This window comes from Sorghum bicolor, chromosome 2, assembly GCF_000003195.3.
Source record: "Sorghum bicolor cultivar BTx623 chromosome 2, Sorghum_bicolor_NCBIv3, whole genome shotgun sequence".
Lineage (NCBI taxonomy): Eukaryota > Viridiplantae > Streptophyta > Magnoliopsida > Poales > Poaceae > Sorghum > Sorghum bicolor.
The window spans coordinates 17,937,691-18,008,603 of record NC_012871.2 but is presented as its reverse complement, the minus strand read 5'-3'; the positions used below and the strand labels follow the sequence as shown (position 1 = coordinate 18,008,603).

Genomic DNA, 70,913 nt, shown 5'->3' with positions numbered 1-70,913 from the left:
GGGCACCCGCTCGCTCACCGTCACGATGCTATAGGCAGACGCTACCAACTCCACTGTCGAGAAGGTCTGTAACATTTGTTTTGCGTGTTGTTTTCGTAGCTGGGTTGTGTGCTAAGTGTCGTTTGCTGAAACTTATAGAGACCTTCTGAAATGAATTGGAATTATGTGAAATGGTTCAACGTGTTTGGGTGAAGAAAGTGGGTGATGCAATACTATCATTGTTGAGTCAATAACTGCGAGTTTCCCATTGTCAGTCAGTGATGTTGTAACATCGCTAAATAAATTAGAGAACATTGTATATATTAAACGAACATCACTAAATACATCATAGAACATCATCTGTATATTACGCGAACATCGCAAAAAAACAACATAAAACATCAGCATGTATAGTATATGAACATAACATCTCATAAAATACAAAAATTTAAAAATAAACATTTAATAAATAAATAATTAAGTAATATAAAATAAAAATAACTATAAAATACAAAAAAAAGATAAAAAGGGTAAAGAAAGAAAAGGAAAAATAATAAAATATAAAAAATGAAATAAGACAAACAATTAATTAATTATAGTAAAATAAAAAAATATATATAAAAATGAAGGGAATAATGTAAAATAAAAAATAAACAAAAAATGCAAATACAAATAAATAATTAAAGTACGAGCAACAATAAAATAAGATAAATAAAGATATAAAAGTTGGAAAGAAAAATAAAAAAATTCACATGAAACAAAAAAATTAAAATAAATTAACAAAAGGAAATACAAAATAATAAGAAAAGGAAATGAAAGAAATAAAAGGAAATAAAAGAAATATACAAAATAAAAAGAATAATAAAAAATCAAATAAAACAAAAGGAAAAAATGAAGCACGGAAAGAAAAAAGAGATAGGAAAAGAAAGAAAAAGAGAAAGAAAAAAAAGAAGGAAATGAGAAAATACCAAAAAAAAAGAATAAATTGAAAAAGATAAGAAAACTTATGTACATGAGAAGAATAAGAAAAAAGAAAAAAGAAAGAGAAAAGAAAACAAGAAAAAAGAAAAAAAGAAAGAGAAAAGAAAACTTACGTACCTGTGCTACAATTCCCGTCCGGAGCTCAGTTCACGCATTGCGTGTGAGATGTGAGCGCATGGGGCCCACCGCGCGTGGGGTCCACTTGTCGGCGCAGCTCACTGGAGTGGGAGGAGGACGCAGAAGATCGGAGGCACGTTGAAGGGTGTTGTCGTCTCCTGTTTGATCTTTTTAGGAGTGAGATCATATACAGATGAATAATGCTTCCATATCCGCACATGTTCTGATACACGACAGCGTATCCAAAAATATATATAAAAATTCAGACATTTGCATATAAAAATAAATCATTTTAAGCCTTCAGTAAATTATAAACTAACAATTCATATAAGAGCCAGAGGGTTTAGTTGGATTTGAGTCAAATTTATTGGCTATATAGGCTAAAATGATAAGGGTTGCTGATTATTTAGCGGGTGTTTTTTACTCATGGTTAGGCGGGTATGGGGCACCTACACCCGTACCTGTCATACCCAATAGATATAGGATTTCACCTAATAATGTACCCATTGATAAAAAAAAAATCATCTCATACCTGTCTCTCTATCGGATAAAACTCATTGGTTACTCGGAGTTCGGTTCGGGTACCCATTACCATCTTGATTCCTACTTTCTATGGCTCGTCCATCCAACCTCCACATGTACTCCCTACGTCCGCAAAAGAACAATGCAATTATGGGATATGTGACTATCAGAGTATTAATATTTATGTCTCCAATTAAAATATATTATAAAACTTATCTAATGATACTTATTTTATATTAGTTGTTTCATGTGAGTTTCATTCACATTAAATAGGTTGCTATATAGACATTTTTATGACATGTTCGTGTATTTAAGAAGAGAAAAAAAAAATGGGTTTCATCTAAATGAAACTCTCTTAGCACAACTACAACTCTCTATTAGTCTTGAAATTAAATGCCTATAAAATCATAGAATAAAAAACTCTCTATAAAGAGTGGATGTTTTATCCATATTTTATTTCATTTCACATAGCATGTCAGTTTTTGAAATAAACATTATGAAACTCCCCACTGAAACAGGCTAATTTTTATACCTTTTAATGTAAATTTAATCAAAGTTTAAATTATTTGACTTTTCAAAAAGTAAGAATTGCATTTATTTTATAGACAAAAGGGAGTACGTTTTCTGTCTCTACATGGAAAAAAATAGATCATATTTTCCCTATCCTTCCTATCCCTAACTTTCAAGAGGAGTCTAATGCGATCTGGGAGTTGAATCAAGAAAAAATGAAGTTTGAACACATGGATTACAACAGTTTTTTTGCGAAGGAAACATGGGCTTGACTGTTGATGAGAAAGCTACACACCGTACCATTTGGAAATTTAGATTTCAATGTTAAGACATTATATAAACTAGGAAGCGTGCTTGTGCGTTGCTACGAGATATCTAACATTTTATGTTTAAAACACACAGATCACACAATAAGATAATAATACTGTAAAACTTAAATACTAACTTTAAAGTAACATTATCTTAAAAAATTTGCGAAATCAAACACAGTCACGGAGAGCACAACGTCACAGTCTCATAAACTTTACTTTATAGACCTTTCCATGTTGTGGCTAAGATAATGTTTAATATCGGCAGAAAGAAATCTTTGATATCCATTTTTTTCATGCGTCAATAAATTCGCAAATAGACCGTACCTCCTTGTTGCTTTTTCAAACCCTCCTAGGCCTTCAGCAGCTTAACATAGGCATCTATGATCTGTATGCATTGAACCATTAGAGAGAAAAGGATATTGAAGTCGCCAATGTTTGATTGAGTATTATGACTTGCATCTTTTACCTCGTTAGACAAGTATTCATATGGCTGAAAAAGACATTTCACGTGGTTTCTCGACACAGGAACATCATCTATAAGCACAAGCTCCTCCTTTCTAGGTGAAGATGGAATTTTTTTTGACAGATTCAATTATGGCTCTATCGTTTCGGTACAAATATAATCTTTGTATTCATAATTGGATAATATTTGTCAAATACAAACGAAAGTACTACAGTAGCTAAAACCAAAAAAATTCCCCAACTAAACAAGTCCTAAGAGTATATGCACGCATAGATGTTTGGCCACAAGGTACTGTTACCCGTAGCACTTCATCTTTTCCTCCTTCCCTTTTTCCCAGTCCACCGTGCAAGTGCATCCTCTCCTCACTGTTCTCCTCTTCTAGAAATTTCAGGCCCCTCTCCTCTACGGAGTAGTAATAAAGACCAACAAACAAACAGCTGTCGCTGCCTTATCCTGTACACAGCCACATGGGTCCGGGAGGGAGACTACGGACGAGAGGAGCATGCCGCCGCCCGAGCCAGCCTCCGAGCGGAGTCGCAGCCGGAGGAGAGGAAGAGGAAGACGTCGTGGTTGCCTCACCTTTCTGTCGCTTCGTCTCTTTCCATCGATTTCCTTCCCATCCTATTCCAGCGTCACTGGCCCACCCAAAGAGGTCGTCCCTCGGACCTTCCATCTCCACCATGGCGGCTCCCGACGCGGTGAAAGCTCAAGTTTGATTTTGGTAATTAATGACACCAAGTTGCTAATGCCTTGTGTTTAAGTGATTTGAGTTAGGCATAGCAACACTTGTGATTAAGGTGCAAGGTGGCATGGAAAGGTGGCCACATGATCAAAAAAAGATGAAGCATGAAGTGGAGATCATAGTCATAGACGAGGAGTAAAGTGAACAAGGCAAAGGTATAAACTTAGGGTTTTGCTTTTGCCTATCTAAGTTGAGTAGAGAAGTGATTGACCGGATTTAGGATAAATAGCCGACTATCAAGAGGGAAAATCACGGTCATCTCTCGAATCAAGTGTTACTAGGTCCATATCTTAAGCATATGCATTATGATCTAGTAAAGTGTTAACCTAACTCCTTTGATGAAAATATTTGTGAAAAGCTAACACACATGCACTTTGGTGGTAGACACTTGGAAGTGTTAGTACATTTACAAAGGAGGTGGAGTTTCTAGGGTCGAGAGGGATTCAACGCTTTTGAGAAAATTAAGTGCATATTTTCTATTGCGCCGGTGGGAAATTTGGAGAAGTCGCGGGAGTGTTTCTCACCGGACGCAGTGCGCGGAGACACCGGACGCTGACCCTAGCGTCCGGTGTGCTGTCAGTGCATAACTCTGTTAGGGTTGAGCACCAGATGCAGGGTGTTCCCTGTTCATGCGTCTGGTGTGGCTTGACTTCAGTAGGAGGTTTTTGACTGAGAGCACCGGACGCTCAGGGTGCGTCCGGTGGTGTGAGTCCAGTGTGCAGGAGGTTTGCAACCCTCTCTACGCATGAGTCCGGTGAGCACCGGACGCGACTGGTGCTCTGAGTCCGGTGTGCAGGAGGTTTGCAACCCTCTCTGCGCATGAGTCCAGTGAGCACCGGACGCGTCCGGTGCTCCGAGTCCGGTGAGGTCGTGAGTTTGCAGACCTCTTTGCGTACGTGACCGGTGAGTACCGGACGAGTCCGGTGCTCACTTAGTTGCGTCCGGTGGTCCGCAGGTGACCGTTAGAGTTTGACGCGCGAGATTCAAAGGTGGACACGTGGATAACTCTAGAGCACCGGACGCAGGGGGTCGAGCGTGCGGTGGCTCCTTGTTGATCGTGCGGTGCCTCCGAAATCTACCCAGTGACAGAGCCAACGGCTCTATCTCTTTGAGGGGCTTATAAATAGAAGGTGGCCGGCTTTGGGAGGCTCTCTCTTGCATATTTGATTACTTGAGACATACATTGAGCTAGAGAACACTCCCTCTACTCATCTCCTTGCTTGATTGCTAATCCTAGTGAGATTGAGTGAGATTCAAGTGCATTGCTTTGAGAGTTGCATCTAGTGGCACTTGATCTTTGAGTTTGCCGTGGATTTCTTGTTACTCTTGGGTGTTTCCCGACGCCCTAGACGGCTTGGAGCAGCGGTAGTGTTGAGCTCATGATTGGAGACTGTTTTGAGCCTCACCAAGTGATTTGTGACAGGTTCTTGAGCCTTCCCCGTGGGAGATCGCAATTGGCTACTCTAGTGGATTGCTAGTGGCTTGGAGGATCCCCATCTTGTGAGTGGATGTGTGGCACCCGCTGAGGGTTTGGCTTTGGATTGCCAATTAGCTCGTGATCCATCAAGTGGGTGTATCGCCACAACGAGGACTAGCTTGCCAGGAAGCAAGTGAACCTAGGTAAAAAATCTTGCGTCATCTCTTGCCGAGGATTCTCTTGTGATTGTGATTGATTGATTGGTCATATATCTACTCTGCAACGTTGGTATAGCAATCACTCTCTACTCCTTTACATACTTGCTTATCTTGCTAGTTGTTTAGCTTGTTTAGCTTAGTTCTTGTTTAGAGTAGAGTTGTTGTGTAGCCTTCTCTTATTGTTGTGGATTAGTGTTTAGCCTTATACAAGTTTATATAGGTGGCTTGCATAGCTTAGTTGAGCTAGTGCTAGGTTTGCTTAGCCATTTGTTTTACTAACACACTTGCTTAGTAAAGTTTGTAGAATTTTTAAATAGGCTATTCACCCCCCCTCTAGCCATTTGGACCTTTCACGCGGCCACCCCCGCATGGTAGGCTTGCGCTGGCCGCCGCGGCTCGACAGCGTAGGCATGGGGGCCAGCCCTGGTACATCGCGCCCCTCCCCGAGCGGTGGTGCTACAGACTCAGCCTTCACTCGGCAGGCCACTTGTGTGGAGCAACGACACGCTTGCCTCCAACGTGGCAGCCTGGGCATTGGCGGTTGTGGCCATCCTGCGTCGGTACAGGGACCAACCCTGATATAAGCGCATCCCTCCCCGCGCGGTGCTGCTATAGATCCAGCCTCCACTTGGCCGGCCATTTGCACATATGCCCTAGTGCCAGCTCTGATCAGCTTAGAATGCACACATGCCAGGTTTTTGCCTATCTTGGCTCTATGCCTCATGTTTCCTCTCTTTTGTTATTGCAGTCCACTATGAGCACTACCATATTTCATAAGTTCTTTCAATTCCAATTGAATTTTGTTATGAATTTTGTTACCTAGTACATAGATTTCATTCATGTTCACCTGTATAGTTTACTATGGGTCTATAATTTTGATTATCTATATCTACATACAATTCCACTGCACCAGGTAACCAATTCTGTTTTGAATTTCAGTACTTTAGTTCCTCAGATTTCGTTGTTTTCGTCAGACATTATGTCTCACCTTCTTGGCACCAAATTTAAGCAGCATCCTTTGCTATTCAAATACACATCAGGTGGCTTTAGGTCCTCTACCTTGATTTGGTTCGCAGCCATGATTTTGTCCTGTGTTTGATGATTTTCGGAGTATGACAATATCCTATTGCTGAGCCAATGTGTGCATCCCTGTATTAGTTCAAATCCATATTGTTTATTTCCCCTCTAACATCTTCCTATCTTAAATTACTTGCACGTACCTATTGGCTATTGCTCGCTACGAAATTTCCACTTCCTAATGTGCTGCTTTAGCTTTTGAATGCAGAAATGCTTCCTAATCTTGTGTTGTTAAATGTTTGACATTTTGTGTTTCCATGTTGCAATGCAGAAACAGATCAGGGTGTTGCTCATGCAATTATCCGATCTGCCATTGATCTGTATGTATCATCTACTCTACTGATGACAGTAGTTTGTTTATCCGTGACCTAATGCCTATGTATCTTCACTGTAAAGCTAGGATAAGAAGTATAATTATCTTTGGAACTCAGGGATGAAAACGATATGGATATTTTCCGACCGTATTCGAGACCGAATTCGTTTAGAGAGGTCCAGATCTGTCCGTATCCGAGTCCAAATATTCAACATCCGATACCGTATCCGTATCCGAATATTTAAATCATATATTTATGATGTCGACATCCAATTGTATGTTATCCGACATGATTAACATTATCCGTATTCGAATCCGAATCCGACCAAAAATATGAAAACAAATATGATATCGGTAATATCCGTCCGTATCCGATCCATTTTCATGCCTATTGGAACTACAAACACTATCTCGACTCGGTGAAGATTTTCTTCAGAAATCAATTTATTAACTTACAACGGTACATAGCCTTGTAATATCAATGAAAAAATTGATATGTCATTCCCTTTTGTTTTAGTGAAACCACTATTGGACTATGAACAAATGAACTATATATTGGCATTCTGATAGTGCTGCATTTTTCATGTATCATGTTAGCAGAGCTGCATTTTCGATGGAAAGTGACTTTATAGGAGACGGGTGAAATAAATTAAGATCTGTTGTATTCTAATCTATCTTCTTTTTTAACAAGAACCATACATTTCCTATAACTCGTCCTTGGCAGCATGTCAAAAGATATCTATTGCATGACAATTTGCACTTGGCAGATAATACTTGATTAGTTGGCATGACTTGATTTTCGCTCTCTTGTTTATTTGCTAGGGATGACCAAGAAAACCAAGCAACACATCAAAGAGAACTAACATACCTGGTCTCTTGTCGACGGATCAGATACACTCACCCTTGCAGGAAAGACGACGATCCCGTCCACACGGATTTAAACAGCAAGAATTCGTGTCGCAGAGCAGGGATGTCGGAGCCCGTCCTCGCTTCCGCGTGGTGGTCGTGGCCATGGAGGGCAGCTCGAGGATGACAGCGACAGCGCAGTAGGGTGCCGTAGCCGCAAATGGTTAGCGGCTGGTGAAGAGCACATACGCCGGAGCGACATCCTGCTTCTACGTGGTGGTCGTGGAGGCTGACTCGAGGACGATAATGACATCGAACAAGGCAGCGCGGTTGCTATGGACAAGGAGGGAGGGAGCGCTATGGTTCCTAATTGGTGGGCAAGAAGAGACAGGTTGCATGAATTTTGGGTGATAGTGATCTGATGAGGACGCTGAGGATCATGGCGCTGATTTGCCTCTGTATGTTGGCTGGCCAACATGAGGATTTGTTTTGCATATCCGGCAAGATTGCATGTGGTGCTTATTGCCTTCTAGTGATTGAGGATTTTTTTGGAAAGAGAAATAAGAGGGAGGGGTAGGATACGCGTACGTATTTTCTCACTTTTCTAAAAAAACTGTTGGAGAGTTTTTTTTTCTCACTTTGCTAAAAAACCATGGATGGGAAGTCATCTGCCAAACTGTTGGAGATGCTCTTTCTTCATTTTGGATTTTAGCCTCAAGAGGCCAAAAAACCCCCAAAAAGAGTCTCAAGAGGCTCTCATGAAGACAATAAATTCTGCATTTTGCATGGCTAATAAATTTTAGCATTTTGCATTTCATCACTCCAAACTAGTTGGCATTTTGCATTTTGGATTCTATGTGAAACTAAACATCCCTAGTTCCCCTCCTATTCCAAAAAATTTTGAGTTTTGGTTCATCATTTTGCAAACAGAACTAAACACCATGCAAATTTTTTGGTAAAAATGTGGTTATTCTCCATTTTGGATTTTAGCCTCAAGAGGCAAAAAAACCTAAAAGAGCCTCATGGGGCACTTATGAGGGCAATAAATTCTATATTTTGGATGGAACTAAATATGACCCTGAAAATTTTAATATTTTGCATTCCATCATTCCAAAATAGTTGACATTTTGTATTTTGTATTTTTTTAACTAAACACCCCCTTATATGTTTTTGTTGAAATCACAGCAACGTGTGTACGCTAATAATCCAAATTCTCCTGTGTTGGAATTGGAACCGATAATGTAACCTTTATCCAAATTGGATATACATACTTCTAAAAGTACAGACCTAATATCTTTTATCTTCGATTAGGCTTAATCATAACGGTTTTTTTCCTATTTGTAAAATTTTGTTACACAACATGAATATTTAGAAGAACTTATAATGCCTCCATTTTTGGAGGTATATGTGTGTAGAATCAGGCCTTGTTTAGTTCCGAAGTTTCTGGCTGCCCATTTTTCTGTCCGCCCATAAATAACAAATTAGAGAAAAGATTACACAAGCCTGGGGCTTGAACCCAACACCTGACGAACCAAACCTTATTGGCCTTGCCACTGCGCCATGTGTTCTTCTTTAAGTATGTGGTTATTTTATTTATTTCTCTAGAAACAGCTCTTCCTTAGCAACCTCCTCAGGTAACAGTTCATTCATGGCCTTTACAACCCGCAGCGCCGCCTCTAGAGGCAGCTCTTCCTTAGCAACCTCCTCCGGTAATAGTTCATTCACGGCCTTTACAACCCGCAGCGCCGCCGGCGGCGACATTAGGTACGACGACCGTCGAAGCGCAAGAGAAAGAGCTCCAACCCTTTGGTCATCTTCAACGTGCTGCTGCCCCTGGACTTTGTCCCCTCCTGCTGCAGCTATTTGTCCTTGCCATCGCCTGGCCCGAGAGGCTGGGAGAATCCAGCCAGGTCGAGCTCCGAGAGCTCATCGATGGAGGATGCGGTCGGTCCTTGCCCCCTCAAAGCACTGCCGCGTGCTCTCTGCCACCACCTCCATATACGCAAAGAACAACGTGAATTGAGAATAAGAACAAAAGCTTTTCTCTTTTAAATCTACCTAAATATAAATACTAGAAAATTAAGAACATAAATAAAACTTTTCTTTTCTTTTTTAATCCTTAGCAAAAAATTGTAAGAGTTTGTGTAGGGCTAGCGGCAGGGGCGTCATGCTAGACTGGTAGACATGAGCCCTATGGTTAGGGTAGGACGTCGTGGGAGGTTAGTGGGGCAGTGATCATGTGTGAGCCGTAAGGTGCTGACTGTGGGTGCTAGAAGCCTAATAGAGAGGGCGACAACTGGGGGGTGCATGAGGCAGTGGACGCAAGCGAGAGCAGGATTGGAGGCGGCGCTGATAAGTAGGAAGAACGATCATGTAGTTCCCAATCATGCGACCCTTCTCTCGTAGCAATGCACGGATATATTTATTAGTACTTCTAAAAGTACATACCTAATATCTTTTATCTTCGATTAGGCTTAATCATAACGGTTTTTTTTCCGATTTGTAAAATTTTGTTTGTCAACATGAATGTTTAGCAAAACTTATAATGCCTCAAATTTTTTAGCGATATACGTGTTGTTTAGTTCCGAAAAGTTTTTAGTTGTAGTATTTTTTTTATTTATCAATTAGTGTCCAATCATAGATTAGGTTTAAAAGATTCGTCTCGCCATTTACATGCAAACTGTGGAATTAGTTTTTGTTTTCGTCTATATTTAATGCTTCATGCATGTGTTTAAAGATTCGATGGGATAAATAAAAAGTTTTTGGGTGTGGAACTAAACAAGACCTTAGCATTTGTAATAAAAACATCTTATGAGGTGGTACTCTGCATATATCTCAAAATCTTGTACTATGTCAGTATGTGACATGGGGGGAATCTTTGCAAATTTCTCAAAAAAAAAAGAGAGAAACTTTTCAGCTATATAGTCTCGTTTTTGGGGCCCAAAATGTGTCCGTTCGATGTGTCGATAAGCGACTCAGGCCCAACTGCCAACGCATGCATGTTTACTAGGCGCCCAACCGGCGGCTACCAAGCAAGCAAGCATCGGTGCCTGGTGGAACCTGATGAACAAGCAATAGCAATGCATATCGTTTGAGCACGTTCGACTAGGTGGTGCAACTTCGTTGACTGAATCGGTGATTCGGTCTTCGGTGGGTCAAACCGCATTGAATCAACAGTAAATTAACGACCAAGACCAAATTACTAGAACAGTCCTAGCTATTCTCCAAAAAAAAAAGCTGTGCTCCAAATTAACTTTATTTCTAGCTAGTGTGTACATGGCAACTATGCTGAGATGATGAGCAGAGATATTGCTCGTGAAAGTCGTGATGATTATCCTTGCACGGCCGGCCATGGCTGCGAGGTCAAGAAGGGCTGCGAGATCAAAATCAGTAACAATAATATTAACAAGCGCCAGAGTTTGCCGCTCTATTTGATGATTGAATAAGAGCGAGCGAGAGAGAGATCGACGATGTGCGTACGTACATCGCGTGTGCTCGTCGTACCTTGTGCAGTACGTGAGGGTGCCGGCGGCGGGCGGCAGGACGGCGCAGAGGACCGGCAGCAGCGCGATGGCGGAGGCGTTGGAGGGGTACCGCCGGACGAGCCCCGCCATGCACCCGCACACCGACCGCCAGTTGTCGGCGGAGTCCGAGGCCACGGCGTACAGCTCCGCCACGCCCTCGCAGCACGCCGCGCCGGGCGCCGGCACGGACGGCGACGCCGCCACCACCCCGCGCCTGACGAAGGCCTTGCAGCCCGCCAGCAGCGACGTCACCGTGGCGCAGTCCAGCGACGTCGGCGACGAGCGGCCCGCGTACGGGAGTGGCCTGGCCGCGGCCGTCGCGGCGAAGCATGGCGAAGACAGAGCGACGGCCACCGCCACCGCCGCCACGGCCACGGCGGCGCCGACTACAAGAGACCATCTCGCGGCTGCCATCATGGCCTTATAGAGCGCGACGCGAAGGATCGATTGGATGATACATAGTAGGTGGAGGTTTTGGCTGCGAGCTCTCGGTGATTTCTGGGTCGACGATGCTTCTCATGTCAGGTGCGCGTTGCATGCAGCGGTACGGTGCTGGGGTGTCGGTGTCATCCATGCGGGCATGATGAGCCAACGGCTTAGCGGATCCTCCAAACTCGAATGCTGACGCTGCCTGGCTACCATCATCATCACCACCGAACATGATCGTCACGATTAGTTTGGTTATATATAAAGTTTGGTTGAACTGAAACAGATTAACTACATTCTGAACTGAAAATTTGAGAGGTCCAAATATGGGGGCATCGACCCACTACGTGACCATGCTAAACACAAACCACCTGAGGAGATGAAATCAGGAAAGGTTGCATATAAACTGAAAATTTGGGCATTATCTTGTTCGCTTGTCAGAAAAATAATGGCTAAAAGTACTGTTCGCTAATTTATTGTCAAAGAAAAACACTAGTGAGTTGACTGGCAGATTCATCTCAAGCGAACAGGACAGTCATGTTCGATTGTGCCATTTGTACACTCATGTTTTGCGTGCAAAAAAAGGTTTACCATATTTCAAAAGGGAACAGATACACAATATTTGGAATTGCACATCTGCATCATATTGTCCACAAATCATTTATGCCAACCAAAAGCAGTCTGCATACTAGCCTCCAATTCATGAATCATTTTACAAACGACTGACTGCTTTCAAGATCCAACATGACCATGTGTTCAACTGTTCATGTACAAATAAATCTGCAATGCAATCAGATCGAGGAGAAAGAGAATGTACAGCCCCTGCAGAAAACTGCTAAAAGGAATATTCACGAGAACCAACATTGCAACCATCTGTGCATCACTATGACTTTTAACTACAGGACCGGTAATCACAACTCGATTCCCAAATGTCGTAGTACTGGAGCACAGCTGGGACATGCCGAAATGTTTCGCCACATTTTTTTTCCCTTAGTGACCTAGACCTCTTCTCTGTCGAGATTGCTCTTGACAATGTTGAACTTGCATAATGGGCAAGTAGCATTTATGTGAAGCCACTTGTCTATGCAGCTGCAGTGAAAATGGTGGTTGCAAGGGAGCTCACGTAGCTCCACACCATCTTCATATGGGCATAGGCAGATACAGCACTCCTGCATTAAAAATAGGATGATCAAATTGAGTCTGATAGAATAGCATTCTCTGACTAGTAATAACAGTGTAAGACTGCACAGTAACTCAAATGTATGTGACTAACAGTACTGCATATATTTACTCATTATAAGCAAGTAGCAAAAAAACAAGAGCTCAACATAATACTCATTCTGTTCCAATTTATAGGTCATTTTGGCTTTTCTAGATGCACAACTTTTACTATGTATCTAGACATATCGTATATCTAGGTGCATAGCAAAAGCCATGTGCCTAGAAAACCCAAAACGACCTATAATTTGGGACAGAGGGTGGTAACTCTTTTCCAGAAGATAACAAAGGTTTGAGCCAGCCCAAAACATTCAGAATTGAACATCAGCTTCATAAGGACTGGTACCTACACAAAAGGTGAATGGCACAATGCAAGAGGCAGTAATTCCAAGTTTCAAACTGACCAGTTGAATGCTCACACATGGACAAATAGGAAACATCATCTTGCAGACACTGAGAACACTAATGAGTCTATCATTAATAGAGTTCAGCTGCCTGTCACATGTCTATAAGATTTATGACACCAAACTTGATTGCTTATAGAAAAACATGGGTTTTGCCCATTGAGTACAATTTTGGTATATTTGTTTCGAAAAAAACATATAGAAGTAGTTGAGGTCACATGCCAGCTAGATAAGCTGGCACCAGAATATTACAATTTTATTAATTATTTCCAGATCCCCATATTCTATCATACATCCATTGACCTTGACATAGAATTCACATGAGACTCCCTAATCTAAAGTAAGTTGTGTGCATGGAAAAATAAAGCAGTGCAGTTTTGGATCTACTGTCATTTTTCTTCCTTTGTACATACTAGTGAAATGATGGACATTACATTATGTCCTAAACTAAATCATCACTGTCAGAATTTCCAAAATCTAACTATTTTTGAAAGGTCATAGAAAGGTAAAACATTTTTATAGTAAAAAAATGATCAAAGAGAAATCACTCAATTTCTTCCAAACATAGAATCTTATATATGAAATCATATGCAGGTTAATTTTTATTTAATCCAAAATTGATAAAAAAATATTTGAGGTGGTGTAAGCTAATTTCTCATGGATGTAGTTTGCCCTTTAAACTTAAAGTTGAATTTAAAATCTAAAACTAAACCATTTGGCATCAATATATCAGCTTTGTTTTATAATTAATTTGGATTCAAGTTGCAGATATGAAACTTCTCCTCAGATAAGATAGAAGAATTCTCCAATTACTCAAATTCTTTCCTTTGAACTCTAAATCTTTAAATTATTTTCTCTGAACTCCAAAATCTTTAAGTGCCAAAAGACATTTAAACTGTAGCTTCAAATTTTAAAAGAAAAGGTAAATGGATTAGTCATTTCATTTCTGAAAACTAGATCAGATGTTTATCCATAAAGCTCCCTAGTTTCAAAGGTGCATACAACAAATCCAAAGAGAAAGATGGCAAGATGCTGAAACCCTTCTACACTAACAGAAGTCCAAGATAAATATTTTGACACACACAGGAGAGCTTTTATGTACATAGACACCTAAAATCACATCTTTCGAACCATGGGGTGTTAAGGAAGTAGTACTGCCTATGGCTACAAGAACGTAGTGACATGACATGTCCCAACAGGCAGAGGCAGCAACAAGAAGGTAGTGACATCTGAAATGTCCGATACAGGCAGAGGCACACGTCCCATAGAACTGAGGAAGGCAAAGAAAAAATGAACAAATTGACATTCTACAAAAACTTAAACATACTACTCCCTCCGTTTCACTATTTTGTAGGCCTTGGGAGAAAACGTTCTACCATGTTTGTCCATTGATGGTATGAAGGGTGTAATTATTGCAATATTTCTACTCCACGCCCTGATTCTAAGTGTAGAGAAATGGTTACATCATGATGAATATGGGTAGAGATGGTTATTTCATGTTCCTGTTACTAGTAATTCATTGGTTTCTGCACATGGTTTGTTGTGGACAAATATAGTGAAACAGAGGGAGTAAATGTTTCGCCATGTAAAGAGAACTGGAACTATGGAAGTACTGTGGCAAAAGAAGGAAACAATTTCCAAACCAAAACTCCTCCATTGTCCATGCAAACTAACCTTTTGCAAATCTAGGGAATGATAAACTATTCTACAATTTCAGAAATGCATGCTCCAGTGTAAGAAATGGTAAACTATTCTACAAATAATAGACTTTAGACCTCATGCAATGTAAAAATTAACATGATGTAATCAGTTTGCTGCAATTATCCTAAAATCCCACAATTATTCAAATGAAATGGGATTTCTAACACATTCAGCGACGATCATAAATATCTACAGAAGGAGAATGATAACACAATGTGTCACTAAAACTTCACAAAAGAAACTTGAAAAACTTACCGCATCCTCAGCTGAAAGAATATGTTCGACAGGAGGATTGGTACCACACTCTGTCATCACTCCACCCACAGGTGCTGCAATGCCGGCAGCTAGCTTGTCTGCATCACTCATTGTCCGAAATTTGAATTTGGAAAGGTTGTTTATGTCATCTTCAGATGCTCCCTCCTGCTGAAATTAAAACAAGTAGATAGTCTCAGCAAAAACACAAGAGGATTGGTTTTGTGTCAGGAGGCAGAGATGAGAATTGTTTCCATCATGTCAACGACCATCTTAAGCATGAACAATTCAAATAATAATAGCTAATAAGTAGAATAAGTAGTTGTGGTAGTGTAAAGGGATAAAGCTACAGAGAAAAAGTTCAGGCAATGATGGTTACTAGCTCACTGCACATCAGCATAGGAGAGATCAATGATCCCAGGCAAAGCTTCAGTTAAAATTACCTGCACCACTACAGGGCATGGGTGTATGAATGTAGCAAAGGGCAGCAAACAGAAGTGTTAATATCATCCAAACAGGGCATTAGCCATTGCATTTGACAGAAAAAATAAAGGAACTGTATTTAGAAGACCATGGTGGTCACAGGGCATACCTGATCAGTTACAGCATATAAGATAGCAATAATGCAGGGAAGGCAGCAACAAACAGCGATTCCAATCACACAAGCCAAGGCAACACAGAAGACCACAAAGAAAACATCAAATGCCAGAAAAACAATTGACAGCCTGTAGAAATAAGAAAAAGAAGATAGACATTTCAGAGAACAACATTGATGAACTTAAAAAGGACCACTCAATTTTTTTTCCCTTATTCACACATCAAGTTACAGTTACAACAGGCATACCAATAAAGCTGAGGAGCATCATGTGATAAAGCTTGACCGCCTGCAGAGACCCAATAGAACCCGACAATCCACCATATGAAGGAAAACATCGTGTTTGCAGACTCCAAGTGCTTCACAACACTGAACATGGAAACAGATAAATAATAAGTATGACGACAAGAACAAGTAATCTTAAGGATTTCAGTATTGAAATGTTTCCTAGTGTGATGCAGGTAAAATGAAGGAAAGACATGTGAAGGCTTTGTACAAAAGCGCCCAAAAAAACTAGTAATAGACAAGTTCATAAAATCAATACAACGTTTTCATTGGGGCCATTTCTATGTAAGATATCAGCCCATATTAAATAATCTCAGAAAGCAACCTACTCAGTTCTCAGGCTAAATCTCTTGTTTTCAGTTTTTGTACTTCATTGTTATAGATGATAATTTCATTACTTATTGCTTTCACTTGTTCTAAAAGGATTGCAATCAAGTGGTATATTTGCATGCAAGTGAACCACAAAGAAATATTCAAAACACATTTATGGAAATTAAAGGGAATACATTCAATAGAAGCATCTTGGTCATCATAAAGTTGGCTGCAAATACCAATATAAATTTGTCGAAACTGGTTATTGAAATAACAGTTACGGAATTGAGAGAATAAGGGTTTGTTTAGGTAGTGGGGATTCAGATCCAAAATATAAAAGATTTGTCAGATAAATCCCCTCAAGCACACCTAAATAATTAACCGGTTCCGCTGCAAGTCTGCAATGTATGAAGTCACACATGCTATCATCAATTACTTCAAAAGTTTTCCATAAGAATGCAACCTTAACTGAAACAACATAATTACGCTGGCAATCAACCTTTCACCATCCCCCTATGCACAATTTTTATAAGCAAAGAATATCACAAGTTCAATAGTAGTCATACTATATACAAAAAAGAAAAGGGGAATGAAATAAAGGGGAAAAGGTAGAGGCCCCATAAAAAGGTGCACAACTGCCATCTAGTCCACAACTCAAAGGAGAAGAGCTTCAAAGACCAACAACAAAGAGCACGAGGTAGCTACTTAACAATCAAAAGCATGAGCACAGAAATGGTCAACACAGCACAACATAAGGAGGCCTGGAGGTGGCACGTAACTTTGACCAGATCATGATGGCAATAAGATGAAACACCAGAAGTATTGAGAGCTCGGGCTCGATCCAAGCAGAGGCTCGCTCACCTGAGCTTGAAATCCTCATCACCGGCTCCCTCCTGGTCCGCGTCCCTGCTCCGACGCCTGTACTCGACGGTGACGCAGAGGATGTGGAGGAGGCACTGGAGCACGTAGCCCGCGATCCAGACACGGAGCGGCACGGCGGGGCTCTCGCCCGTCGACGCGGCGAGTACGGCCGCGGCGACGGCGACGAAGGCGAGGTTCCAGAGCATGTCGAGCACGACGACGGGCTTGGAGTAGGCCCAGTCGGTCTGGCGCTCCTCGAGGTGCTCGGCGGCCGTCTCCCGCACCGCCACGGAGGGCTCCCTCATCAGGCGCCGGCTCCCAGTGCGGCGGATGAACCGCGCCGCGCCGCGGAGGCTCGTGAGCCGCCCCAGCGGGCCGCCTCCGGAGGGGCCGGATGCCGGGGAGGTCGGCGAGGAGATGAGCGGCGTGGACGGGGAAGGTGGGTCCCCGCCGGAGGAGCGGCGCGGAGAGGTTGACGCCATGGCGGGAGCCAATTAGCCAAACCCTAGCACTTTTTTTTTCTCTCCTTTTCTCCTCTTCTCCCTGTGATTAGCGTGGTTTTTGGGGGCGGCCAGTTGGTTTGCAGCGTTAGCTTTGCTCGTGAGTTCGGTACGGTAGGCAGTTGGGGGAGGCGCGGCCGGGAGGGTTCGGCGAGGACGTGGATGGCCCTTGCAGGTTTCTAGCGCCGCTCTTTCGCGATCTTTCCGTTCATTCAGGTCCTTGATCGCAATGAATAGAAACCACGCGGAGCCGGCACAGGAAACGAACTACGTGGAGGTACCGCTCATCCTAGCTACCTCCGCGCAGTGCATTTTCAGTGCAAAGAAATGATGATAGAGTTTATCAGTTAAATCTATCATCTATTTATTAGTATTTTTTTTATAATAAATCAGTAAACAATATTTGTTATCATGACTTTTTAGCTAAATAAATCCAAACATATTTATGTTTAATCTTGTTTTGTTGCATTAATTTAATTACAAAGAAATGCACAGAAAATGCAAAGATGATTTCATGGTCAGATGGCAAGCTAGAATTCATTGAGGGAGTACTATGTCACAAAGGGCAGCAATGATGGCGCAGGCGAATTAGTGGCATTTGGAGACTTAGGCAATTTCCTTTCGAAACAAGTATCTGTTCCAAATTTGTTTTGACCGTAACATTTTCAACAATTAATTATGCAACGAAACAAGATCGAACATGAACATACTGTTGATTTTTCCAAAAAAAACAATATTTTCTAATTTCAAAATAGAATATTTTAGAAAATGTAGTAGAATCTGTCTTGACGAATGTTTTTTAAAGAATTTTTACGCCACTCGAGAAGCCACTTCTCTAACCGTGTGTTTGGTTGCAAGGTTGAGACCAACCCGAATGGGTTCGATCCGCTTTTGGGGTGTTTGGACGGGGGTTGGGAAAGGGATGGGTTGAACCCCAAAGGAATATTCACTGATTATGCGGGTTGGGCTCGTCCGCCAGATTTCGACGGACGGAGCCGCTCCCGCCGGGTTGAGTGGGACTCGTGCAGGGACCACGAACGACGTCCGTTCCGCAGTCGCGCTCGCGCCCGAAGTCCCGCCGCCACGCACAGGAGCACTGCCCGCCTGCCTCCGCCCGGCCGCGCGCGAGTGCCCCGCTGCGGTCTCCGCCGCCACGCCCCGCTCCGGTCTCCTGGAGCGCGAGAGGGCCGCGGCCGCCTCCGCCTGGCCGCGCGCACGAGCCTCCGCCCGGCCTCCGCGCACGAGCCTCCGCGAGGGAGGCAAGGCCACGCGCACGAGCCTTCGCCAGGCCGCGCGCGAGGGAGGTGAGGCCGCCTCCGCACGCACGAGCACCACCACCGCGCGCCTCACCGTAGCAGAGGGAGGTGGGTCTTCACGCGCGCCAGGAGAAGGTTGAAGAAGAAGAAAGTGGTGGGTGGAAGAAGATAAGGTGGAGAAAAAATTAAAAAAAAAGAAATAGGTGAGAGATTGACAGGTGGGGTCCCCTGGTGTCAAGTGGGATCCTCACTAACGGGGTTATCATGGCATCCAATTCATATTTCCAATTCCTTCAACCAAACACCGGACGGGTTGACTCCAACCCAGAAATTAGAGATGCAACCAAACACTGGACGGGTTGGCTCCGTCCCCAAAAACTGGGTTGGATCCAACCCAACCCACCCAACCCCCAACCAAACACACGGTAAAGTAGTTACTGTTTCTGGAGAAAGCGAAACTCTACCAAACTGGTCCGAATCCAAGGGCATGTCCTTTGAAAATCTCTTATTAGTCCCAAGCCTACTGCCTTGGCTATCGTATTAGGATTGTTCAAACCAAAATGGCACTAGGAAAACATAATAATTATCCTATAGGTAAGCAAATGTTGATGTAGAGGAATGAAAAAAGAAGAGCTTGGCTCTCATAGAAGCAACAAGCTGGTACGGAAGCCTATGCAATGATGGGCCTAAACACAAATTGAATGTGACAAGAATTAGAAAAGACTAAGTAGAACATGGTAAAAGTAACATTAAAAAAATTTAGATAAAAAGGAGATACCTATTATATAATCTGGTTCTTCTAACTTGACGAATAGTCAGATATACTTGACTCTATTGTTGGACTTGCTCTCACAAGCTGCCAAATTAGACGATTATATAGATTGAAAATTTAGAAGATAGAGTAACAAGAGCGGGATAAAATAAGTCCATACCAACCGCGCTACAGCATACACACACAATTAGAGGAAACAAATGTCAAAGGATCATGGCCCACAATTTAAATTAAATTAAAAGTACTACTAAATTGTGAAAATTTCAGTCTGTCCCAAAATTTTTCTGCCGTCGGTACGGGACAAGTCGGCCAGGCGTCCGTACAAATCGCTCAAAGGCTGGTACACGAGTCGGCTCAGCAGTCTGGTATGAATAGCTTCAAACGTCGGCAAAGGGAAAAAGAAGAATAAAAGTTTTTCTAAAGTTCTCAATGTAAAATCTCTTTTATACATTACAGATATTGAGAATAAAGAAATTATAGAGGCTTAGATGCAAAGTATTTATCCTATTAGTTTATTTTTCTTTTATTATTTAAATTAATTAATAAATACATAGTAATTCATAGAAAAATCTAAAATTACAAAACAAATTTTGTTTAGCTCCACATATGTAGATCCATGCAGCAAACAAAAGATATCACACATTTTATTATATTTTCTTTGCTGGAGATGTTTGCCTATGCTTTTTAGTGTAAAATTGATCGGCTGGAAATTGATAAATACGTAGTAAATCATAGAAAAATCTGAAAATTACAAAATAAATTTTGTTCAGCTTCATATATGTAGATCAATGCACTAAACAAAAAATATCATAAATTGTAGTATATTTATTTTTTGCTGAAGATGCTTGTCTATGTTTTTTAGTGTAAAATTAAAATTGTAGTTATCTTGCCCAATTATTATGAAAATTTTATAGTAGTATATTTAATGTGATGCTTGATTTGTGGTAAAAGCTTTGGCACCATTCTTGCATATCCTACTAATTTACTAATTTATCTAAAGTGTTTATCCTATTAGTTTACTTTTCTTTTATTATTTAAATCGATTGATAAATACATAGTAATACATAGAAAAATCTAAAATTACAAAACAAATTTTGTTCAGCTCCACATATGTAGATCTATGCAGTAAACAAAAAATATCACAAATTTTATTATATTTTCTTTGCTGGAGATGCTTGTATATACTTTTTAGTATAAAATTGATCAGCTGGAAATTGATAAATAAATCATAGAAAAATCTAAAAATTACAAAACAAATTTTTTTCAGCTCCATATATGTAGGTCCATGCACTAAACAAAAAATATCACAAATTTTAGTATATTTATTTTTTGTTGAAGATGCTTGCCTATGCTTAGTGTAAAATTGAAATTGTAGTTATCTTGCTCCAATTGTTATGAAAATTTTATGGTAGTCTATTTAATGTGATGCTTGATTTGTGATAAAAGTTTTAGCACCATTCCTGCATATCTCACTATTTTACTAATTTATCTAAATGTATACTTGAGGATGCTTACACTACCTTTGCACGATGTGTTGTTATGTTATATGAACACTTGATAAGCCCATATATTCATAATTACATACATTTAACTGACATATCATATTTCATAGGAATCCTAACCTAAATAAAAAAAAGCTACCAACAAACTTCTCATATTTTAATATAATACTAAGATATATTAAGAGGTAATATTAGAGTAAGATAAGGTTTGACTAATCTCTATTATTATTATTATTAAATAAATATGTCTCCAAGCTATATATTATTGTAAATATTAACTATCTAATACCATAGATGTCATGGTTATCAATAAAATAAATTACGGACTTTAATGTTATAAAAAAGATAAATATAAATAGATATGTAACATTATATCATCACTTTCTATGATCATTTAATGTTTTTCTCCCGTTGCAACGTACGGGCATATTTGCTAGTAAAAGATAATAAGAGCAACTCCACCTATTTTTCTTAAAACCACCCTTTAAATCATCATTTAGAGTTATTCTAATAAAAATCGATCTCTATACTTCTTCATCTTTCAAACATCTTTGTATCTCGTTCAGTACTCTGGAGAGTTAGATCAGTTTTCTATCTTTCAAGCACTATTTGTCCGAGCGTTTGTTTAGCCCGTTTGCACACTGTTTTAGGCCCTGTTTAGATTGAGAACCAAAATTTTTTGGGTGTCACATCGGATGTGTCGGAACGATGTCGGGAAGAGTTTTTAGAAACTAATAAAAAAATAAATTACATAGCTCATCAGGAAACTGCAAGACAAATCTATTAAGTATAATTAATCTACCATTAGCACATGTGGGTTACTGTAGCACTTAAGGCTAATCATAGAGTAACTAGGCTTAAAAGATTCGTCTCGCGATTTTCAACCAAACTGTGTAATTAGTTTATTTTTTATCTACATTTAATGTTTTATGCATGTGTCCAAAGATTCGATGGGATGGATGAAAAATTTTTGGGTGAGTAACTAAACAGGGCCTTAATGCTACACAAAGGTACAACTTCAGTTGTTTTGACTATTTAAACAACATTCTTTCCCATTTAAACACCTATTTTGGTGACCGACTGTTTATACTGTTTAGCATTTAGGATAAGACTACTTTCAAGCGAGAAATAGAAATATAGCATGAAAATATTTAGAGATCTAATTGAAGAAGCCACTTGGGGAACTTTTTTTCACCTAAATTAGGATAATAGACTTGTTTTATGAGCCATACTTTTTTATTAGAATAATATTTTTCTCTCAAAATAAATCAACAAACATTATTTTTAGCCATGACTTTTCAGACAAGCGAACAGCCGCTTGTCTGAAAAGTTATGGCTAAAAATAATGTTTGTTGATTTATTTTGAGAAAAAAAATACTATTCTAATAAAAAAAATATGGCTCATAAAACAACCGAACAGATAAGCCTATTGAAGATAGTAGATGCTCTTAAGATGGCGTGGAAAGTATCAGACTGTCTGTCTGACGAGCAACGTGAGGACATGAATGACGAAAATGAGCCACTGGATTGTGATAGCAACGTGATTTACGTGGACCATTTGGTACACCTGTAACAGCCATGACTAGGATGTTAGATTAATATATTACAAATACCACGTGTAATGTATTGAGATCGAGTAATATATTACCCCACTGCAAACATTTTAACATATCCTCCTATCGAGGAAAACATGTGCATCTTACATGCTGACTTTATTTTGCAAAAGTGATTTTTTTGTGTGAATTTCAGTATTTGAAATGGTTCACCGTTTGAGTGTCTGACCAATCTTTGCACTTGGGGCCATACGTTAGTTGACAGAGGGTCATTCCAAATTAGCATATAGTCGTGCGAGGTCACATGCTGACTAGTAAGGCCAAGGGGAAAACGAAAATCTAAGGCGGTATTTGGTTTGAGATGTTAAAGTTTAATAGTTACTATAGTTCTTTCGTTTTATTTTATAATTAGTATCCAATGATGAACTAACAAGAGCAACCAGGCCCTTGGCCCTTAAAAAAAACCGTAAAAGTCTCCTAGGCCTCGACCAATATTTCCGGTCAAACTGGGCTTCGAGTACAAGCTGGACCATGGACTCGATGAATGGTTCTACGGTGGCAAGTATTACCATGTGTTATGTGTACTAACAAAATAAGCGCTACCTCTTCAACTTAATTTTTATAATAGCTTCTCTCAAATCAAGACCGTAAAGAAAATAATAATAATTCTACAGTGACTGACCTCCTTGTTACTCACTCTCCTCTCCTGGGTGAAGATGATGTATAATGTCCATGCTTATTTCATTCTCTGCTTCCGTGTCCCATCCATTCTATCAAAAGTTACAGTAGTTTCCATTTAACTTGCGGGCACAATATTTCAAAAACGTATTCTACATTCCTGACAGAAAATCATTTAGCATTTGTAAAATGAACTGATTTTCAGAGAAACACAGCAGAAATTTTCTGACCTTAAACTTTACAAGCATCATATGATCGTGATCTTCAATTCTCCTTTTATACAATCAATCATAACAAATTAGTAAATATATGTTTAGGTGGGTGGGTGGGGGTATTTCATCTGGAACAGTTGCGGTGCCATCATGGATCAATATGACTTTTGCTTCATTATTAATACAACAGATTGCAGATACATGCTATCCACTATCCAAGTTAAATACACACAATACAAACTCTGTCGTGTAGACAGAAGAAATTGTCCATATAAAACTTGGGCTTATAGGCTTGCCATGGGCATGATGTAAAAGGTGGCTCGAGATGTGTAGCAGAGCCTTTTGGTATCCTTTAGTCTGAAATCGATTGTGGTAACCACGACTGATCTGCCCTTCCTCAGTATCTGCGCTTCAACATCCACTTCAGACTGCATGAAGATAAATAATGGACATTAGGATTGAATACAAGCTTGAAATCTGACATGATAAAATATTTGTCAGTGAGATGGAACAATTCGAATGTCTGTATATCCCATTATTCCTATTTTATTCACTAGCTTGTGTTTCAATTAGAAGACTCAAGACTATGTTAGAGATTTGGCATCAGCAGAGAACCGTAGAGCTATGATTCATCAGAAATTGATTTCTAATGCTCGAAAAGAAAATATGCCATATGCCCAGAGGACATAGTGATATTAGTACAAAGGGTGCAGGAAATAAACTATGGCACAAGTGAAGAAATGAGTTCTATGGCACCCTTCCTAAGTTTACTGAATTTGGACAAAAAAAAAACAAAAGACAGAAGTACTATTGGCAGCAGCAATGTCAATGGGATTCGTCAGCGATAAGGTTGTCTTCAGGGTCAGAATATGAAAATGAGATAACCTAGCATTTTCTATATCATGTAGCCCTTTCCAAAAAATTTTTGGAAAATCGACGCTGTAGCACTTTCGTTTGTATTTGACAAATATTGTCCAATCATGGACTAACTAGTCTCAAAAGATTCGTCTCATCAATTCCGACCAAACTGTGCAATTTGTTTTTATTTTCGTCTATATTTAATACTGCATGCATACGTCTAAAGATTCGATGTGACGGAAAATCTGAAAAAATTTGCAAAATTTTTTGGGAACTAAACAAGGCCTAAATGGACTCAAAATTGAAATTGATTGATTATGCGAGTTAAATGTAAGCTACTGATGTCACACTGACATGGGGCATCACAGCAAGTATCACGTGGAAGAGCATGGAATTATAAAACTGGTATCTGTCAGATTTATTCCAAATCAAAAGCAAAATTTAGAGCTATATGACATGCCACTCTTCAGGGCCCACTTTATCATAATCCAATTTCCCAACAAGGACACAACATTACAACATACTCCCTCCATCCCAAATATAAGTCATTCCAAGAATCTTGAAAAGTCAAAGCATATAAAATTTAACCAAAGTTATAGCAAAAATTAGAAAGACTTATGATATAAAACATGTATACTATAAAAATATAATCATTAAAGAATCTAATGATACTTGATTGCTATCATAAATATTATTATCTTATCATATAAATTTGGTCAAATTTGAAATACTTTGACTCTCCAAAATTCTTGGAATGACTTATAATTTGGGATGGAGGGAGTACATTACTAGTGAATGACCAAAAAAATTAACAATGGCAATCTCAAGCTTCTAATCCTTTCTTCTCATATTAGATATAATCACAGAGAAACTAAAAGTGTTTAGTTTGTGAAAGTTCAAATCAAAATTATTAAACCCTTGGACCTTCTGAGGATTAAAACCGTCTTTACATGATCATTATATAGGACAAAATCCATATTACAACCTCTGTTCCAAAAATTATGACACCAGTAGAATAGATGCAATCAACTACAATAACTTTCGCTCTGATATCATTTGTCGATATTAAAATTTCAAACTGACAAGTTTGTCTTTTGTAAGCACTTGAATACCTATTTCATTCAATATGCTCGTCACATCAATCGTATTCTACCATTTGCGGCCTCCAGAATGTCATGCATTCTGCATCTAATGCTTTGCAGTACTCTAACATTAGAAATCAACTTCTGATGAACAATAGCTCTACGGCTCCCATACTTTCTCTTTTTGAGTGTGCATGTATGAAACCTTCCGTGGTTATGTACATCATGATATCTCACTTGTATCACATGCTTGTATTGAACTATTGAGTATTTGAGTCTGGACTGGACCCCTAACCTTTCTTCAAAGATGAAACAAATGGACAAGACCTTAGCATTGCACAAACAATCACCAGGTTTGCAAAGACCAATTAGCTTTTGGGTTGCAGTCCGAACTCTGAGTCAGAGTTGTAGGCTGTAACCGGTTCTGGTTGCTTTTCTTTTCTCCTCTGCTACAAACTCTTGTATTTCCGTTGGCTTAATGAAAATGGGGATGCTTTGTGTCAAAAAAAAAATTACATCAAAACCTCCAAAAATCTGTTTCCTGCAGCTACATTAAGAATAACCAATTAAAAAGCAGTAGCCAGAACCCCCGAATCCCCCAAATTATCCTAACGTTTTAAATCGCTGCAGAAAGTTGCCCCAAGAGTACATACAATATAATAATGTGAAATTCGAGTATATATTGCAATCAAATCGGATGCTGGATGAGTGGATAGAGGCCATGACTATTGGAAAAGCTATACTGTAAGTGTCAGGTGCAGAGGATTTATTAGAAGAAGATCACATCGCATCGCGCTGCAGCGAGGTACGCGGTGCTAAGCTCGCCGAGGAACATCTCTTTATCCCCGGCGGCTGCCCGCGCGCACGCCATCCCGACGGCCTCGGCCACGGCCGCCACCACGCCGCCGTGGAGCGTGTTGTACGGGTTCTGCAGGGAAAAGTCCATGCAAGGGAACTAGGTAGGTAAGCAGCAGAGAGAGATTTCAACGGGGAGCTCAGTAGCAGTAGGTGCTCACGGTCACGGCGTGTGAGACGGTGATGGTGCAGGAGACCCGCGGGGTCGGGGAGGCGGAGACGGCAACCGAGGAGAGGATGGCGCGTACGAGCGCAGAGTAGGCGTCGGGCTGGTCGGCCGAGGCCGGGAGGCGCGCGTCGGCGCCTAGGAAGCGGAGGAATGCCAGCATCACCTCCCGGGATTCCGCCGGCGACAGCTTATGCCCCGGCTCTCCGTCCCCCATCTCCTCTTCCGCCTGCGTCGTTTGCTTTGCTGCTCCAGAAGTCCGGCGCCGTGGGGGCGCGAGTTCGGGTTCGGGGTTGGTGCGAGTGCCGGCCGGAGTAATGCGTGACAACCGCTGTTGGTTGTTGGGCGTGCCGCCGTGCCGTGCTCCCTGAAAATATCGTGTGGGGGAAGAGGCCGAGCGCTGTGCGAGGAAGATCGCGGCTAGACCGCTAGCGTAGTCGTCGGAAGATGAAAAACAGAAGAAGGCCGCCCAACTGGGTGAAGCAGGCCGAGGATGGGCCTGGCCCATTTACTGTTCAGGAGTTTTTGTTCTTAATTAAAATTTCCATTCCTGAAATTCAAGTGAATTTGAACCCGGCACAAATTTGGATGGAGAATTCAAAGTTTAAGAAAAGTAGTAGAGGAACATTATCATAGTTTTCATAATTTTCATACCTAGCAGTCGTGTCACTTATTAGTTATTATCTAATGGTCTACTTATTAGTTACATGTTCGATAAACTATGAGTTGCAATTTTTGAACTGCAAAAAGTTCCAAAGAAGCTTATACAAACATCAAAGAAATGTCCCCAAGCTAGTTTCTTTTATTTGGGAGGTATTGGCACTAATTTGAAATTTTTAGTCTGATATATATTATCCCCATCCCCTTTTGCAATCTTGAATTCCTGATACCTATTTCCCAAGCAATATTCTAGACACAACCTCATCTCTTGCAGAATCAATATCCAGTGATTCTAAATCACAGGTTCTAGACGTATAACTTTGCCCTCATCATCTTTCTCTGACCCTGGATTAACCCATTACTGCAAATCTCCTATCCCCACAATTTTGTGATGATCGATTCAATCCATCCTACACAGTGATTGCTGTATATGGCGAGCGAAACCATTGGGAAAAAAATTTCGAATGGATCTGTATTGTATATCAGGGGCGTTGACTGTTGAGGATCGGGAAACTCACGTTGAGTCGCGCGGCGGCGAGGTACGCGGTGCTGAGCTCGCCGAGGAACATCTCCTTATCGCCAGCCGCGGCGCGCGCGCACGCCATCCCGATGGCCTCAGCCACGGCAGCCACCGCGCCGCCGTGGAGCGTGTTGTACTGGTTCTGCACTCACCGCGCCGGCCGGAGGCAATTAGGAGAAAGGGGAGAGACCGAGATCGAGTGGTTCTGTCCTACCCAACGGCGGGGGAGGCTATTCAAGAAGCAGGCGCTCACCGCGACGGCGGGGGAGATGGTGATGGTGCAGGAGACGCGCGAGGAGGTGACGACGGCGGAGGAGACGATGGCGCGGACGAGCGAGGAGTAGGCGTCGGGCCGCTCGGCCGAGGCCGGGAGGGGCACGTCCACGCCCAGGCCTTGGAAGAAGCCCACCGTCCGCTCTCGGGACTCTGCCGGCGAAAGCCGCTGCGGATTCACCGGCGGCGGCAGCTGCAGAGGCATCTCTTTCACAAATCACAAGCCCCGTTTACTCTTGCTTCTGCTCTTCTCCGACGTGGGTGGTAGCAGCAGCCTGGGTGCGGATGTGGCGGCGGTGGCGCACCGCGCACCTCCGACTCGGGTTGGGGGTCGGGAGTGGGGTCAGATGGTGCGCTGGCACGCATTGTATGAAGTATGAACTGATGGCGACGTATTGTTTGCCTCCAAACTCAAAAAACCATGTTTGTTTCTGGGCCTTGGTAAAGTTTTTACTGCCCTCCAGGTCACATATTTTCACTCTGTTATTTATTGGATTTGCATTGAAAGTATATAAATACACATCTTAAAACGAAATTGTATTGATATGTGTGTTTTCATATTTTTTCGTGCGAATTCAATAGATAGGAGAGTGGGAGCATGTGCCCAAGGGAGAAAAACCGTGTTCGCCTTGTTTAGTTTGCAAAAAAATTAGATTTTTCGTCACATTAAATCTTGCGGCGTATGCATGGAGCATTAAATATAAATAAAAATAATAACTAATTACAGAATTTATCTGTAATTTGTGAGACGAATCTTTTAAGCCTATTTAGTATATGATTGGACAATATTTGCCAAATACAAACGACAACGTCTATTTTGTAAAAAAATTTAGAATTAAACAAGACATCTATATAAAGAAAATTAGAATCCCACCAAATGCTTTAATTATTTTTTATTCTTTTATCGCTGCTTTAGAACTTTAAACTAGCACAATTGAGAATCGAGAATAAAAAAAATCCTTGCGGTAAAAGTGGTCTCAACCAAAGGAGCATCTTCACGGTATATCTCCTCTGTGATAGCAGGGTGTTCTAATATCGGTTTTTTTGGATATTCTCAATAAAAAATATCATTTTTTGGATTATTATAAAGATAATGCACTAGATCATCAATAATCTCTTCTAATACATAAAATCTACATGTCAGATCACAATTTATTATTTTCTCTTTTTTTCCTTTCCTTTTCTCTTAAGGGGTCCGCAACAGTCCTAGCTAATTGCTAGCTAGGAGGCATCCACGTCATCCACCAAATAGCTAGCAGTCCATACAGCTATCTATATAATGCTAGCTATTTAAATTTTTAATACTTCCATACACAGAGAGAAAACGGATATGTTGTGAACATTATCTCTATGCCTCTTTGTGCGAAGATAACACTAAACATCTTATCTAAAAAACATGTAATCTCAATATAACCAACTGATAGCAAATAAATTTTCATGACGACATGGAAAGCTTTTGAACAGAACAATAAAATAAAGCATCCATACGTTACTACAGGATGAACTAATAAACCTGACTCAAGGCATACATTTTTATTTCATGCCACAAAAGCAAAGATCATGCGTCGACTGCATGTTTGCCCCTCATGCGTCGTTGTTCTGCGGGATGGCGGATGCGAGCGAGGGCGACAATGCACAAACAACGAATGGCAGATGCGGGCAACGATGCACAAACAATGAATGAAGTGCGAGTGGTGCTCCCATGTTATGTCGGTTAACGACTTAAAATTTATTAGCACTACTTTTTATCTATGAAATAATATTTTTTTCTCACAATAAATCAGTAGTAGCAATCAAATATGGCGCATATGTTATTAGAAATTGTCGGTTGCTCGAAGCCAAGCTCGGTCCACTGTTTTTTTTAATGTTAAAGGATTACATTACTTCATAAACATAAAACATAGTAATATAGAGATGGAGCTAAATTTTTTCCATTGGAAGGTTTGAAATATTTGTTTACGGCTATATTGTGGAGGGTGTATATTTGACTCACAAGAGTAGACACAATGACTTGGTGTGGACTACCAAACGGGCCGATAGTAAACTATCTAGGGAGAATTATATGTAACTAATCATCTACAGCATGTTCGCTTAGCTGATAAACTATGACTAAAAATATTGTTCGCTGATTTATTATGGTAAATAAGCTCAATCGAATAGACTGCTAATTAGTTTTATTTTGAGGCACAAAATAGCACATGCTGATTGTTTTTGAGGCACCAAACTTCAAACAAACTACACAAGTGGTTGTTGCTCGAGTAGGCTAAATCAATTGCATTAAACAAACAGCTTGTAGGAAATGTATTTACTAGGCAAGACATCTAGGGTTACAACTAAAAATGTCCATTGTGCTAGTTTATATATATAATACTCTCTTTACACAAAAAAGAATACAATTCTCGTATCTTTTAAGGAGCCAAATGCTTTCAAATTTGATCAAAGTTTATAGAAAAAATATTAATATTTATGATATAAAATAAGTACACTAGATTAATTATACAATATATTTTTGTAATAAACCAATTTGAGACACAAATGTGAATACTATTCATTATAAATTAGATCAACATGCGTTACGATTCTTCCGTGGATGAATATAGTATATACATTGTGCAAGTTGTCACGAGCACACAGGTGTTCACCAACAACTACCACGCGTGCCTACACATGACACGGTCCAGGAGCCCGGTGCGGGGTAGAAACCATCGTGACAGCAGACGCCAGGCGAGAACAAATGGCGTCCTCATAAAAGAATGATGATAGAAGACGGATTACCACTCCCACATGTGGGGGGTGTTTCCTCTACTATTTTTTTTTAAAAAAATCTGGATTTTAGTTTATCATTTTGCATAATAAAATTAAACACAATGTAAAAATTTTGGCAAAAAGTTAGTTATTCTCCATTTTTTATTTTGGTCTCAAGAGGCCAAAAAACCCAAAAGACCCTCAACAGGCTCTCACGAGGATAATAAATTCTGCATTTTGTATGTCACTAAACGTAACCCTGAAATTTTTGGTATTTTGCATTCCATCGTTCCAAAGTAGTTGACATTTTGCATTTTTTTTGAACTAAACACCGCCAAGTTCCCCTCCTATTAAAAAAATTTGAGTTTTGATTCATCATTTTGCAAAGAACTAAACATCATACAAAAATTTTAGCAAAAATATAGTTATTCTTTATTTTAGATTTTGACCTCAAGAGATTAAAATAACCCAAAAGAGCCTGGTGAGGCCTTCATAAGGACAATAAATTCTGCATTTTAGATAAAACTAAACATAATCCTAAAAGTTTTGGTTTTCGCATTTCATCGTTTCAAAGTAATTGATATTTTGTATTTTACATTTTTAACTAAACACCCCATAGTAAGAGTGTTTTTTGGAAAAAAAGAAAAAATTTCTGAGTGCATGGACTTAGGCCCTGTTTAGATTGGAGATGAAAATTTTTTGGGTGTCACATCGGATGTGTCGGAAGGATGTCGGGAGGGGTCTTTAGAAACTAATAAAAAAACAAATTACATAGCTCATCAGGAAACTACAAGACAAATCTATTAAGCATAATTAATCTATCATTAACACATGTGAGTTACTGTAGTACTTTAGGCTAATCATAGAGTAACTAGGCTTAAAAGATTCGTCTCACGTTTTTCAATCAAACTGTGTAATTAGTTCATTTTTTATGTACATTTAATGTTCTATGTATGTGTCCAAAGATTTGATGAGATGAACGAAAAAATTTTGGGTAGGGAAGTAAACAGGCCTTAAGAACTAACGCTGCCCACGTGGTGCCCCTGCCCGCTCTGCCGTAGCAACTAGAAAAAGCTAGTAACGCCAGTCTCAATGCATGTTTTATGAGAGTATAATGCACATTAAATAGGATGTTACATAAGCAAAAATTGTTGACTTGACAGGGTCATTAAATGAAGGAGTTTTATCAGATGAGAAAGGAGTTTCATCCCCATAAAACTCATGGCTCAAGAGCTAGTTTATAGTCTTGGTAATTGTACTATGTATTGTTGAGACTCGTCTAATGAAAAATCGAGCGCGGGCGCGGCGCTGCAGTCGCTGCCCTGCACGTGCCCGTGCGGAGCCGGGGTCGAGGGCCGTCGGCGGCAAGCCACACCACACCACAGCCCAGGGCCACGCGCACCAACCCGGGCCTTGTTTAGTTCCGAAAAGTGAAAAGTTTTCGGTACTGTAGCATTTTCGTTTGTTTGTGACAAATATTATCTAATTATGGACTAACTAGGATCAAAAAATTCGTCTCGTGATTTACAGTTAAACTGTGTAATTATTTTTTATTTTCGTCTATATTTAATGTTTCATACATGTGTCACAAGATTCGATGTGACGGAGAATCTTGAAAACTTTTTGGTTTTTAGGGTGAACTAAACAAGGCCCCGGCAGGAAAAACGCAACGCGCCAACGCCCGTCCGGTAGCGGCTGCCAGGTGCGCCCCACCCAGTCTGCCGCATTCGTTAGGCGGTCCCCTTCCCCACCTCCACCAGCGAGCCGCGTGAGCGTGACAACCCACCCCAAAAACGCAGAAAAGCGAAGCTCTCACTTCCCTCGCCTCCTCTGCACTCCACACCGACACGCGACCGCACTGCCTTTTAACTACACCCCTCCCACCGCACCGAGCTGCTAGCCCTCCCCACCCCAGTACCCAGACCACACCAGCAGAGATCAGCTGCGAGCTAGAGAACGACCGACCGACAGGAGCTAGTTCGCTCGCAATGGCGTCCATCATCGTGCAGGCGGTGGTGATCCTCCTGGACGTCATCGCCTTCGGCCTGGGCGTGGCCGCCGAGCAGCGCCGGAGCCGGGCCACCGTCACCCCGGACGCCGCCAAGGAGTACGACTTCTGCGTCTACGACTCCGACATCGCCACGGGCTACGGCGTCGGCGCGCTGCTCCTCCTCGCCGCCGGGCAGGTCGTGCTCATGGTCGCCAGCCGCTGCTTCTGCTGCGGCCGCGGGCTCAAGCCGGGAGGCTCCCGCGCCTGCGCGCTCATCCTCTTCCTCTTCACATGGTAACAACAACCCAAATCTCCTCCAGCCCCTCCCGCGGTTGATTGCCTGCTACTCCTTCCTCTTCGCATACATACATGGAAATAATTAACCAGCAGGCAGCAGAGCTAGATTTGGTTAGGTGTTGCTCCTCTCTCCGAGATCCAAACTCGGGTGGGTTGGGTTCTGCTCTATCCCCATCGCTCGTCTAGTTCTACCGACCGACGAGCAGATTGGGGTGGGATCTGCGATTCTGCGTCGTGGTTCATGTGGTTTTCAGCTGCGGGTGCACGGCGCTAGCTAAGATCCGTTTCCCGCCGGCTGGTCTTGGCCCGGATCTTGAGCTTTCCAACTGAATCTTGTGATGCGCAAGTTCCGCAGCTTAATTTCTACGCCTAGGGAGGAAAAGATGTGGTGAACTGACTACTAGTTCGCCGCTGTTGCCTCTGACATTAAAATTCAAGCGTCTCACCCAGTGCTTTACTCTATTGCTTTTGGCAAACGAGTGGTGAGATCCATCAATTAGTAGTAATAATACTAGTATACTTTTGTAGTAGCCAGATGAAAATCATTTCCCCACCTGGCGTGGGGCTTTCACTTTCATTACTGAAGCTGCACTTGCACGGCAGTGCTCTGTATTTAGCACCTCAAAGCTGATAGCAGCGCAGAAGTGTCCTTCAGTGTATTGTTTAAGCTCTGTAGCCGCATGCTGTCATGCAAGCTAACATCTGCTTTACATACAGTTTACTAACATGTTTCAAAGATTTCAAGCCACATGTCCCCTCAATAATAATTTGACTAATTCTTGGTTGGAGGTTGTTCGTAGCACATGTCATGGATCTCTGAAACTGTTTCAGACATTTATCTTCATAAATCTGCTAGATTTCTACATTGTTTGATTGTAGATGTCCAACTACTCCCATTGTCCTTTTTTAAAACAAAGGAAAGGTGCACTCCCATTGTCCTTGTAACACAAATTGCTTGGCACTGGTACTTTTATGGGATTTAGTGTTTAGCATACTTTATATTTCTGTGATTTGATGGAGATGTTGAAAGCCCTTTCCATCACAAGTGTTGTTTTAGATGATCAGTGATATCCTGACAACTTTCACAATAGTACAGTCAGCAAGATTAACATTGCCAATAATTCGAGATAAGTCTATTTATATATAAATAAACTCTCAGTATCCACAAAGATACACGTAGACAGATTTCTTCAAAATTTGAATGCAGGCTATCGAAATGTTGTTGGTTATACTTTACTGGAGGAACTAGCAACTACTAAATCTTTATTTGTTCTGGGTAGCTTAGCTACTCGGTTGGTCAAGGACTTGAAATGAAGTAATTAATGAAACCATGTTTGGTACCTCGATATATCCACATCTATGCTTTGATATTTGTTTACACAAATTGACTTAAGTTTTTTCTGATGAACTGTTAAACCATATTATTTTTTTAATAGTCTGTCATTGATTTGTTTATCTGTTTCTCTTGAGATCACCATGTGACAGTGACATTTCCTAAGCAATCCCTAAGTCAACATCAATTAATAGCCTTGCTTTCTGGGTGTCCTTGACTAGCTAGCCTTCTGGAGGAAGCATCGGCCATATTCTATTCGCAAAAGCTACAGTTAAATTTCATTTGGCATCACTTGAGTTGTCTGTCTGTCTCTGGATGCTGCTTGCTTGCTTTCCTTCCTCAATTCATATAATAAAGCCTGAACTAGGAACTGCCGACTGTCGTGGCCAGCTTCAAGATGTTATGACATGAGCATATATTTTCTTATTTCAGTATCTACAAGATTGCAGATATACTATATTTTCTGGCTCATTTGGAATATATGTCCAACTGATTTGGGTACCCTAAACATCAGGCCAGCATATCTAAAAATAAGTCTATTATTCAAGTAATATCAACTGCACTTCCCATCCAAATGTTTAACAATAACATGTCTCATTCCCATTGACAGGGTGACCTTCCTCATCGCGGAGGCGTGCCTGCTGGCAGGATCAGTACGCAACGCGTACCACACCCGGTACAGGGGCATATTCTATGGCGACTCCCTCTCATGTGAGACGGTGCGAAAGGGCGTCTTTGCTGCTGGTGCGGCCTTCACCTTCTTCACGGCCATCCTGGGTGAGGTGTACTACCTCAGCTACTCAAAGTCCCGAGATGCCGCTGGCGGTGCCCCCTATGGCGGCTCCAGCATTGGCATGGGCCCATACAACTAAAGGAGCTTGCTCAAGGCAGGCCCCAGTCTTTTCAACTCGCTTCATGGTGGAGGAATGCAGTGTTCTCTTTAACATTACCTTAGTAGGGACGGTGTAATTGGTTATTGGATCCGCTGTTTTTTCTTTAGGTTCTTGTATGAGGTTACTTGGTTGTGGGCTGTATACTGTTTGGATTATTGGGTTGGATTCTGGACATGGAATACACGTATCGTAGTATGCTATGTTGTTCATATGTATGCACGCCCTTCTCATGTTCGTCTGATGTTTTACCTCGTTTCGTCCTGGTCTCGTCATTCACCATTTACTGATGGTGGTCATGTCTCGGCATTCACCATTTACTGATGGCGGTCATCTCTTTTTTTTTTTGAAAAAGCATTATATATTAACTTAACAAAGGGATGGTGCGGATTACATCTGGAGTCTAGAACTGACCAGCTAAGCTAACCTAGTCATTAAGAGCTGCCTCATTGCAAAAACCTACGGGTATATATGAAAGAATACGAGTTTCACCTCACTAAGTTTTTGACATCGCACGTGATGAAAGAATACGAGTTTCACCTCACTAAGTTTTTGTCATCGCACATGATGGCTCTAACATAAGATCTATCTAGTATTGGAGATTGTAACTTCTTGATAACGGTTTGACAATCCGAAACTACAATGATATTACAAAGGTTATATTCTCTTGCAAAAACAACACCACATCAAACTGCCAACATTATGTTCTTTAAAAAACAACACATCAAACTGCCAACTCAAGATCTTCAACTCTATGAATCTTCTTACAAAAAGACATTTTAAAATCCCCTGCATGATCACGCATGACTACTTCAACTCCAACCGAGATGGCTTTTTAAGTGTGGTGACATACATTAACCATGAAGTATCCATCTGGTGGTGGAGTCCATTTAGAGACCAAGCAATTAGACTCGCACATGTGAATATAACATACGCAACAGTATCTCTCTCTCTTCAGGACAACAGTATCTCTCTCTTCTTGGATAATAATGGAGTTTAGGCCTCAACTCTCCAAGTCTGTCTCCCCAGAGTTCAATATACTTGGATAATAATGGAGTTTAGGCCTCAACTCTCAAAGTCTGTCTCCCCAGTGAGCAATCCAGCATCAGTTATTGAGCACTTCTCAATTCTGCGGAATAATGATCAGTTCCATGCTTATCCTGCTTTTCCTTCGATGGATCATAACAGTGTCGGTTGCATGCTAATAATTTGTCTGGGGCTTTGTTTAGTTCCGAAAAGATTTCGGATTTCGGTACTGTAACACTTCATTTGTTTGTGGTAAATATTGTCCAATTATAGACTAACTAGGATCAAAAGATTCGTCTCACGATTTACAGGCAAACTGTGTAATTAGTTTTTGTTTTTGTCTATATATAAAGCTTCATGTATGTGCCGCAAGATTCAATGTGACGGGGTATCTTGAAAACTTTTTGGTTTTTGGATGAACTAAACAAGGCCTGGGTTGGAGTAAGGGTTGGAGCAGGGAAATGGCTTAACCCAGACCCTGCCGGGTGGAAACAGCATAGATGGATCTGTAGTAGTGCATATCTCGGCCTTGTTCAGTACAAGCAGGCAACAGGAGTAGTAGTGCATATGGTGGATCCAGCTCCAGCAGGCAGCTGAGTGAGGACATATGGTCCGCCTCAAAATTTGCTTCCTAGAGCGTTGTTTAGTTCCATTTTTTTGCAAAATGGACATTGTAACACTTTCGTTTGTATTTGATAAATATTGTCCAATCATGGGCTAACTAGACTCAAAAGATTCGTCTTACAAATTACAAATAAACTATACAATTAGTTATTTTTTTTATCTATATTTAATGCTTTATGTATGTGCTACAAGATTAGATATGATGAAGAATTTGAAAAATTTTACAAAATTTTTAGAAACTAAACAAGTTCCTAGGACTCAAGACCCAAACACACCATTTTCGAATATGGAAACACTCCTAATATGGCCAGTATTGGAAGCATGCATTGGACAAACTTCAGACACCAGACTTCTGGTATACCAGAAGATACCACCAGACTTCACAGAGCCCACGTTTTGAGGTCCATGGATGAGATGTTGTATATGTTATGGGTTTGACTTATATAATATTTAATAAATAAATAGGAAAAATTGGTTATTTTAGGACTCTAATCGTGTGGCTTGTTCAAAATAGGATTTATAATTTTGGTTTCTCCGAAATAGGACTTCGAACGTTGATAATAAGTTGTAATGATATTTTATATCTTTTTAATCTCTTTTTTTATTTAAATACATGTAGACATATAGACTCGCACTCGCGGGTTGAATCCCAAACCTGCACGGGTAGAATTTTACACCCACGCCCGTACCCACGGACACAAAACCCGCCACGGGTAGAATTTTACACCCACGCCCGCATCCACGGACACGAAATACCCGCGGATGTACTCGTGAACCTGCATAATAATAAATTAATAATACATGCTTAGATTATAGAAAGGAGTTAAAATATGAAAATCAAAACTAGTTAGCATTATATCAACATAAAAATGGTTCTCTTATATATAAATAAATACGAGCGAGGAAAACATAAAACTATATTGCTTCCTTTATATATTGTATAAGAAGGGATCTACATATCATGAGGTTGGAGCGGGCTTACGGATGAAGTGGGTACAGGTTCAAGTTTTCTATGCCCATAAGTTTTTACCCACTAGGTTCAATTACAAACCCGCACCCACACCCGTAGGCACAAAGTTGCACTAGTATCCTCACCCTACCGGGTTTTTACCTGCAGGCACACGGTTAATCTGTACCCGTTGCCATCTTTAGATTAGGCTGTGGTTCTCCCGCCAAGCAGTGCAGTAGGCTTTATTTAATTCGAGAGTTTTTTTTTAGATCTAGCTACTATAACACTTTCGTTTGCATTTGGTAATTATTGTCCAACCATAAACTAACTAAGCTCAAAAAATTCATCTCGCAAATTACAGATAAACTATATAATTAATTATATTTTTTATCTACATTTAATACTCCGACTAAGAATCTTATTTTTTTAAACTAAACAAGGCCTATAGCATTCAAAATCAGGTGCTAGATGCACGTCACATCACCATGCAGGTTTCGTCAACCAGCAATACCTAGATGCACGCCAGGAAAGTGCGCATATATATATATATATATATATATATATATATATATATATATATATATATATATATATATATATATATATTAGGGCTTAGTTCCTCAAAAATTTTGCAAATTTTTTCAGATTTCCCGTCACATCGAATCTTTAGACGTATGCATGAAGTATTAAATATAGATGAAAATAAAAACTAATTGTACAGTTTGGTCGGAATTGACGAGACGAATCTTTTGAGCCTAGTTAGTTCATAATTAGACAATATTTGTCAAATACAAACAAAAGTGCTACTATTCCTATTTTACAAATTTTTTGGAAGTAAACAAGGCCTAGAAATATTGAGATGAAATGCCACCCTGGGTGCGGTAGTTACCCGTCCACTAAAATGTTTCAGACAACTCTGGCTCTGGTCTTGCTTCCCAGCTATTTTCTCATTTGGGAAAATGCAGGACCACGCTATTTCGTCCTTTTTAGGAGTAGCCGGTTGCTTCCCTTCACACCCATCTAGCACCAGTTCAATGGAAGCGAGACCAATTCAGCAATGGACGTAGATGGTTTGTTTATTTTTTATTTTATTTTTTTAATGAAAAATGGTCATGGGGACCTTATTTTGTAGATAAAATCATAATAAATAATAAAGTCAAAATAGGATACAAATCAGATATATGGTTAAAAAATTATTAGCAGATGAAGCTTCATTATCTAAAAATTTGAACTCCAAGTAGTCTTTTCAGCGATGATTCTCAACCAAGGTCACGAGATAAACACTGTGAAGGGCTGGTCCCCACGCAGTCATCGGTCCCAATTGCATGCATCTGCCCAAAAAGTGAAGAACCAGCACCGCCCATCAGATTGCGCTACTGACACACGCGTCCAACATCCAGCAACGACGGCAGCTACCACCCCTGGTGGGCAGTTACCATCCGTTTTAGAAAATCCACTCTATAGCCAGCTACAGAATGTGTTATTCTGTAGCCAGCCGTCCGACCGAACCGTGCTCGCAGGCACTCTAATTCAGAGCCAGCGCCAGGTGGGAGCGACCTTGCCGGAATTAATTGCATTGTTTAATAATTATGGTAAATGAAAAATTAACCATTCGGTGGTAGCCTCTGCGGTAAACGGTGGGGTCTTTGGTTTATTTTCCTAGTATGATAACAGGATCGGAGGCGTACATGCACGTACTAGTATGGTAATTAGGATGTCGAATTACTACATCTCCTTGATTTGCTGACGTTAATTTTGAAAACTCTTGTTAGCCCTGCGGTATGCATGGAAAGCTAACAAGAATTACGAGAACAAGTGTACATACATGTGCATGCAAAATATTACGAGCTAGAGTATGTATAATATAATGTAGTTACTTATAATTAACACACAAATGATCTTGTTACGAAAATTAGCACATATTCTATTTAATATAATTAGCACGTAGAATGATCTTGTTACGACAATTAGCACATATTCTGGTTACTATAGTTAGCATGAGAGTTTTAATACTGTAAATATTTATGAGAATTTTGTACTACAAATGTTTACTAGAATTGAATATTGTAAATGTTTATGAAAATTTTGTACTGCAAATTTTTATGAGATTTTTATACTATAATAAATTTACATGAATATCTCTTACTATGAAATTTACGAGAACTTGCACAAAGAATATTTACGAAAACTTTGTTCTATGAATACAAGTATTTACGAGAATTTTGAACTATGATCAAATTTAATTTACTATAACATCAGTATAAGCTACATCATGCGCCAGGTTGCGCGTGCACTAGCCCTCGGGATGGCTGAGGATACCCCCTGGTCGAGCTCGGCGGCTGTGTTAACCATGCTATCGGCATCCATGAAACACCTGCGTGAGTTATGCGTACCACGCGCATTCGGGCTTCTTCCTTCCCATGATCAATGATGTCAACCACGTCATGAACTCACCGGCCACCTCCTCGTACTGAGGACCGGGCACACCAGGCTCGAGAGTCGAGACGCCTACCCTAACGTGGGCCGCGTGCAGTGCAGCTGCACGACCTCAGAGATGAACTCCACAGATCCCGTGTGGTCCGTCGAGGGCTCGATGGCGGGAGAGGTGCGCGGTGGATGCGAACGAGAACATCGAGGCCGCCGACGGTCATCTCCTCCGTGGGCTGTATGGACCTGCCCAAACATGCATGCTGAATCACGTGGTGGAGTAGGCTGCGTCGTCGAGGGCACGCGCCTTGCCTTACCATCGTCGACGTTTGCTGCTACTTACCTTGGTCCTCGGCTCGATCTTCATGGGGCGAGTCACACGATCGCCGGTGTTAGCTAAATTGATGCGTCATTATGTAATCTTTGTTTGGTTAAACACTGGAGTCTTGTAATAGCTAGATATGGGGAGGACGTGACCGGTGGCATGCTAGGGCACGATCTATCCTGGGTTGGTCGAGTTTGCGTCGTCCCGGACATTGCGCATGCGACGTGAACCGCGGTGAAACGGGACACGTACGGTGTACGGGGTGGCGCGGTGGGACTCAGGCGTATGAGCCTGGGACTGTGTCATGTGTATAAATATCAATGAATTAAGACCGTGAGAAGCTGCGATTCCTAGCAGCGACATATCCATCTAATCTCGTGTGCCTGCGATCTCGTTTGTAAACTCTTGCCGCGGTTATCACAGAGACACCGGCGTCGAGGTCCGGAGTCCAGGGCATCGTCTGGCTCCAACAATTGGTATCAGAGCTTCGGTTGGTCGGTTCTAGTGGCGTTCGTCATTGGCGAAGAGTAGAAGGAGACGCAGGGTGACTCAATTCGTCAAGTCGAGGCAGAAGGAAGCGTGATCAGAAGAATCGCCGAGATGAGCACTTCAGGAGAGAAGGAGTCCATGGATCGGGCGTTCAATCAGGCCGCTGGCAATCTTGTGTGGCCGATGCTCACCCGATCAAACTATCAAGAGTGGGCGTCGCATGTGAAGTGCAATCTGGAAGGCATGTACTTATGGGATGCGGTTGAAGCTGATCCTGACAAGGTGGAGCGGCGTCGAGATCGTTTGGCTCTTGGGGCCATGCTGCGGGGCGTCCCACAAGACATGCACTCGATGCTCTTGAACAAGAAAACCGTCAAAGAGGCGTGGGAGGCAATCAAGACAATGAGACTCGGGGCAGATCGAGTTAAGGAGGTGAATGCTCAGAAACTTCTCGCCGAGTTTGAGAGCATCTCGTTCAAGCTGGGGGAGTCAATTGATGATTTTGCCATCCGCATCTCGAAGCTCGTAACTGATCTTCGTGGACTTGGAGAAGAAAGTGTCACGGATACTCGGTTGGTGAAGAAATTCCTTCGGGTGGTGCCACAGCGGTACAGCCAGGTGGCAGTGGCGATCGAGATGGTCAAGGATATGAAAACCATGACCATTGAGGACCTTGTTGGTCATCTCAGGGCGGCCGAGGAGAGGTTCGAGTCCTCTGTGGATCAGGTGACGGAGAAAACTGAGAAGCTCTTATTGACAGAAGAAGAGTGGATGTCGAGGAATAAGAGCCGTATGCAGCCGGACTCAAACTACGGTGCAAAAGGCGGCAAACAGTATGTCAAGAAGGAGCGATCTGGGGCGCGCGCTGGTGGCGAGGCGCGTGACTCTTGGAGGAAAAAACTTGACGTCGATGGGAACTCCATGGCGCAAGGGGAGATGCAGCAAGTGCGGCATCTGGGGCCACTACAAGAAGGAGTGCTAGTCTAAGCAGAAGGAGGAACGCCAGGAGGCGGCACACCATGTCAACGGTGATCCTGAGACAGGAGCACTCCTTGTAGCTCAGGTGTGCACGGTGGCTAGGACGCCGGAGGAACACTGTCAACGTGTCTTCCTGAATCAGGAACGTGTGTTCCCGGCGGAGTACAGCAGTGGTGCGTGGATACTTCACACAGGAGCTACAAATCATATGACGGGTTGCCGGGAGTCGCTGGCAAGTCTTGATGATGCTGTGCGAGGCGCCGTGCGGTTTGGTGATGGGTCCACGGTGCAAATCCAAGGCATTGGCGCAGTCACTATTGGTGGCAAAGATGAGGGCCATCGAGTCCTCACTGAGGTATATTATATTCCTACACTCAAATGTAACATTGTTAGTTTGGGTCAATTGGAGGAGAGTGGGTGCCGGGTCGAAATTGATCATGGCATCTTGGAGGTATTTGAGCGGAGCCAGGCTAATAAGAAGCAGCGTAGCGTGCTGATACGGGCGGAGAGAAAAAATAGACTGTATGTAATGAAGGTGCAGTTGTCCTCGCCTGTGTGCCTCCTGAAAAAGATGGAAGACCTGGCATGGCTATGGCACGCCAGATTCGGTCACCTCAATTTTCGGGCACTTCATGATCTTGGTGTGAGGCAGATGGTTGAGGGGATTCCGATGATCAAGCGTGCAGAAGAGGTTTGTGATGGCTGTGCTCTTGGAAAACATCATAGAGCACCGTTTCCACAGGCGTCAGCTTTCAGGGCAGAAGGTGGACTTGATTTAGTTCATATCGACCTCTGCGGTCACATAACACCACCTACTCCTGGTGGGAAGTCGTATTTCTTGCTGATCGTTGATGACTTCAGTCGTTACATGTGGTTAGACCTGTTAGCTTCAAAAGATGATGCACTGGCATACTTGAAGCGGATCATGACGGCGGCCGAAGTGGAGTCTGGTCGCCGATTGCGAGCTATCAGAACAGATTGTGGTGGTGAGTTTGACTCTGGTGCTGTCATTACGTTCTGTAGTGAACGGGGAATCAGGCACAACACCACTGTGCCGTATACTCCCCAACAGAATGGCGTCGTTGAACGACGGAATCAAACAATCGTTGAAATGGCGCGATGCTTGCTTAAATCGATGAAAGTACCGGGCAAGTTCTGGGGGGAGGCAGTGAAGACGGCGGTGTATATTCTGAATCGCTCGCCAACTAAAAGTCTAAACAATAAGACGCCGTATGAAGCCTGGTCTGGGAAGAAACTGAGTGTCAGGCATTTGCGTACGTTTGGCTGTCGAGCTTATGCCAAACGCAATGGACCTGGAGTAAATAAGCTGGCTGATCGATCTATCCCAGGGGTGTTTTTTGGCTATGGAGAAGGTACGAAAGGGTACCGAGTGTATGATCCAATTCATAAGAAACTTATGATCTCCAGAGATGTCATTTTTGATGAAAAGCATCCATGGAATTGGGGGGAGCAGGGAAGCCGACAGGCGCCCAGCAGCACATTCAGTATTGACGGGTATGCAGATACTGTTCACCATCCGGCAACAGACGGTGTACTGCCTGACGGCCCGATTTTCTCTGGAGCGCCGGCATCACCGGAGGCTACAATTCCATTGGATGACGATGGTAATGGTGGGCATAGTACGCCACCACATACGCCAATCTCAGGAGGGTTGGGATCAACACCGTCGGCAACAACAGTTCAGTGGGCAACCCCGCCCACGGATGCCTCTGAAGATTCTGATGGAGGTCCTAGGCGGTATCGAACCATCACAAACTTACTCGACACCACAGACGAGATTCATGACATGGAATATAGCGGGCTTTGTTTAGTTGCAGCAGAAGAACCGGGGTCTGTGGAGGAGGCGCTGAAGGAGGAGTGTTGGCGACAAGCAATGCAGGCTGAAATGCAAGCTATTGAAAGCAACAGAACCTGGGATGTCAGTGATTTACCAGCCTGACAGAGAGCCATTGGGTTGAAGTGGGTTTTCAAAGTTAAGAAAAATCCTGAAGGAAGGATTGTGAAGCATAAAGCAAGATTAGTGGCTAAGGGCTATGCTCAGCAACAGGGTGTGGATTTTGATGAAGTCTTTGCACCGGTGGCTAGAATAGAGACAGTGAGGGTGCTTCTTGCACTTGCTGCACATGGTGGTTGGCAGATACATCACATGGACGTCAAGTCGGCTTTTTTGAATGGTGATCTGACCGAGACAGTATATGTACAGCAGCCTCCTGGTTTCATAGTTGGCAAGGGTGACAAAGTGTTGAAGCTGAATAAAGCGCTCTATGGCTTAAGGCAAGCACCTCGAGCCTGGAATTTTAAGCTTGACAAGGAGCTGATCAATCTTGGCTTTGTGAGAAGTAAACTTGAGTATGCTGTGTACAGAAGGACTAGCAAGAATTCATTCCTGATAGTGGGCGTTTATGTTGATGATCCTGTCATCTCGGGTCCTGATGTAAATGAAATTAGTCGGTTCAAGCTAGAGATGAAAGAGAAATTCAGCATGAGTGATTTGGGTCTCTTGAGCTATTACTTGGGAATTGAAGTGAAGCAAGGAAGAGATGGAATCACACTGAGCCAAAGTGCTTATGCACTGAAAATATTGGAGAATGCAAGTATGACAAACTGCAATCCCTGTGCTACTCCTATGGAGGCAAGGCTCAAGCTCACGAAGTCGATGGAAGAAGAAGTGTTGAATCCTACAGCATATAGAAGTATTATTGGGAGTCTAAGGTACATCGTTAACACCAGGCCAGACCTTGCATACTCGGTAGGTGTTGTGAGTAGACACATGGAGGCTCCAACTAAGCAACACTGGGGTACTGTCAAACACATTCTCAGATATTTGAAGGGGACAGTGGAGTTTGGCTGCAAGTATGAACGAGGAGCTGAACTGAAGCCTTTGCTGCTTGGCTACAGTGACAGCGACTTTGCTGGTGATACCGAGAGCAGAAAGAGCACTACGGGAGTCGTGTATTTTCTTGGGAAGAGCGTGGTCACCTGGGCTTCACAGAAACAAAAGATTGTTGCTCTCTCATCTTGTGAAGCAGAATACGTTGCAGCAGCTGCAGCAGCCTGTCAGGGTGTTTGGCTCAGTCGGCTGATTGGAGACTTGTTGGAAACAAAGGAGATGCCTGTGAAGCTGCTGATGGACAATATGTCGGCTATTGCTCTAAGTAAAAACCCGGTGCATCATGACATGAGTAAGCATATAGACACTAAATATCACTTTATTCATTAGTGCATTGAGCAAGGCAAGGTGGAGGTCGATCATGTCAGGACCGAGGAGCAGCTGGCTGATATGTTCACTAAGTCCTTGGGAAGGGTGAGATTCTTGGAGCTTCGGCAAGCTTTGGGCGTCATCAAGGTGCATCAAGTTTAGGGGGAGTTTGTTAGCTAAATTGATGCGTCATTATGTAATCTTTGTTTGGTTAAACACTGGAGTCTTGTAATAGCTAGATATGGGGAGGACGTGACCGGTGGCATGCTAGGGCACGATCTATCCTGGGTTGGTCGAGTTTGCGTCATCCCGGACATTGCGCATGCGACGTGAACCGCGGTGAAACGGGACACGTACGGTGTACGGGGTGGCGCGGTGGGACTCAGGCGTATGAGCCTGGGACTGTGTCATGTGTATAAATATCAATGAATTAAGACCGTGAGAAGCTGCGATTCCTAGCAGCGACATATCCATCTAATCTCGTGTGCCTACGATCTCGTTTGTAAACTCTTGCCGCGGTTATCACAGAGACACCGGCGTCGAGGTCCGGAGTCCAGGGCATCGTCTGGCTCCAACAGCCGGACCACAAGAGGAAGCCGCGCGCCGCCGGTCGGGGATGGCTCCGAGCCAGGCCGCGACATCGTCACTGCCGCCATTGGTGGCGTTGGAGGGTCGTCATTGCTAAGAGGAAGGCCACACCGTCGCCACAAGAGGCACGCTACTCCACCGGACCTGGCCCCTTGCTGGTCACGTCGCGGACGCGCCGCCGGTCGCGTCACAGGGTGGCAGGGCCGTTGCAGGTCGTCTGCTGCCGGCAGTAGAAGGGGCATCGCACCACGCGAGGCGGTCGCTCCTCCGCTGCCATCCACACGAGGCGAGCTGCAAGAAAATCCGCAACCGCCGGCGGGCATGCGGACCAAGCAAGACGTCGGGGGCAGCAAATGTACGTTGTTGTTAACAGCAGCATCAGTCTTATTGTGGGATATATGGATAACACGGAATGAAATAGTTTTTGATAAAGACAAACCTAAATCTCTTTTGCAGGTACTCTTCAGAAAAACTCACTGGCTACGCCAATGGGCGAGCTTGCAGCGGCATGATGATCTCAAAGATTATCTTATCTCAGCAGCAGTCCACCTCGAGACATCGGCTTTAGCTTTTTTTAGTTCCAATGGATGGCTCGCACATAGAGATGTTGATTGCGTTTAGTCAAAAACTTTTTCTCCAGTGGTTTTGTGGGGCTGCTTCTTATACAGCCGAACTTACGACACTTAGTCGGTGTAATAATTGACCTGATTCTATCTTCGTATAGATGAAGCCGGATATTTTATTCTTTATCTAAAAAAAGGAAACAGCGTGATTATCGGGTGTCCTATTTATCCAATCCAATTTAATATAAATAATAAATGCCTAGATTTATGAGGCAAGCTGTGGGCTGGTGTGCTTGCCGGCTGGTGTTTTAGTCTTGCGCATGGTTTGGATCTGGCTACAGAATTAGATATTCTGTAGCTAGCTATAGAAAAAAAAAAAACACACACACACACACATATATATATATATATATATATATATATATATATATATATATATATATATATATATATATATATATATATATATATATATATATATATATATATATATATATATATATATATATATATATATATATATATATATATATATATATATATATATATATATATATATATGCGCTAATGGATACCCTGGGTACTGATTAGTATTCGGTACCCGAGCCCCCCACGGCAACACGCGCACGCACGATCGTCCGAGGCAGCCAGTCACGATCCGCTCCGGTCCACCCAGCGTCCCGCGCGTATGCCGCATGCGTGTTTTTTCTCCTTCGGCAGCGTGGTTTTCTTCCACACATCCGGTTTTCTATTTTCTTTTGTGTTCCTCCTTTTTACGTGGACTTTTCATGTTCTTTTTTTTTCATGTTTCTTTTTATTTGCGTGAACTTTTCACGTTTCTATTTCCTTTTCTATTCATGTTTCCTTTTTTTAAACTGTTAACGTTCTTTTCCTTTTCATAATTTCTTTTTTTTTGCGTGGACTTTTCCCATTCCTTTTCATAATTTCTTTTTTTTGCGTGGACTTTTCCCATTCTTTTTTTGCATCACTTTTGCGTAGACTTTTCATGTTCCTTGTTGCAATTTTTTTTTTGCATTTTTCTTGGCAGTGCCTACACTATATCGCTGTCAAGAACAATGAATTTTTATAGTTAAAGTGTAAAGCTGTTATAAGTACAAAATCATACTATGTTTTCAATTATTAATCCCTGTCAAGAATAACATTTTATAGTTTTCAATATAAAATTGTTAAGTATTTGTTCATGAAGAACAATAAAATTGTCAAATCAAAGTATGTGCAACATTTTCTATGTTTGTCTAGGATCAAAGCATAAAAGTAAGTTGGTGACAAACATTATTTGTTACCAAAGTAACTTGAAATTTTGTAACTTTAATACAATTCTAGTGGGTACTATAGTGATCTTTGTAACATTCCCGTATATGAAGAATACTGCAGCAGTAGGCACCAAACAGGACGAACCACCCTACGGAAAGCACAGGTTAGACAACCCCGAATGCATCCTGCTTTGATCAAAACCATTAATAATACAATTAGTTAAGTACAAAAATACTAGCAGATAAAATATAAACTATTTACCTAAAAACATTGTAGAGCAATCTCCACCTAATATTTGCTTAAGATTGTTTAGCTATTTGAAAACTACAAATGTTTATATTTTGTTCTTTTAGATGAAAATGGTAAAAATGTTCACCATCCATAGAGAGTGTCTTGTCTTTTTCAGAGTGAAGAATCTGTAGTGTATAATTGTATATGAGAAGCATTAACATATTTTTATAAGTGAAGAATGGTGATAGCATAACTTAGCTTACAGTAAATTCAATAAGCCAAGGATACATTATAGATACTCAAGAAAACGGTAAAAAATTAATGTAGTACCTAAGTAATATGTTATTATACTTATAATAATATAAATGGATCAACTGGAAGTCTGGAACCTTATATAGCTTGAAACAAAACAAAAGGGAAAGTATTATGAGCCCTGCTTCAAAGGCAACGGCCTAGGCGTCCACAGCGAACCTAGCTCGCCTTGGGGAACAGTGGTGCCTTGTCGCCTAGGCGCACAACTAGATCTCGCCTGGACACCTAGTCACCTTTGAAACCAAGATTATGGGTAGAAGATAGTAGGATACATAAATAATTATATAACAATCTATTATAGCACATGTAATGGAGGATATTAGGATTCTAATAGTTTAGAGGTAGGCCACGGCGACATGTATATCTGTGGTAATCAACTAAAAGCATCCATCCACACAAGAAGGTTTATTTCCTGCAAAAAAGAAAAACATAAATTTGGCTTGAAAGGGAAATTAGAATGATAGATGTAAATAATCTGAAAATAGTCTACATACAACCCTGACCCAAAAAAGAAAAGACTCAACTCATTAATGATCTACGACAAGGGGCCTAGCCAAAAGCCTATGCAATGCAGATGCCCCTACCAAGCACCACAGGGCATCTTCATTGGAAGCCCAATGAAGCAGCACCTCTATGTTAGGCCTATCACCCTCAAACACAAAAGCATTTTAGTTTTTCAATATTTTCCAAGCCACTAGGATATTAAGGGTATTAAGGACTTTGTGCTCAACTCTAGGAATGCCCCATATAATACAACACCAGCAGCTGGAGAAATGACTGTGCAAAGAATTCACAATCTACAGATAAGCCTAAAATTAGCCTAATCCAAATCCAAAAAAAAAAGATAAGGATTGCGCGTGCCTCATTGCCTCATTGGGATCTTGCTAGGTGAAGGCTGCTAGTGAGGAAAGCACCATGCAACAGCTGAGTGAACAAAGAATTACTAAACCTAACTTTTGGACTGCAATAATCAATTTGCTTAACTCAGCATACAGTTTGATTCGCGAGGTGAAGTATTTAGTTAAGTTGAAATTGCCTATAATATATTCAAAGTGAATATGAAAGGTAAATCCAATTTAGTCAAAAGCAGCCTTTGAGCAAGAATTGGAAAATACGAATTAACTCGGTTAGTTTTAATCACACAAATATCACTGATTGGTGGCTGCAATTTTAGTGGAAGAAAACAGAGGCAGAAGAAAACTAGCTGCAGGGAAGAGCTGCATTCTCCAGCATACCTTTTTTTTTGTGCTAGCGGCACGCTACTGTTGCTGATGGAGTGCAGATGAAGCAGACATCTCCTACTGGTGGAAGGCTAACTAAAATGATAAAAAATAGAAATAACTAGTGTTAATGATTTGGAAGCTAAAGCAGCCATAAATTAAATGTGTAAAATTGGAAAATTAGCACCGCTGAAAAAGAAACTAATTATCAATGGAAACAACTGCAAAATTTATACTCTTGTGGATCTTCAAGCATAATTTTCCATATATCAAATTTATCCTTCGCCACAAAAAATCATTTTTCAAACCACAAACTTTGTTTTATTTCAGTCATAAAGAAACATTTGTTCAACACAAAACCTTGTGGCCAGATTTATTTCTAACAACAAAATCTCTTTGTTCAAACAAGTAAACAACAAATATTGTTTTTGAGTCTTGGATACACACACTGCTCATGTGAGCAAATGTATTCTTAACCATATAAATTCAACTTTCAAATTACATTGTGAGTTCGATCCAGAAATACTTGTGCCCAAATTTATTCTTAACATAGAAGTTCATTAGTCAAACCGCAAATATTGATCCCATCCCAAGGAGTGCTGTGATGACTAGGTAAGAACTCAAGCATCATAAATAAAAGGTAAGACTAGGACTACTAAGGTCATATTTGACTGAAAAGCAATTAGCTAAATACAAGGAGTACTATCAGAATAAATTCTATATCACCACAACTCTTGGCTTGCAAGCAAGAAAACAGCACAGATGCACATGCAAGGGATAATAAAGACCATGTAGAAGACAAGGATAAAAATTACTCTCGTCTTGACTTCGTTTAGTTCTAGATAGTGCATGCTTAGTGGCTACTTAGCAGGCGCTGTAGCCTATCCAAGCAGGCAGCTCCGTGTGGACCTCTGGATGCTAAGGTCTACTAGTATATCTGAAGATTTAGATGTATATTGGATAAGAATGGGCATAGAGATATTTTATTTACATTTGATGCATGTGAAAGTTAAATCTTTATATATATTAATATAAGTTTCTTGCTAAAAAAATGTATATATTCATATAAAGTGACATCATGTACGAATCATCCATTTCTGCTAAGCTGAAAATCGATGCAAATGCTTAGTTAGCAAGATTCATATTGCTATAATTTTCTAAGGCTTTGTTTAGTTCACCCTGAAAACCAAAAAGTTTTCAAGATTCCCCGTCACATCGAATCTTATGGCACATGCATGAAACATTAAATATAAACGAAAACAAAAACTAATTACACAGTTTAGCTGTAAATCACGAGACGAATCTTTTGATCCTAGTTAGTCTATGATTGGATAATATTTGTCACAAACAAACGAAAGTGCTACAGTTCCGAAAACTTTTCACTTTTCGTAACTAAACAAGGCCTAAATTTTCTTGTACTCAATTTGGATGCGAGTCTTATTATTATTTTATTTTTCTATGTATATGTAAATTGAAAGAAGTGAACAAGAAGGGAGAAAATATTTTCTATTTTATGTTGTGGAGATATTATTATAAAGAAAGATTAGTGAACTAGATTACAGACTAAAGAGCAAAAAACTATTGTATCTACGGTTCTTTATTCTAAAAATAGAAAGCATGAGAAAACAAAACAAGGATAGGAAGGAGATAACAGCAATATGAATAGCGGACTAGCAACTTGTTAGATTAAACAATCAAAAGAAGATTAGAGAACTGGACAGGTGAACAGGTCTGTGTTGACTGAAAATAAAAAATAAGTACAAAGCATAACTAAACTGGTAAGAAAAATATGAGGCAAAAAGGTCCCTTGCAGTAATTTATAAATGATACAAATAAGCTATATCTAGTAAGCTAAACAACCTCCAGGCTCATTTCATGCAACAAGGAAAAGATAAAGAATTACCCATGCGAGCAGAACATAGATCGATTTTAATGGCAGATGAGATCATGCCGTGTTGCTGCAGCAGTGTTGTACTGCTATTTTGCACTAGAACAATGTAAAAAACAAAATTAAATATAAAAGTCGCAATGTGCATATATTTTTAAACAAATTAAATACATGGCCTGAAAGTTCCTCAACTTGCATCTTCCTGTAAATAGATTCCAGATCTCCATGAGCAAAAAGATCATAATCAAACAAACTTCTTTAGGTCTTGGATCTGCACACAACACAAGAAAGTGAGATTGCCAACTAATCGTTAATTCCCATCCCCAACAATAAAAAGGACCAAAATTGGAGAATCGAATGTGAGTCAGGATGGATGCGTACCATACTAGGGGATGGTTGAGGTGAGCGATTCTCCTCGTACGTATAAGGTGAGGGTGCCGCTGCCGCCGTCGAATCATGCTGAGGGGCTCTGTGGAGGGATGCTGTGGATGGCGCGGATACGGCGCCGCCATGGACACCGCCGCCGATGCCGCCATATGTAGATGGGTGCTGCAGGTATGGCGAGGACGTCGCCGCTGCCGAATCCATCGGGCAAGGTAGTTGCGGATAAGACGTGGTCGCCGTCGTGGATTCACTCAGCATAGGGATTCGGAAGAAGGTGAAGATTTGGAGACGAGAAGACAAACTGCTACCAGCTCGATGCAATGGGATGGGTAGCAGACGCGGGCCCAAGTGCAGAGAGCTCACCGGAACCGAACAAGGGAGCAGGCGCGGCGGCGAGCTGAGGCTGTGCGGCGGGGGCGGCGGCGAGTTGGGTCGTGTGGATGAGTGCGGATAAAAAAATCGGCGTCTCCCACGATCAATAATGGAACGTGAAAAATTGGATCGGAAAAAGAATATAATAATTATATAAGAGGTGGGTGCTGGAGAAAGAAAAAAGACGGAGGCAGCACCCGCCGAAGTGTGGCTCAACCAGCGGTGCGTTGGGTTCGCTCGGGTACTAATTACTATTTAGTACCCAGGGTACAATATATATATATATATATATATATATATATATATATATATATATATATATATATATATATATATATATATATATATATATATATATATATATATATATATATATATATGTATATGGTAAATTTTTTCTACTCCCTAGAAGTAGTTACTCCTATGTATGTATCTTTAGATTTATGATATATATAGTCCAATGAAGTATATGTAAACGTAGTATATGATCATACTAAATTATCTAGGGTAGTATGTATATCAAGTATGCAAGTATACATGAAGTATATGATTATACTATATTTTATATAGTACTGTAGTGGTATTTTAGTAATATATTAAAAAGTATGGTCTCTTTTGAAAAAAAATCACGTACGAAGATCTGAAGTATCTTAAATGGAGTATATAAACATACTCAAACTAATAAATTAGTATAAACACATACATAACATGGTTTATTGAAGACGGAAGTAATATACGTGCAATTAAGAGATTTTTGTCAACTTGTTAAAAATGTCAAAACCAGATGCTAAATTATTAGAGAGAGTTTTTTGAATTTGTCAAAAAATTAAGGATATCAAAATCAGATGACAAATTGCTAGGATGCTCTTAGTAGTTTTTATTGGCATGCTAAATAACGGACTCTTCGTTAATATGGGTACGGTCTGCATTTTAGAGACAAGTACAAGCGGGTGAATATAAGTGTGAGTGGGGTGTGTATCCGTGTATGTTCGTGTTCATAGGGTTGGGATGAGTGTGCACTCTTGTACTCCTTCGGTCTCATTAAAAATGTTATTTTTTTACTTTTAAACTTTTTGATGGTTCGTTTTATTCAAAATTTATGTATAAATATTATTTGTTTTGTTATAATTTATTTTGTTAATAAAAATATTTTAATAATAATTTATTTATTTTACTATTTGTATTAAAAATTAAATAAAACGAACAATTAAATAAGAAATCTAAAAGTAAAAAACGATATTTCTAATAGGACGGAGAAAGTATATGAGTGTTACGTCTGTACTGAATCTTGAAAAAAAAGTATTGTTATTGTTAAAAAAGATTTTATAGAGCAAAGATGTGTATGGAGAGACAAGAGCGCAAAGAGGAAGGGCCTGTTTGGTACAGCTCACAACAGCTTCATGAGCTATTGTGAGCTGTTTTTTTTTGCTAAACACTTATTTCTAAAATAGCTTTATGAGTGAAGCTGTTTTTCCTCTCATCTCACAAAGTCATAAGTTGGATGAAGCTGAAAAAAGTAGCTTATTGCAGCTCTCTCTCTCATTTCTCTCTCTCAACTATGTATGAAGTAGTTAGTGAAGCTATTTTACCAAACACTTTTTCCAAAACAGCTTAGCTTCATCTAGAAAGTTACTCATGAAGCTATTTTCAAAAAAACAACTTTACTAGTGAAGTTGAGCTGTGCCAAACAAGTTCGAAATATTGTTATTGTAAAAAAGAAATTTTATAGAGCAAAGATGTGTATGGAGAGACAAGAGCGCAAAGAGGAAGAATGTTTCCCGCCACCTGCGGGCGGGAGATAAAAACGGTCAAACACTTGGGAGCCTCTGCTTCGCAGCACCTCCACCTCCACTCCATTTGTGTCGGATCCAAAACCTTGCAAGCCAAGATACCACAACGAGCGATCATGTCCTCATTCGACTCCATCACGGCGGTCGTAGGAGATGACGACGCGCTACCGCCGGCCCCCTTCGACGACCCTGCCGCCGACGGAATCGCAGCCGAGTACGGCGGCGGCGGCGAGCAGCAGGGCCTCGGCTTGGGCATGCGCCGCGGCCACCGCTTCGCCGCGTCCTACTCGTCCTTCGGCACCGTCGTCTCGGAGGACGATCTGGGCGGCGCCGCGGGAGACGGCGGCGGGTACGGAGTCTTCGGCATGCCGCCTTACTCCAACGGCGGCCCCGCGTACGGGTACGCCGGCAGCGACGCGAACGGCGTGGAACATGTCATGGGCGCCCAGGACGTGATGGATGGCGCAGCGCACGTCGTAGGAGGCATCGGCATTGGCGGTGGCGGCCTCGATGAGGACCTGTTCAGTGGCGCCGCCGACGATGGCGCCGTCCTGCCGCCGCCGGAGGCCATGAGGGAAGAGGGCATCCTCCGCCGAGAGTGGCGCCGGTGAGTGACTCGTTTTGTCGTCGCAAGATCCCTGATCTGAAATTCTGTACATCTCGTCGCTTCAATTTGCATTTGAATGCGGAGCGCGATTCTAGATGATTTCTGACCAGAAGATTGAGAAATTCGAATGGATTGCTTGATTTTCAGCCAGAATGCATCGATGCTGGAGGAGAAGGAACGGAAGGAGAGGGAGCGTCGCGACGAGATCATCGCAGAAGCAGAGCAGTTCAAGAAGTCCTTCCTTGATAAGCGCAGGCTCAACTGCGAGACGAACCGAACGCACAACAGAGACAGGGAGAAGGTATGCATGCACCGATCTGAGAATTCGACACATCGTTAACGATCAAATCAAATGATGTAACTGTAATCGTTGTTGATGCCTCTGTTGTACCACCACCAACCAAAACCAACAGCTGTCCCTGGCAAACCAAGAGAGGTTCCACAAGGAGGCAGACCGGCAGTACTGGAAGGCGATCGCGGAGCTGGTGCCGCACGAGATCCCGGGGCTGGAGAAGAGGGGCAAGAGGAAGGAGCAGGAGCGGAAGCCCGGCATCGTGGTGGTGCAGGGTCCCAAGCCCGGCAAGGCCACCGACCTCTCCCGCATGCGCCATGTGCTCGTGAAACTCAAGGAGAAACCACCAGCGCACATGGTGCCGCCGTCTCCACCGCAGGCCAAGGAGGAGGAGAAGAAGGATGGAGGTAAGGACGCCAAGAAAGATGGCAACAAGGACGAGAAGAAGGATGGTAAGCAGGCGGCTGGACCGGCGGAGAAGAAGACTGATGGCAGTGATGACAAGGCTGCCGTGAGCACCACTGCTGCTGGATCTCCACCGGTGGCAGCTGAAACGCCGGCAGAAAAGGCACCCGAGCAACCGATCAAGAAGTGATTACCATGTGCCTATGATGATAATGATATCTAATCGCTCCTAATAATAAGAACACTTTGAAATAATGTTCTTGAGCCGTGGTTCAAGGAAAGCTACACTGCATAAATCTGCCTCGATTTTGAGTGCAGATTTCGGTGTCAGGAGTAGCTATCTATCTCTCTATCGATATCTATCTATCTCTACCTTTGATATTTACGGATTAGAAGCTCCTACTACTTAGATTCAGATAATAGTACTAATACTTTTGCTCACTGAACCCCGAAAAGGATGGATTCATCAGATTTTTGTTGTTTTAGAAAATATAAGAGTTTGATGCTTTCGAAAAATAAGATGGCACTGTTGAGGTGACTAGTGGTAAAGTAAAATTAAGAAAATCTACATTATTAATAGTAATCATCTGTGTTGTTTGGATTCCTGGAACATGATATTCAGCAAGCAAAAAAGTACGAAAATTCTTTTATATGCTTTTGAATAGTTATCAGGCTTGAAAATTAATTTTTGTAAAAGTCAGATTTTCTGTTATGGGGATTCTAAGGAATATGAGGACCAATATTCACCGATCTTGGTGGGCCAATTCATGCCTACGCGCGGTGTATCGCAGTCGGAGTCCGAGTCCGAGTCCGTTTCCGTTGCATGCAACGCGTGTCCGGGACTCGGACCTGAAACGTGAAAACTGATTTGTACACGCATGTACATTATTCAAAAGCTTTTGACCCGAACAGCATGGTGAAGCAGAACGCTGGGTCGATGATGTGCCGGCTGACAAACTCCCCCACGATAGAGCTTTCTGGTCTTAGCTTCGGACCAGGGAAGGTTGTGGAAGCTGAGATCCTCCGCAAGTATGGTCTTTCGGTTTGTCCCGTCCCTCCATCACCCCACTTCTTTCTCGTTCTTTCTGTTGGCCGGTGCAAGTTTAAGTTGGACGAACGTTCGGCATCCCTAATCCTCCAGTCTGTTATCGGAGGTTCTGCTGAATTGTTCAATGTTCGGTCTTTGGGAGATCGTGTGTTCCGGTTCTCTGTTTCTTCTCAGGTTGTTGGTTTCCACATATACAAGCTTCGATCCTTTGAAGGTTCGAGCTTCAAGATTTTCTTCAATCTCTGGCACAATGGTGGCCCTCGCTACCAGGGAGAATTTGTACGTTGGTCTGCTGAAGAGAAAGCCAAATGGACCACTGTCAGCCGTAATAAGCATCAGCCCCTGGCACATCCGCCGCCGCGCACTGGACATCAACCCCTGGTACGTCCGCCGCCGCTCGCCGGAGCTAACTCCGTTCCAGTTCGTGCGGCTGCTCCTGGAAGGCCCTCTAGTTTTTCAAATTCAGGTGTTAATGCTCATCAAGCCACCTTTATTCGCAAAAAATCTGCTAATTTAGCTCCTCTTAATTTGGAGCTTAATGCCAATATCCACAAGTTTAAATATGCTGGAATTTTGGGGGCCAGACCAAATCATCAGTTATCTGGGCCTTTGGCCTGCTCTCGCTGTCTGGCCCATGATCATCAACGACCTTCCTACCGCAACCTGTTACGGTGCCATAGTTGTTTCTGTTTTGGACACTCCTTTGGAAACTGCGTTTTCCCGCCTCGGTTAATGCCCCTGCTCTGGTTCAACGGCAGCGTAATTCCTTCCCTTCTTGGAAACGTCGCCCTACCAAATCTATGACTGATGGGGTCGGTGCCCCTGCTTCTCCCAAGCCCTGCTGTGCACCCAAGCCTATGATCGATGGGACCAATGACTTTTCTCTCCCTCGTCGTTTCGCCTCCCCTGCTGAATTCTTAGCTTACCATCTAGGAGTTTCTCCTCCTCCCCCAATTACGGTCCCCTGGACCCGTCCTTGGAGGCTCTCTGCTCCAGCTTTTGATGACGACGACGAGGGTGCCCATCTCATCACTGCAAACTCCTCCTCCCCGACGAGCTTAGTGAGATCCTTCTCCAACTTTAGTGAGTATGCTCATCAGGTCCTTGGCATTCAACCTCCCCCTATTCGTCATATCTTCTAGGTTCTGAAAACCCCAATTGCTACTGTTCCTCCTCCCCCTTTTTCACAGAGTTCAATGGCTTTTCGCTTCGTCGATCCTACTCCATTCATGCCTCATGGTGCTCAGCAGCAAATGATCAATGGAAGATCATTAATGCGTCGGGTGGTGATAGGTCATGTCCCGGAGCGTAACCATGACCTGGCTATTGCCATCTTCAACCCAATGCTGCAAGGTCCGATAAACTTCCTGGACATCCGTAATATCCTACATGATTTCTTACGTAATCACAAAGGTGTTGGCTACAGAACAATGCAACCCTGTCCTCATGGTCAGGCCTTTGTTTGTTTTAATTACCTTTTTGACAAGGATAATCTCATTGAGAATAGTCCACACCAGTATGGAGATGGCACCATTACCTTTGTTGCACATAACAGAGCCTGGAATAATAGATCTGCTGTTATGACACATGAAGTTTGTTTGATGCTTTTGGGTTTAGATTTGGATCTCTCGACTCAGAATCTGTTGGAAAAAGCTGTATCCTCTTTTGGACAACTTATGCTTTGGGAAGAGGATCATTACTATATGTCTAGAGCGATAGTCAAAGTAAGGGTTTCTGACTTGGATGACATCCCATGGTTCTTTGTGTTTACCGAAGGTTCAGACTTTGTCTCCAACAGTTGGACTGTGCAATGTGAGGTCCTACTCACAAAAATGCTTGGACAAGATGCACAAGATGAAGATTTCCCCCCAGAAGATGATGATTTTGATCCAAATCAATTCTTCTATCATGGTTTCGGACAGCCTGGTCATGGTCCACCACCACCACCCCCTGCTCCTCAAGCACCTTTCATTTTAGAAAACCTACAGGCTATGGGCTGGGATGCTTGGCCCAATCAACCAGTACACGCAGAGAATGAAGATTTGGCCCCTCCTCTCATTCCTATTCAGCCTGATATGGCTCTAGGCCTAAATGGTTTTGCTCAGTTGCCAGATATTCATCCAGAAGGAGCCCATGATTTAGTCCTCCCAGCTGTGGAAGAAGTTGTTCAGGCACAACATGAGGGTCCTGTTAATGCTCCTGACACCCCTGAATTACAGAACCATGTTCTAGCTATGGATGACCTCACTAGCTCTTCTGACGAGGAAGCCCCACCTCCTCCAGTGCCAGTGATTCCAGAGGTAGTCATCCCTCATGTACAAAATCCCCAGAACTTTTTGGTAGAAGAAGTACCACTTGAAGATCTGATACCTTTTGAGGAATTAAATCAGCAAGCTCCTCCACCTGCTCAAGACCTGGGTAACATTCAGTTGGGCTTCGTTTAGACTTTTGTGCCTCCAGTGGATCTAATGCAGTTGCCAGTATCTGTTGATTCCAAAAGCCCATGCGCTGCTGCTCTCAGATATTGGGCCAAATACTTCTCTACAATTGATAGAACTTTGCCCACAGTCCCCATCCCCACACAATGGGTTGATTTCTTCACTTTAATGATGCTCAAGCGAGGAACTTTTGAATGGGCTCAGCAGCTTCTCTCATCTCCAGCGTGGTCAATGATTGCAAAGCTCTCCAAGGGTAATTTCTTTCCTTTTACCCTCCCTTCCACTACTCCCACAGTTACAATTTCTGATTTTTCCTGCACTGAACCCCCTGCAACTTCTTGCCCAGATCTTAATGATGATAATGATGCTGATCCCAAAGCCCCTACAAGTGTAGCTAGGGAAACTCCAACACCTCCCTCCATTCCAATCCCGGCAGCCCCAAGCAAGGCTAAGCGTGGTAAGAAGCCAATTATCTCTGATGCCTCAGTTAGAAGAAGTGCACGAGTGCACGCTAAAACCAAGGGCTACAAAAATAACCAATGCAATGATCGGAATTGTATTGGCTGCTCTATTGACCCACCTACCCTCTCTGTCTCTGTAGTTCGTGATCTTAGGAAGTCCTTTTGTAATCTGGACCCTGATTCTCTGATGGAGGAGGCCCTGAATAACAGACCAGCAAAAAAAGCCGCTGTGGAAAGACCCAAGAAAGACAACAAATCAAACAGGGCCTCGGACAACGACTCCAAAGAGATGCCAGAAGGCAATCCTGAAGAGGAGGCCCCACAAAACAGAGACTAGTTTTAGCCATCTTAGCTTTCTAAGATGTTTCTTTTGCTATCATAAACTTGTTTCATGGCTGTTAAACTATGGAAAGTGTTAAGCTGGAACATCCGTGGTATTAACTCAGAGAAAAAGTGGAATGCTATCAGAGACCGTATCTCTGAAAATAATTGTGACGTTATTTGTTTACAAGAAACAAAACGTGCTTCCTTTGATACTACCTTCATACGCCTGTTTTGCCCAACTCATTTTGACTGTTTTGAATTCCTCCCTTCTAATGGTGCCTCTGGAGGATCAATTATCATTTGGAAAAGTTCAGTCTTCTCTGTGTCTTTGATTTTCCAAAATAGTTATGCCACTTCTGTTCTTTTCTCTTGTGTGCATAATAATGCTAGTTGGATCCTAACTAATATTTATGCACCCTGTACCCCTGCTGGGAAAAAGGAGTTTATACAGTGGTTTCAGAACATTCAAATGCCGGATAATGTTGACTGGTTAGTGGTTGGGGATTTTAACCTTTATAGGAACCCTTTGCACAGAAACAAACCAGGTGCTGATGTAGCTGACATGCTGATGTTCAATGAAGCAATTAGTGCATTGGGGTTGGTGGAACTACCATTAAAAGGTCAACGTTTTACTTGGACAAATAAACAGCTTCCTCCTCTCTTGGAAAGACTAGATTGGTTCTTCTCATCGCCTAATTGGACCTTTTCTTTTCCGAATACATTTGTCTCTACTCTGGTTATGGAGACTTCAGACCATGTTCTTTGTCTCATTACCATCTCCATAGATATTCCCAAAGGATGTGTCTTTAGATTTGAAAATTTTTGGCTACAACAAGATGACTTTATGAATCAGGTTCAAGCAGCTTGGGACACGCCTATTTATCACTCTGATGCAGCTAAGATCCTCACTGCTAAGTTCAAGATTCTGAGAAAAGTTTTGAAACAATGGAATCAAACTCTATCAAATCTAAAACAAAATATTGCTAATATCAAGTTGATTCTCACTTTTGTTAATATGTTGGAGGAATTCAGAGATCTCAGTATCATTGAGTGGAATTTCAGAAAGTCACTTGAAAGAAAATTGATTTCACTCCTACAACAGCAGAGAGCTTACTGGAAGCAAAGAGGGCATATTAAGTGGTTCACTTTGGGGGATGCTAGCACCAAGTTCTTTCATGCACAAGCCACTATCAAGCATAGGAGAAACTTTATTACACGACTGGATGATGACCAGGGAAGTTCCTTTTACAGCCATCACGAAAAAGCAGAATTAATTTGGCTATCATTCAAAGAAAGATTGGGCACAAGTAACCTCTCTCCCCTCATTTTGATCTGCCCACTTTTTTTGTAAACAACACAAATCTTTCTAGTCTCGTCCTCGAATTCTCAAGAGCTGAAGTTGATGATGTGGTTAAACAACTTCCTTCTAATAAAACCCCTCGACCGGATAGTTTCAATACCGACTTCATCAAGCATTGTTGGCCGATCATTAATACGGATTTCTACAACCTATGTGATTGTAACACCTAAAAATCTGATTTAAATTAATAGGGATTAATTTGATTTAATTAAGCATTTTTGTGCGCATTTAAATTTAGCACTTAAATAATTTTTGGTCAAAATTAAAATTTATCCTAAGATTATAAACTTGTTATGCATTCATGTTGACGCATATTTTATTTTGTATTGTTTGCCTCTAGCTTGAATTTATTTCCATTTAAAAATCATATTTAGAAAAGGCTTTGGAAAATAAAACAGAAAAGAAATTAAAAAAAAAGAGAAAGAGAGTTAGACACCTGCTCTCGGCCTGATGGCCCAATCGGCCGAGGCCCAGCAGACCCCCGCAGCCCAGCGTTCCCCGCGGCCCGCGTCCCTCCCCTCTCTTTTCTCTCTTTGCACCGCTGACACCCGGGGCCCGCAAGGCAGCGCCCACTCCTTCCCCTACCTCCTGCCGTGGCCGGGTAGGACTCGGTTGGAAACAACCGATCCCGAGCCAAACTCCCAAATCCCGAAGATTCCGGGATTTCTTGCTCCTTTGCGCCCTATAAGAACCCCAAGCACCGCAGCGAACTCCCCTTTGCATCTATTTAGTGAAACCAAGCCCTAAACCGTGTTTTCCGGATCTCGTCGGAAAAATTTCCGCCGCCGCGCGTAGCTTCTCCTCCTCGAACCTTCGCGGGCCGTGAGAACACCCTTGGTGAGGTCGCCGCATGCTCCTCTACCTCCTCATGTCTTTGGCTGGGCGTTTGGTGCACGAAATCGCGAGAACGCAGGCGCCGGCAAGCTTAGCAGCGGCGCTCATGGCGCACCACCGCGCCGGAGCAGACAGCCAGTCGGCTGGCCGCCGCCTGGCACCTCTGATGCGCTGAGAACCGTCGGATCCAAGATCAAAGGCCAGGATTAGAAGATACCCCTTCGGGGGCTATTTTGATTAAGAGCCCCTGGAGTTTTCGCTTTTTGAACCCTCCGTCCTCGGCGACTTTCACAGTTTACGCTTTCCATGTTTCAAAAGCGTAATTCCTGTCGGCTGGGTTCCAAATACGCTTTCCAATAATTACAAGTCTCCCACTGGATTTAAATTGCTCATAAAATATTCATTTTAACTCCGTTTTTGTCTGTTCAAATTTCGTTGGATTCGTATTTACGAGCTCTACATGTTAGAAGTAATATTTCACCGTTTTGAAACTTTTAAATTCTGCAGTAGTATTTAATTGATTATTTCTCTATAGGAAATCTTAGAAAATTCATATCTTCCACGTTTTAATTCCGATTTTCGTGAACTTTACGTTTGTGTGATCGTAGCGCTACATAGAATATTTTTATAAACTTTTATCTTTGATTTATCACTGTTGGTGTAATGTTCTAATTATAGCTTGTTTGCTTCGTGTATGATTGTCTATATTGGATTGCGTGTTGTTGATTGATGTTTGGGAATAGACGGTGAGCCGTACATTGGTGATCAAGACCAAGCCTTTGAAGACCAGCAGGCTCAGGAGAGCTTTGATCAAGGCAAGTATAACCTGGGACCATCCTTGTTACCTATACACAATTAATACAATATATATCATATGCATGTGACCACCTTGATGACCTTAGCAAAATCATAGATGATTGTTATCCTGAATTCCTTGTTACCTATTTTGTTATGCATTTGGGTAGTTCTTGCTAGTGCTTGATTATTAATCCATGATCTTGTGACATGAATATTTGAATATACAATAAACAATAAAATAAGCTTTCTAGCAACTTGAATATAAAGAGTGGAAAAAACTCTGGCTTTTGCTGGATTGATCTTGACCCTCCATAAGGACTTATCCCTTGGCAAAAGCTGGGACAACTCGTACAACCATGAGGGCTATATGACTCTGGCTTTAGCTCAGTATGAAGAACTTTTCTAGCTTGTTAGAGGTTACCCGAAAGGGCGGAGGGGCTGAACCGTTTTAGGTGTAGTGTGGCCTCCGTCTGTATGTGTATAGGCTGCGAGTCATTGTGCCATCGGAAGGGGGGCTCTATATCTGCGCGCAAAGGAAATCTTGCGGCCCTAACATGTTAGACGAACTTTTGAAAGGCTTCATAGTGATCCCTGCCGACCTCCCTTGGAAGGGGGTTAAGAGATTAGCTACCTCGGGCGAAAGGGTAAATCACGACTCATGGGGAAAGATGTACAACCTCTGCAGAGTGTTAAATCTGGTATACTAGCCGTGCCCATGGATACGGGCGGCCCGGAAAACTGACGGAATAGATGGACACTGATGAACATGATTAATGATGATAATTGATGGTTTATTATGTTGTTTATATGTGTTATTCTTAATTCTTGTATACATTGATCATTTGGTTATGGGAGTTAATATGCTACCTTGATATTTGCTTTCCAATAATTAAATATGCTATCTACATATAAAAGCTAAATGTAGTCAAACTAGTGTCAGCTATTTGAGCCTCATGAACCCCTGGTTATACTTGTTGAGTACGATATGTGCTCACTCTTGCAATTTCCCAACACCCCAGGTTATGCTAATGATGATGATTGGAATGTGGACTATCGCTATGAGTATTAGGTTTGGAGTCAACCAGTCAACAGTGTCCCTGTGTGGAGCTTCCGTCGAGAGCGTTGCTTACTTTATGCTATCATTTTTGTATGAGACTATGTGATATATTATATTCCGCTATGTAATAAACACTGCAATGGTACACTTGAGATTTGTCTACTTATGTGTGCGACTGTTTCTGGGGCACATATGAGTCTTTTATGCATCCTATTTTGTTCTTAAAATATGGGTGTGACAAATTGGTATCAAAGCTTTGTTGACTATCGGACGCAAGCCTAGTTAGAAATTGACCGTCTTAAGGTTTTGAAATTGCTATAAAATCCTTGTTCTATAAATCTTGATATTTTCTTCTACACTATATCCTATTCATCTTCACCTTGTTGCTTGTTTTAAAGACTTGTTCTCATCCCCACTCCTTGGTTTGAATATGCTTTTAGAACTTTTCTTACCACCTTCTAACGTTATTGAAATAGGAGTTATTGGATCTTTACTCTTAATAGGAAGATAACGTTAGTACCGCAAGTTGAGTCAATGCTTGAAGTGTGAACTTTTGATGCTTGGTTTGGTTTGTTATTATGCTTATGCTTGATTTGGATTTTTGTAATGAGTGCTGGAACCTTGTGGGCATATCCACAAGTTCCCTAGTTAAGAACCTTAAGTAAGAACATGAATAAAAAGTGGTTTGGGGTCATATCCTGTTTCTGTCTTTTGCTGTTTTTCTGGAGCAGTCTGCAATGATTCTGGAATAAATCAAATTCTGTTCGTGCAATGTTCATCAAATGTTTCTGGGAACAAGTAGACTTTCATACCTTTCCAATGCCGTAAGAATGACCCTATTATCTATTATGAGCTGTGAGTTATGACTGTTTAAAGTTGAGGTTTCTGCGCAGTCTGGAATTCTAGAACAGTTTCGGTTATACCCAGTTTTTGATTAACCTAATGTTGGAATCTGTTAATATGATCTAAATGAAAGTTGTAGACAATTTCTTTATCTTTCTAACGGTGTACTTCATGTATCCTTTTGAATTCTGTAACTCGAGATATGACTGATTTTCTGAACTGCTGATGTTGGATGTTACCCAGAAAATTTCAGATTCCGTTAACGCTTGTAATTGTCATGTTGGACATTACTAAGATGTGTTTATATACCTTGGAATGCAGATGGAAGCAAGGGGAAGAGGCAGGGGTAGAGGCCGTGGCAATGGCAATGGTGGCAATGCCCCAATCACTGTGGAGGAACTCATGCAAACTCAAAATGAGATGATGCACATTTTCATGCAGCACCTACAGCAGCAACCTCCACCAACACCACCACCTGTTCATATGAGGGATAAGCGTGGGAAGTTTATGAAGGGAAGACCTCCAGTATTTATACACTCAGCTTATCCTATGGAGGCAGATGATTGGTTACGTGCCGTGGAGAGGCAATTGAACATAGCACAGTGCAATGACTTGGAGAAGGTGTTGTATGCTTCTGGACAGCTTCAAGGGGCAACTCAAACATGACGGGAGTCATATCAAGCTGCTCGTCCCAACAATGCTCCTCCTGTCACATGGCTGGAATTCTATAGGGACTTCAGAGCTCGACATATAAATGAGGGAATGATGGAGCTCAAGCAAGAAGAATTCAGATCACTCAGGATGGGCTCCATGACTGTGGCAGAATATCATGACACATTTGAACAGTTGGCTCGCTATGCTACGAACGATGTCAGGGAAGATGCTGATAAGCAGCGTCTGTTCATGAAAGGTCTTTACTACGAGCTCAGGTTACAGTTGGCTGGAAACACCTATCCTACCTTCCATGCTCTTGTGAATCGTGCCATTGTGCTTGATAATATGCGTAAGGGTCAGGATAAGAAGAGAAGGATGCTGGCACAAGGTTCAGGGATCAACAACCGTCAGCGTTTCAGTTCTCATCAAGGCTATCAGCAGAGGTTCCAGGGACCAGTTAGTCAGTCGAACCGCAACCAGCAACCTCAGCGTTTCCAGAATCAATCACAGAGTGGGAACCAACGTCCTCCATTCGAGCAACGTAATCCCACACAACAGCAGAATAGTCCGCAGACACACCGCTCGGGAAATTCAAATGCCACCCCCATGAAGAGGAGTGCTACCAATACTCCTACGAGGTGTTTCCAGTGCAGGAAGGAAGGGCATATGTCATACGATTGTCCAGAGAAGTTTAACAAGCAGAACAACAACCAGAAGTCTACTGCTTATGCAGCAACAGTGAACAATGTGGCTACGGAGACAGTTCAGGAGGGACCAGAGATTATGATGGGTACGTTCAGCATCAACTCTTTCCCTGCTACAGTTTTATTTGATTCTGGAGCTTCGCATACATTCATATCACAAGCATTTGTTAGAGTTCATAGCATTCCACTAGTTGCAATGAAAACCCCCTATGCTAGTTAATTCACCGGGTGGAACTATACCAGTTTCTTTATGTTACCCCTTAGCAAGTCTTTCTTTAAGGGGGGTAGATTTTCCTATCAGTCCCATGGTTATGAGAACTTCAGGCATAGATGTGATCTTGGGTTTGGATTGGATGAAGCAACATGATTCAGATATTAAGTGCAAGGAGAGAGTAGTGGCTCTGACAACCCCAAAGGGAAAACGAATCAGTGTTGATGTAACAGTGCAAGCACCACTCACAGCTAAGGTGGACCAACTGAATGATGATGTTGATCCTCAGAATCTGGTAGTGGATGAGTTTCCGGATGTCTTTCCAGATGAATTGCCAGGTATGCCACCTGACCGAGACATTGAATTTATTATTGAATTACTACCTGGTACTGCACCCATAGCTAAAAGACCATATAGAATGGGGGTTAATGAACTAGAAGAACTTAAGAAACAAATTAAGGAATTGCAAGATAAAGGGTTCATTCGTCCTAGTTCATCACCATGGGGTGCACCAGTTATCTTTGTTGATAAGAAGGATGGTAGTCAATGTGTGTTGATTATCGGTCACTTAATGAGGTCACCATCAAGAATAAATACCCACTGCCTAGGATTGATGACTTATTTGATCAGTTAAGAGGTGTTTGTGTGTTCTCTAAGATTGATTTGCGTTCTGGTTATCATCAATTGAAGATTCAGAATTCAGATATACCAAAGACAGCTTTCACAACAAGGTATGAGTTGTATGAGTATACAGTTATGTCTTTTGGTTTGACCAATGCACCAGCTTACTTTATGTACATGATGAATAAAGTATTTATGGAGTATCTTGATAAGTTTGTGGTGGTCTTTATTGATGATATTCTGGTATTCTCTAAGGAAGAACATGCTGAACATCTGAGATTGGTCTTATAGAAACTTAGAGAACATAAGCTGTATGCCAAGCGTAGTAAGTGTGAGTTTTGGTTGGAAGAAGTGTCTTTTCTTGGTCATGTTGTCTCTAATGGTGGTATTGCAGTGGATCCTAGTAAGGTGAAAGATGTGCTGAATTGGAAACCACCTACAGATGTAAGTGAAATTCACAGTTTTCTTGGTTTAGCTGGTTACTATCGTAGATTCATTGAAGGGTTCACAAAACTTGCAAAGCTTATGACTGCTCTGTTGGAGAAGAATGCTAAGTTTGTATGGTCTGATAAGTGTCAGGCTAGTTTTGAGGAGTTTAAGAAGAGATTGACTAATGCACCTGTGTTGGTATTGCCAGATCTGAGTAAGAGTTTCTCTATCTATTGTGATGCTTCTTGTCTGGGTTTGGGTTGTGTTCTTATGCAAGAAGGTAGAGTTGTTGCTTATGCATCTAGACAGTTGAGGAAACATGAGCTGAATTATCCTACTCATGATCTAGAGTTAGCAGCTGTAGTCCATGCATTGAAGATTTGGATACACTATTTGATTGGGCATAAGAGTGACATATATACTGATCATAAGAGTTTGAAGTATATCTTCACCCAGACATATCTGAATTTGAGGCAACGAAGATGGTTGGAACTGATAAAAGATTATGATTTGGAAGTGCATTATCATCCTGGAAAGGCGAACGTCGTGGCTGATGCACTTAGCAGAAAGAAATATGCTAATGAGCTTTGGGCGACAAATGAATCTGAGGAGTTGTGTGCTGAATTTGCATATTTGAACTTGGGAATTGTAGTAAATGCTATGGAAATTGAGGTCACTCCTACTCTAGAGGAAGAGATATTGAAAGGACAGTTGGAAGATGAGAAACTAAAGGAGATAGCACAGAATGTGGTACTAGGCAAAGCATCAGGATTCAGAATAGATGACAATGGTGTACTGTGGTTTGGAAAAAGGATATGTGTTCCTGAAGTGAAGGCTATTCATGATATGATTCTGAGAGAGGCTCATGAGTTAGCATATTCCATTCACCCTGTAAGTACTAAGATGTATCTAGATCTGAAACAGAAGTATTGGTGGTATGGATTAAAGAGAGATGTAGCTGAGTATGTTGCTTTGTGTGATACTTGTCAGCGAGTGAAAGCTGAACATCAGAGGCTAGCCAGACTGTTGCAACCAATGAAAATTCCTGAATGGAAGTGGGAAGAAGTAGGCATGGATTTCATAGTGAGTTTACCGCGTACGCAGAGAGGATATGATTCAATATGGGTAATAGTGGATCGATTGACTAAAGTTTCTCACTTCTTGCCAGTCAAACGGATAGTTTGTTTGCATGGAGTGCCTAAGAAGATTGTATCTGATAGAGGCACTCAGTTTACCTCTACTTTTTGGAAAGCAGTGCATGATTTCTTGGGGACAAAGTTGAATTTTAGTATAGCATATCATCCACAGACAGATGGACAGACTGAGAGGATCAATCAGATACTAGAGGATATGTTAAGAGCTTGTGCTTTGCAGTATGGAACCAGTTGGGATAAGAGTTTGCCATATGCAGAGTTTTCCTACAACAACAATTATCAGCAAAGTCTTAAAATGGCACCGTTTTAAGCATTATATGGTCGTAAGTGTAGAACACCTTTGTTTTGGAATCAGACAGGAGAGACTCAGGTGTTTGGTACAGATGTGCTTAGACATGCAGAACAACAAGTGCGAACCATCCGGGATAATCTGAGAGTTGCTCAGTCTCGTCAGAAAAGTTATGCAGATACACGTAGGAGAGAACTAGCTTTCGAGGAAGGTGAGGTTTTAAGAACAAAACCAGATACACACCATATGTGAGCCCAGGAAGTCAAATCTCACATATAGCCACAAATAGGGGTAATATCAATAGACAATGCTTATATATAACGAACTTAGTATAAAAGATATAACCTTAGATAGCAAACAGCGGAAAGACACTCTGTTCTTCAGGCGAAAGCTCCAAATCCACAGGGACAACTGACTGGTTGAGCACAAGCCTAAACTCTTTTCCAAGCTTGCAATCTGGTACCCATCCGGGATTTTTATCCAAATAAAATGTAAAGACAAGCGTAAGTACATCTCGTACTCAGCAAGAATAACATAGGGTTCATGAGGCTCAAAGGCTAGACACTGGTTGAACTGCATGTAGCTTTTAGTTGTCACAATTTTAGCATGTGAGTAGCATCAAGTTGCCAAGACCCAAAATAAACTCATGATCAAGTAAAGTGAGTAAAGAATAGCATAAACAACCTATTAACAATAATAACATTAATGATTTGCCATTAGTGATTATTTATTCTGTATTGGTCCAAGGCTGCTCGTGACCGTGAGCACGGTTGATATATCAGTTTTATACTCTGCAGAGGTTGTACACTTTCACTGTGAGTCATGATTTACCCTTTCGCCCGAGGTCATGAGTCTCTAAACCCCCTTCCTAGGGAGGCCGGCAGGGTTCACTATGAAGCCTTTCAAAGGTTCGTCTAACAAGTTAGGGCCGCTAGGTTTCGTTAGTCAGTCCGTGTGACTCACCCGCAGGAATCCACGGTCTGCTATCCCCCACTTGCGCCATAAGGGTAACCACTAACAAGCTAGAAAAGGTCCTCATACTGAGCTAAAGCCAGAGCCATGTAGCCCTCACAGTTGTACTGTATGTCTCAGATGGTCATATATAGATAAGTCCTTATGGAGAGAAACTAGAGCACCATAGGATAGCCTAATGCTCCAGCCCTCTTTACCAAAGTTGCTAAAAAGTCCTCTTTTAATGTTTATTGCATATTCCATTAATCAAATTACAAGATCATGGTTTAGTGGAGCACTAGCATAAGCTACCCAATGCAAAACCATAGGTGACAAGGTATAAGATCAATACTAGAAAATCCTTAGCAAGAAGACACATGCAATATGAATTGTGTGATTAAAGTTGATAGGAAACAAGGATGATCCCATGCTATACTTGCCTTGAAACTCAGATCCTTCTTTTAGTTCCAAATCTTCCACAAACTGCTTCTTGACCACCACGTAAAAGCTCACCGACTAAACTCAGTCATCACATCAACATCAATCATCCAGAGGCAATCATACAAAGCAAAACAAACCTATAATTAGAACAATACACCAACAGTAGAAAATAAAGATAAAAAGTTTATAAAACAAATCTACATCGCTCTACGATCACATAGACGTAAAGATCACGAAAATCGGAGCTATAACGAAGAAGTTATGATTTTCCTAAGATTTCCTTTAATAAAATAATAGATTAAGTCTAAGTTTAGATTTAAAAAGTTGGAAGCATGTATAACAGAGCTACTAATCTATAGATTACGCAAAAACGAATCTAACGCAACTTGAACGGATCAAAACGGTGTTAAAACGAAGAATATATGATTTTTCAAGATTTTCTTTAGAAAAACAATTAATTGATTTGGGTCACGGAATTAAAAAGTTTCAAACTGAGAAAACAGTTTTACTAACATGTAGATCTTTCGAAGACAAAACCAACGCAATTTGAACGGATTAAAACGGAATTAAGATGAATATTTTATGAGCAATATAAAACCAGTCGCAATTTGGTAATTTGCTGAAAACGTATTTTTGAATAAAACCAGCACGGAGTACGCTTTTAAGCTGTGAAAGCGTATTTTCAATCTGAGCAGACGGGATTACGCTTTCGGAATTAGAAAACGTATTCTGAAAAATTCGCTAAGGACCGCGGGTTAACTCTTTAAAAACTAGAGGGGTTCTTTTGTAAACGTTGCGGCCGAAAGGGTACGTTTCATCTGTGGCCGTCAGATCACGGATGGGTGGCTGAGATTAGATCGCAGGGAAGGATGGAGTCGGCCAGCCAGAGTTGAGGTCGGCCGCTGCGGCGCCATGGCCGAACATGGCCGGAGTCGTCCAATCCAGCGCTTTAGGGCACGAGAGACTAAACCGAAAGCACCAGAACACTTAGGCGCTCGATGCGAACTCACCTGGGGCCGAGTTTGGGACTAAGGGAGACCGACTCGAGCTTGCAACGGTGAGGGGCAGACGGCGGCTCTGTAAGATTGTTCGGCGAGGTTACACGGAGCATAGAG

At 41.7% G+C, this 70,913-nt stretch overlaps 5 protein-coding genes and 1 long non-coding RNA gene across 11 annotated transcripts; 2 read left to right on the top strand and 4 right to left on the bottom strand.

Moving 5' to 3' along the window:
- LOC8059769 (putative non-specific lipid-transfer protein 14) lies at window positions 10,735-11,434 on the bottom strand. The gene is made up of 2 exons (XM_002459768.2): window positions 11,001-11,434; window positions 10,735-10,869 (listed from the first exon to the last, which is right to left on the bottom strand). Exons 1-2 carry the CDS (start codon window positions 11,432-11,434, stop codon window positions 10,860-10,862), a joined length of 444 nt encoding a protein of 147 aa, XP_002459813.2. The 3' UTR covers window positions 10,735-10,859.
- LOC8059768 (E3 ubiquitin-protein ligase At1g12760) lies at window positions 12,066-17,784 on the bottom strand. Of its 2 annotated transcripts, none has more exons than XM_021454093.1 (5): window positions 17,075-17,784; window positions 15,866-15,985; window positions 15,614-15,746; window positions 15,025-15,189; window positions 12,066-12,615 (listed from the first exon to the last, which is right to left on the bottom strand). In XM_021454093.1, exons 1-5 carry the CDS (start codon window positions 17,554-17,556, stop codon window positions 12,445-12,447), a joined length of 1,071 nt encoding a protein of 356 aa, XP_021309768.1. In that variant the 5' UTR covers window positions 17,557-17,784; the 3' UTR covers window positions 12,066-12,444. The 2 variants fall into 2 exon arrangements, with proteins under 2 accessions (XP_021309768.1, XP_002459812.1); XM_002459767.2 differs by having other exon boundaries at window positions 15,025-15,192; window positions 17,075-17,778.
- Window positions 23,557-28,348, bottom strand: LOC8061659. 3 transcript variants are annotated; one of them, XM_002459766.2, is made up of 3 exons: window positions 27,942-28,348; window positions 27,687-27,830; window positions 23,557-23,975 (listed from the first exon to the last, which is right to left on the bottom strand). In XM_002459766.2, the coding sequence occupies exons 1-3, from the start codon at window positions 28,164-28,166 to the stop codon at window positions 23,832-23,834; spliced, it is 513 nt and encodes a 170-aa protein (XP_002459811.1). In that variant the 5' UTR covers window positions 28,167-28,348; the 3' UTR covers window positions 23,557-23,831. The 3 variants fall into 3 exon arrangements, with proteins under 3 accessions (XP_002459811.1, XP_021310170.1, XP_021310171.1); XM_021454495.1 differs by lacking the exons at window positions 27,687-27,830; window positions 27,942-28,348 and adding exons at window positions 26,272-26,415; window positions 26,504-27,666; XM_021454496.1 differs by lacking the exons at window positions 27,687-27,830; window positions 27,942-28,348 and adding an exon at window positions 26,504-27,665.
- LOC8061658 lies at window positions 32,516-35,453 on the top strand. Its single transcript, XM_002461908.2, has 2 exons — window positions 32,516-32,990; window positions 34,937-35,453. Exons 1-2 carry the CDS (start codon window positions 32,695-32,697, stop codon window positions 35,196-35,198), a joined length of 558 nt encoding a protein of 185 aa, XP_002461953.1. The 5' UTR covers window positions 32,516-32,694; the 3' UTR covers window positions 35,199-35,453.
- Window positions 47,639-52,228, bottom strand: LOC110433156. 3 transcript variants are annotated; one of them, XR_002450554.1, is made up of 5 exons: window positions 51,713-52,222; window positions 51,524-51,602; window positions 51,347-51,430; window positions 49,459-49,539; window positions 47,639-48,635 (listed from the first exon to the last, which is right to left on the bottom strand). It is a non-coding gene; the product is annotated as an uncharacterized LOC110433156 (long non-coding RNA). The 3 variants fall into 3 exon arrangements; XR_002450553.1 differs by having other exon boundaries at window positions 49,459-50,380; window positions 51,347-51,602; window positions 51,713-52,228; XR_002450552.1 differs by having other exon boundaries at window positions 51,347-51,602.
- On the top strand, window positions 53,883-55,436 carry LOC8061657 (clathrin light chain 3). Its single transcript, XM_002461907.2, has 3 exons — window positions 53,883-54,484; window positions 54,632-54,785; window positions 54,898-55,436. The coding sequence occupies exons 1-3, from the start codon at window positions 53,994-53,996 to the stop codon at window positions 55,369-55,371; spliced, it is 1,119 nt and encodes a 372-aa protein (XP_002461952.1). The 5' UTR covers window positions 53,883-53,993; the 3' UTR covers window positions 55,372-55,436.

What these genes read in the sequence shown, in the direction of transcription:
- LOC8059769 (XM_002459768.2), bottom strand. Translation starts at nt 11,434, where the DNA reads ATGGCAGCCGCGAGATGGTCTCTTGTAGTCGGCGCCGCCGTGGCCGTG.
- LOC8059768 (XM_002459767.2), bottom strand. Translation starts at nt 17,556, where the DNA reads ATGGCGTCAACCTCTCCGCGCCGCTCCTCCGGCGGGGACCCACCTTCC. An exon ending in GATGAGGATTTCAAGCTCAG is followed by an intron (nt 15,986 to 17,074) that starts GTGAGCGAGCCT and finishes TTCCATGTTCAG; the next exon opens with TGTTGTGAAGCACTTGGAGT. An exon ending in TATATGCTGTAACTGATCAG is followed by an intron (nt 15,193 to 15,613) that starts GTATGCCCTGTG and finishes TTTTAATTTCAG; the next exon opens with CAGGAGGGAGCATCTGAAGA.
- LOC8061659 (XM_021454495.1), bottom strand. Translation starts at nt 27,016, where the DNA reads ATGGGCCAGGCCCATCCTCGGCCTGCTTCACCCAGTTGGGCGGCCTTC. An exon ending in CCGTCTCACACGCCGTGACC is followed by an intron (nt 26,416 to 26,503) that starts GTGAGCACCTAC and finishes TTTTCCCTGCAG; the next exon opens with AACCCGTACAACACGCTCCA. An exon ending in TCGCTGCAGCGCGATGCGAT is followed by an intron (nt 23,976 to 26,271) that starts GTGATCTTCTTC and finishes ATCTTCATGCAG; the next exon opens with TCTGAAGTGGATGTTGAAGC.
- LOC8061658 (XM_002461908.2), top strand. Translation starts at nt 32,695, where the DNA reads ATGGCGTCCATCATCGTGCAGGCGGTGGTGATCCTCCTGGACGTCATC. An exon ending in ATCCTCTTCCTCTTCACATG is followed by an intron (nt 32,991 to 34,936) that starts GTAACAACAACC and finishes TCCCATTGACAG; the next exon opens with GGTGACCTTCCTCATCGCGG.
- LOC8061657 (XM_002461907.2), top strand. Translation starts at nt 53,994, where the DNA reads ATGTCCTCATTCGACTCCATCACGGCGGTCGTAGGAGATGACGACGCG. An exon ending in CTCCGCCGAGAGTGGCGCCG is followed by an intron (nt 54,485 to 54,631) that starts GTGAGTGACTCG and finishes CTTGATTTTCAG; the next exon opens with CCAGAATGCATCGATGCTGG. An exon ending in ACAACAGAGACAGGGAGAAG is followed by an intron (nt 54,786 to 54,897) that starts GTATGCATGCAC and finishes CAAAACCAACAG; the next exon opens with CTGTCCCTGGCAAACCAAGA.